The sequence below is a fragment of the Capricornis sumatraensis genome, chromosome 2 (assembly GCF_032405125.1).
Source record: "Capricornis sumatraensis isolate serow.1 chromosome 2, serow.2, whole genome shotgun sequence".
In the NCBI taxonomy this organism is placed as follows: domain Eukaryota; kingdom Metazoa; phylum Chordata; class Mammalia; order Artiodactyla; family Bovidae; genus Capricornis; species Capricornis sumatraensis.
The window spans coordinates 94962392-95034480 of record NC_091070.1 but is presented as its reverse complement, the minus strand read 5'-3'; the positions used below and the strand labels follow the sequence as shown (position 1 = coordinate 95034480).

The 72089-nt window shown below is 43.3% G+C and overlaps 1 protein-coding gene and 1 non-coding gene across 2 annotated transcripts; one reads left to right on the top strand and one right to left on the bottom strand.

Annotated features, from left to right (window-relative positions):
* Positions 1–21983: 21983 nt before the first annotated feature.
* Positions 21984–22090, bottom strand: LOC138074634 (U6 spliceosomal RNA). The gene has a single exon (XR_011144466.1). It is a non-coding gene; the product is annotated as a U6 spliceosomal RNA (small nuclear RNA).
* A 14953-nt stretch (positions 22091–37043) lies between these two features.
* On the top strand, positions 37044–38384 carry DRD1 (dopamine receptor D1). The gene has a single exon (XM_068966076.1). The coding sequence runs from the start codon at positions 37044–37046 to the stop codon at positions 38382–38384; it is 1341 nt and encodes a 446-aa protein (XP_068822177.1).
* Positions 38385–72089: the final 33705 nt, after the last annotated feature.

The window sequence follows — 72089 nt, the reverse complement described above, 5'->3', positions numbered from 1 at the left end:
CCCCCTCTCCTCCCGCCGTCAATCTTTCCCAGCATCAGGGTCTTTTCCAATGAGTCAGTTCTTCGAATCAGGTGGCCAAAGTATTGGAGCTTCAGCTTCAGCATCAGTCCTTCCAATGAATATTCAAGACTAGCATCCTCTAGGATGGACTGGTTGGATCTCCTTGCAGTCCGAGGGACTCTCAAGAATCTCCTCCAACACCAAAAGCATCAATTCTTCGGCTCTCAGCTTTATACCGTTCTTTATGGTGCAACTCTCACATTCATCCGTGACTTCTGGAAAAAACATGGCTTTGACTATATGGACCTTTGTCGGTAAAATAATGTCTCTGCTTTTTAATATGCTGTCTAGGTTGGTCATAGCTTTTCTTCCAAGGAGCGAGCATCTTTTAATTTGAAGGCTGAAGTCACCATCTGCAGTGATTTTGGAGCCCAAGAAAATAAAGCCTGTCTCTGTTTCCATTATTTCCCCAGCTATTTGCCATGAAGTGATGGGACTGGATGCCACGATCTTAGTTTTTTGAGTTTTAAGCCGGTTTTTTCTCTCTCCTCTTTCACTTTTATCAAGAAGCTCTTTAGTTTTTCTTCACTTTCTGCCATAAGGGTGGTGTCATCTGCATATCTGAGGTTATTGATATTTCTCCTGACAATCTTGATTCCAGCTTGTGCTTCATCCTGTCCAGCATTTCTCATGATGTACTCTGTAACAGGTTGTTTTCTTCCTGTTTGTTCAGATTTTGGTCTGGAATGCCTTCCCCAGAGAGTCTTGATTCCTGGACAAACTGATACACATGCCTCAAAGTCCAGTTGAAAGATACCTCCTCCAGGAAGCTGTGCTTCAGTTTGCCAGGCACTTTTTTGTACTTCCATTGGGTGTATACTTTGGTATTAGTTTTGTTAGAGCACTTACTTCTTCACATTTCTCTGATTGTGGTCTGTCCCTTCTTCTTGTCTGTGAGCTCTGAAAGGCAGAGAAGGAGGTTCTCAGCAGTGCAATGACGTACCTAATGATACCTCACAGCTTCTGTGACTCCAGGTCTGCCTGATTCCAGGTTAAATGCTCTTAACACCACAAGACTTGGTGGAACGCGTGCTAATCAGCGTGTGCAAGGTTAATGGAGACCAGAAGCTGGAGCTCCAAGAGCCTGGGGGTCCTCATCTCGGTGAGAACAGCAGAGAGTGTGGAATTGGGCCAAGTGGTCTGGACAAAGCCACCAGAGAGGTTGCCATGGGAACCTGAGGGGCCACACCTTCTGATTTGTTTCAAAAGACATCAGAAATCCACAAAAGAGGCAGAATTTCTTAATTTTTGAATGTTAGTAAGTTATTGTTTTAAATACAAAGTCAGACAAGAAAGATCTGTGGGCTGGATTCAGGCCTTTTTACACTCGTTTGCTTCTTGCACATCCACCCACCTTTGTCATGCAAAATCTGCATCCTGGTCTTTCTCACTTTGGAAAGTTAAAAATAGGAGTGATAAGTAACCGCTTGTAGCCCAGACAGAGATTCTCCTGGAAACCAAGTCAAATGTCCGAGGTTTCTGAGGTCCCGTTTGTTTGTTAGTTTTCTCGCTGTGTTTGTTGATATCATCCGATGAAGCCCCATTGAGGGGACCTCGGCCACTGAGGTGTTAGACACGGTCCACCTGCCAGAAAGACACTCAGGGCCCACACAGGGCCAGGTGGCCTCAGCAGCAGACACGCAGCCCAGAGGAAGGACACACGTGTCAGGGAAGTGTTCCGGGTAGAAGCAACAGATTCAAGGAACAAGTAAGAGAAAGCGAGGTGAAGAGGCAGGCAGGAAAGGACATTCTTTGCAGGGGGAACATAGAGCCCCCACCAGGTGGTGTTGCAGTGAAAAGGGAAAAAAAGGGGAATGAGTTTTTTTTTTTTTTTTTTTTAATTTGTTGCAGTGCAAAGGTGAAAAAGAGAAATGAGTTTTTTTAATGGGGTCACAGAGTCAGACATGACTGAGTGCCTTTCGCTTTCTCAAGGACAAAGAAGATGAAGAGAACGGTGAGCAGGCCTGAGCATTCCTAGTGATTTTTTGTTTTTTACTTTAACTGCCTGTAGCTTTTAATGTCTGTAACTAAGTTTGCTTTTCTGCCCCCTAACTTCGCAGGAGCTATACTTCGTACCTATTTTCCTGACTCTTCACTAAATGGCTTCCGAGCTGGTGCTAGTGGAAATGCAGGAGACACAGAGATGCAGGTCTGAGCCTGGGTCAGGAGGATCCCTTGGAGGAGGGCATAGCAGTGCACTCCAGTGTTCTTGCCTGGATAAGACTCTCATGGACAGAGGGGCCTGGAAGGTTACGGTTCATAGCCATGCAAAGAGTCGGACGTGACTGAAGCAACTTAGCACGCACACTATGCTAACCAATCCTGTGTCTAGCTTTTACCCTTACAACACCTTCCCCTTGTAGTTACATATCAGAAAGGAGGGCGCAGTGCCACCGACCTGCCAAACTCAATTACTGGGTTACTGACGCCAGCCTATGACTGTCTTTGACAAGATCCTAACACCTTTGCTTCTCATCACCGACTCCTGACTGCGAGCCCTCACCTTGCGTAAGCCCCTAGACTCCTCATGGCGGGGCAGGTGGGCACAGTTCTTGAGATGTGAGCCTGCTGTGATTCCATCTCTGCCGGCTGAGAATTCAAGCCACCTGTGCCTTCCATACTCTGTCTCCACAATTTTTATTTGGCTTCAGTGGACAGAGAAAGCCAAGATGTTGGCCAGCAACAGTGGGTGTGGGTGGGGGAGCTGTGGTCCAGGTGGGTGACGATGGACATGGAGTGGTGGGCTTGGCCTGGAAGGTGTAGGGGTAGGTGGAGAAGAAGTACCCAGACAGGACGGGGTCCGTGGCTAGAGGGCATGTAGGAATACTTCTCAGGAGGGGTGAGGTCAAGGCTAGAAGCACTATCGCCATGGATTCATTCCTTGGAGAGGTTAGGGAGAGGGTGGGGCCAGAGTCAGGGCCAAGGAAGGGGAAACCACAGGGCCAGCAAAGCAGAATGGACAAATGGGCAGCCCGGGGGCGTCTCTGGAGGCAGAGTGCAGGCAGCAGTGGGGCTTCATGCTATCTGCCTCGGTGCCACCAAGGACCTTTGAAAATAGTGACTCGCCCTGGCTAGAGCTTGGAGTCGCCCAGGAAGCTGTAAAAACTTGCCAATTTTTATCCAGTTTTCTGGGCCACAATCCAGGCAAATTACATCAGGATCCTAAAAGGCAGTACCTGGAATCTGGATTTTTAATGCTTCAGTGTGCAGCCAGGGATGGAGGTCACGGCAGTCAAGGGGTGGTTCAAACACTGCAGAACCCACAGGATCCTCCTTCAGTTGATTCATAGGGGCCCCTCCTGTTCTTGAGGTGTGGGGGGTTGACTGCAGGGATCTTTGTGGGTTAATTGCAGAGCTGATCTGCCATTTGCCCGGAATGGGGGCTGGACTGTGGGCAGAGGGCAGACAGGCCTTCGGCTTTTGTTCCTCAACTATGCAGACAATAATCCTAAAAGCATTCTTGTTTGGGGAGGGGGGGAGGTATGAAAGCTCAGTGTGTCTCACACACAAAGCATCTGAAAAACACATCATGAATTGGCTCTCTGTTTAAAAATACAGCAATGCTGAATATCACTTGGAAGCCAATTATGTCTTAAATAAGTCCTGGAGGCTAAACACAATGTTGATTACTCCGGGAAAGCTGACTCACCCCATTTGGGTTTTAAGAAACTGGTTCATTAGTCAAATTAATCTTAACATTTAGGGCAGAAATAAGGAAGAAATAAAACTTCACATTTCTTTTTGCTCTGGGTAAGGATTCTCTTTGCCCTTTCTGTAACTCATCTGAGAAAACTATGATACCCTGTTTGCTGCTTTGTTCCAATCCATTCATCCATCCAACGTACATCAACTGAACATCTATTCCATGCCTACCCTACACAGGTACCAGTGAGTGAGACTCTCTCCTTTGTGGGAACTTACACTCCGATGGTGGGGAAGAGGGGACAAGAAATAACCCAATACATGCAGGACTTCAGGGAGTTAAAAGTGGAATGCAGAAAACTGGCTAAGAGGGTAGAGCAAGGTAAGGATGGGAAGGGGGCTGATCTTAGAGGAGATATTCAAAGAAGGCTTCTCTGCGGAGGTGACTTGGGAACAGAGACCCAAATCAAGGAGGGTAGGGCCAGGCCTGGAACAGGGAAGAGTGTTCCAGGCAGAAGGAAAGGTCAGTGAAATAGCCTCAAGCACTCTCCTAAAAGCAGAGGCTGAGAAAACACCTTTGAGTTCATATGTAAATTTCTGATAAGAATGATGATCAGACTGAGACTCAGGGCTCCAGCTGGCACATACGATGCCTTCGTAGAAGTCAGAAGATGAGTCTGACTGGCAGACAAATTATCAAAGGCACTTCTACCTGTGATTAAAGTAGCTCCAGGTTGGCCCAGTTGTAAGCAGAACCCCTGATGGATTCTAGCTCCCCTTCACTCACTCACTTGGCCAGGGGCATCTTTGTGCAGTGCACAAATTGTACAGCTGTACGTAGCAGACCTCACTGAAGTTCAGTTAAAACAGACTCACTCAGGTCACAGGAAATTGATGAGATGGATTAGACTTTACTTTTCTGGGTTTAAAAAAAAATTATTTTATTCAAGTACAGTTGATTTACAGTGTTGTGTTGATTTCAGCCATACAGCAAAGTGATTCAGTTATACATATATATACACTCTTTTTCATATTTTTCCACCGTGGTTTATCACAGGATATTAAATACAGTTCTCTGTGCTGCACAGCAGGATCTTATTGTTGTTTATCCATGCTATATATAGTAGTTTTTACGTGATAGTTTTTATGGGTTTGAAAATGCTCTCCAAGAAGCCTGAAACGGTTGCCATGGGATAATATTTTGATAGATTAGCTGGTTAGCTGATTAACTTGATCACCTCCCCCAATTCCCTTTGGCCTCCTCCCTCCCCTTCAAATGACCAAGCTGTTCTGGGCCAAATTCCTCAGCCAAGGGTAGCTACAGGGCAGACAGAATGTTCCTAGGCTCCGGCCTTCAACATCTGAGTTTTTAGCGGGATGGAGAGCAGTTGAGTGGAGACGACATGCTGGAAAGAAATAGTCCCCTTTTATTTAATCATGGAATCCCCATTCTCCATGTCTGTTTTCCTCCCCTCCACAGGTGACAGCTCTAAGACACTACTCCGTGTCCTTGTAGAACACGTAACAGTGTTGTGGGTGTGTGGGTTTTAAATTACAGTAATGCTATTCTGCTGTAGATCTTATTTGGTCTCTTTTCCCCTTCCCACTAAATTTTCTGAATCTGTTCACAAGGTTCTGTGCATATCCTTTTTAAAAAAATTATTTTATTGAAGTATAATTGATTTACAGGGTGGTGTTAATTTCTGCTGCATAGCAAAGTGATTCAGTTATACATGCTGTTGTTGCTCAGTTGCTAAGCCATGCACGACTCTTTGCAACCCCACGGCTGTAGCACGCCAGCCTTCCCTGTCCTTCACTATCTCCTGAAGTTCGCTCAAATTCACGTCCATTGAGTCGGTGATGCCATCCAACCATCTCATCCTCTGTCGTCTCCTTCCCCTCTTGCCCTCAATCTTTCCCAGCATCAGGGTCTTTTCCTGAATGAGAAATGAATGACTCAGTTCTTCACATCAAGTGGCCAAACTTGCATATACATATTTACACACACACACACCTTCTTACATATATATGCATTCTTTATATATGTTAGATATATATGTATAAATACACATTCATATTTTTTCCATTATGGTTTCTCACAGGATATTGAATATAGCTCACTGTGCTTACAGCAGGACCTTGACATTTATCCATTCTGCATATAATAGGTTGCATCTGCTAACCCCAAACTCCCAATCCAACCCTCCCCACCCTCTTGGCAATCACAAATCTGTTCTTTATGCCTTTACATCAGGGAGCTTATTTCTGTTTCATGGGTAATTCGCGTCATGTTGCAGAATCCATGCATAAACGATATTATGCGGCATTCGTCTTCTCTTTCGGATTTACTTCGCTTAGCCTGATCATTTCCAGGTCTCGCCACGTGCGCCTATCTCTTTGTTCCTTCTAACTGCGGACACAGTTCCATGGAGCAGAGCCACCGTATTTCACCATACACTCTCCGTGATGGCCACCAGGGTGCCTTCTGCTTCTCAATGCCATCAAGAGTTCCGTGATAAATGCCTTCTCATATGTCCAGTTACGGTCCTGTTTAATAAAGACTCTGGGCCTGTACAGAGGGAGGAGATTTCTGCACATTCAAGCACACTTAATTTAGATATGTACTGCCAGAAAACCCTCCAGAAGGGCAGCACTATCTAAACACTCACCAGCAGTGTACAAAAAAGGCTCCTGTTCCTCACATCTCACAAAAAAATTAGCATCATTCTTCTCTCTGATCTTTGCCAGTCTGATGGGAATAAAGCTCTATATGACTGTTGCGCTTTGTAGCTCTTTGATTATCAGTGACTTTGAGGAGCTTCTCATTTGCTTGGCACTTGCTCGATCATATTCATTGCCTGTTTTTTGTTTGTTTTTTTAAAGTCAGGTTTCCTGTCTTTGTCTCTTTGCAGTATTCCGTGTCTGTTGTAAACACTGTGGATATCTTCTCCCAACCTTCCCTCTTCTGTTAACTTGGTCTACGGTGTGTTTTGTTGAACAGAAATCTTTAAATCTGAAGTAATTAAAGCCGTTTGCTTTTTACCCTATATTTTGAGCTCTTGAGTTCGGGTTTTAGCAGCTCTCCCCAGATGCTAGGTTGTAAAGTTGCATTCCACTGTTTAATCCATTCGTTATGTCGTTTCAGGTTTCACATTTAAGTCTTTAGTCACTCTAGAATCGCCTTCTGTATACAGTGTGAGGTAGGGGTTCAACTTCATTTTTCACTAAAGAATGAGCCAGATTTCACTACACTGTCTACTAAACTGTGAATAAGGGGATTTAAGGAGTGTAAAGTTCACTCCTTTTCCAGGCTGGGAATCACTCCATCAGATCAAAGGAAGGGAAGAGAAGAAGGAAAATGTTGAAAGTCCAGATATTAATGTGTTCCAAGGAGAGGGAGCCAGGCTTTCGCTTCTCTGGCAGACTTTAATCAGTCTAGGAAGAGGGAATCTTAGCTTCATAGATATTCTTATGCTCTCACATATGGAAACAGAGTTATGGAAACAGAACTGATAGATCAAAAGATTCCTGGCAGATAGAAATGAGGGGTATGTGTATCTATCTATCTATATATATATATATATATATATATATATAAAGATTGACATGTATATAAAGGTATGTGTATATGAAAATAGCAATCTCTTTAAACTAACAAAAGGTGATGGGCCCTTCTAATATGCTTTGGAACTTAAACTAAACCCCAAGAAACTGGGAAGGTAGGTGAACTTTCAATCAACTAAGATAAACTTTCAACCACCTCTGTGGAATGGGAGCTTGAGATAGAGATATAGTGGCTGAGTGAAGCTCAAATATACGTCTTCGTTATTTCACTTTTTTTCTGCCATATCAATCAATATTTTATCAGAACTAAATTTGTTGATCAGTTGCAATTATAGTTTGACTAAGAATATAGGCGTATTAGTAAAAATCAATGAATTACCTTGTATCAGTTGTCTAAGTGAAACTTATAAAAGAATACTGTATACTTTATTATCATTTGTAAATTTTGTTCTACACATCCTTTGCCTCAGTGTATTTCTAATAAAATTATCATGTGTATATATATTTCTCAGAGTACTGGTTGTTAAATATTTAACCTACACTTCTGGCTCAAGCCTCAATTTTATTTAACTAAATACTCTCCCCACGTTACCCAGGAATAAATTTTAATTACTCTAAGCTGTACTTGTTATTTCAGTTTCTTTCCTTGTTAAGGGTTGATTTCATATAGCCATGTAACCCTGTCCTGGCCTATGAAATATGAGAAGAAATATGCTGGGAGGCATATTTCATATGCCTTCATTTCCATAGTTCAAGGAAAAGTTTCCTTGAACTAAAGTTTCCTTGAAGTAAAAAGAGATTTTCTTTCACAAAGTACTTTTTTTCTATGTCTGAATCTGTAATGACTATGTGATGTCTGGAATTATGGCAGCTATATTGTTGCCATGAGGAAAACTAGCTGAAGATAAAGCCACATTCTAAAGATGTCAGAGTGGAAAAACAGAAAGAACCTTTATCCTTGGTGCAATATTGAATAGCTGAATTATACAATCCTGGAACCATTCTTCTAGGGAACTTATACTTTGTTATCAGTTCAGTCACTCAGTCGTGTCCGACTCTTTGCGACCCCACGAACCACAGTACGCCAGGCCTCCCTGTCCATCACCAACTCCCAGAATCTACCCAAACCCATGTCCATTGTGTCAGTGATGCCATCCAACCATCTCATCCTCTGTCGTCCTCTTCTCCTATTGCCCTCAATCTTTCCCAGCATCAGGGTCTTTTCAAATGAGTCAGCTCTCCACATCAGGTGGCCCAAGTATTGGAGTTTCAGCTTCAACATCAGTCCCTCCAATGAACACCCAGGACTGATCTCCTTTAGGATGGACTGGTTGGATCTCCTTGCAGTCCAAGGGACTCTCAAGAGTCTTCTCCAACCCCACAGTTCAAAAGCATCAAGTCTTCAGAACTCAGCTTTCTTCACAGTCCAACTCTCACGTCCATACATGACCACTGGAAAAACCATAGCCTTGACTAGAAGGACCTTTGTTGGCAATGTCTCTGCTTTTTAATATGCTGCCTAGATTGGTCATAACTTTCCTTCCAAGGAGCAAGTGTCTTTTAATTTCATGGCTGCAATCACCATCTGCTGTGATTTTGGAGCCCCCAAAAATAAAGTCAGCCACTGTTTCCACTGTTTCCCCACCTATTTGCCAAGAAGTGATGGGACTGGATGGTATGATCTTAGTTTTCTGAATGTTGAGCTTTAAGCCAACTTTTTCACTCTCCTCTTTCACTTTTATCAAGAGGCTCTTTAGTTCTTCTTCACTTTCTAACATAAGGACGGTGTCATCTGCATATCTGAGGTTACTGATATTTCTCCTGGCAAACTTGATTTCAGCTTGTACTTCCTCCAGCCCAGCATTTCTCTTGATGTACTCTGCATAGAAGTTAAATAAGCAGGGTGACAATATACAGCCTTGACGTACTCCTTTTCCTATTTGGAGCCAGTCTGTTGTTCCATGTCCAGTTCTAACTGTTGCTTCCTGACCTGCATACAGATTTCTCAAGAGGCAGGTTAGGTGGTCTGGTATTCTCATCTCTTTCAGAATTTTCCACAGTTTATTGTGATCCACATAGTCAAAGGCTTTTTTATACTTTTTTTTTTATACTTTGTTAAGTATAAGCTAATTAAATTAGAGTTTATCCATTGCTTGCAACAAAATATTCTCACTGATACCCTGATCATGTAAATTGTTTGTGTGCTAGTTATTAAGTAATTATCTCTCTGTATCGCACCCAATTTTTCTATACCCTGCTTTGTTATTCTAGGACTCTGCGAACAGGTCCTTTTTTAAGGCCTGGGGAAAATGAGAGACTGAATGAGGAAAGAGGAACACATCCCTTCTTGCTTGCTTCCTATTGGTATCACCTCAGCCTGTTTCTTCATCTCAAAGGCCAAGCTTTTTCCACATGCCCAGACTCAGACTCATTGCACCTCCTCAGAGGTACTAGCATAGACAGATGGGGTGCCCTTCCTCAGAGTTCTGGATCCAAGACCCCTCTCCTTCAAGCTCTGAGACACCAGCACCGATCAGATCAACAGAAGAGACAGGCCTGCCTGACCTCTCCTCCAGACCCCTAAGATTCATTACACCCAGAGGCTGATTCCTACAGTGGGTACATTCTGAAGGCTTAGTGTTCCTTTCTGTCATTCCAGGGTTCTAAACCCATTCAAGCAACTCCTTAGATTAAATCCTCTCTGTTAAAATAGCTTGTGTAGTTTTTGTATTCCTGATGGAGCCCCGGGCTGATAGAATGCATTCAGTGGGCATTTGATGATTGCCTTTCAATATCTATTATCTTCTTTCTGCTGAGAGTACTCTGATTTGGAGCAGTTACCTCTACCCCATGGCGTAGCAGCCATTTGTTTCAGGTGGACTGAGCCAGGCTTCAGCTCCAGGGTGACTGGCTCATCAGCTATACCACACCCCCTTAGCTACAGCTCTTGGCTCAGGTGTAGGCAGGGGTCTCCATCTGAAACACAGCAGAGCGCATCGAGGATGTTGTGATGTGAGAATGAGGCATAAAGAAAGTGGCTGGGGCTGCTGGAGGGAGGGGAGTATGTGGAGACAGATGATGAGGCTGATGAGGCAGAACACGGAGCAGAGAGAGGAAGAGAAATCCGAGGTGTGGTATGACTGCCAGCCCTCTGGGATCCAGCCTTCCCCAAGGCCAGTGCAAGCTCTGCGCTGTTCAGCTGTTCATCTAATAAACCCTCCTTTGCTTAAATAAGCTGGGCCAGATAGTCCGTTACGTGCAATCAAAAGAGTCCTCATGGACGGAATGGAAAAAACAAACCGGCACATTGAGCACACACGCATTTGCCCTGAACTTGGTACCCTCATATAACCCGTGTTGGATAACTTTCCCTGTAATACTGTTTCTACATCACACATGTGGAAACTGTCTCCTAGAAGCTAAGGATCACACTTGATGTCACACAGAAAGTCATTGGCAGAGCCAACTTTTTTTTTTTTCCAGAAAAAGATTAACATAGCATTTTGTGCCAAGGATAACTATTAATCAGATTTATCTGGCAACAGAACCGTCTCCACCCTCGGAGAGGTGAAAGGTTGTATATTTGAAAGGAACAAGTGTTTATAGCAAAGGGATTTTTTATGTAGATTCACACAGATTCTACGTAGATGACAGTCATTGTGCTAGGAATTTTTGATGGACTTTATCGAGGTATAATTGACACAAAATAAAATGTACAGTTCACTGGAAATTGTATGGCTCATAGAGTTTCAATAAATGTATAAACAGTTGTGCAGTTACCACAGCAATCAAAATATAGCATATTTCCATTGTCCTAAAAAATTTCTTTTGTGCTCACTGGGACTCAGACCCTCACTTTGGCAACCACTCCTCTGCTTCCTGTAACTAGATATTAGTTCAACCTCTTCTAGGATGTCGCATAAACAGAATAATATACTTGTCGTCCTTCGCGTCTGGCTTCTTGGGCTCAGCATGACTGTGGATCCATCCACAGTGTTGCACGTATCTGTGCTTCACCCTCCCTCCTTTTATTTTTTTGCTGAGTAGTGTTTCTTTGTATAAATATACTGCCATTTTTAATCCAGGGAATAGGATTAAAATGCTGAGACCTGCTTCTTGGGGGGCAGGAAACACTATCTGCAGCTGTGCTGGAGTAGGGGCTTTTGCCCTTGGGAGCAGCACTGTTGTGTCCAGGGTGTCCCGAGGGTGGTGTGATCTTACTGGTATTGTGGGTGTGGTCCTGCTCAGATGGTTTCAGGGAGAGGTGGCCTTCTGAGCCTCCCTTTGACTCAATCCCATGGTCCTTCAGACCATCTCATCTTAGCTTCGTGCTTGTCCGTTTTTTGGTGCAGTCCTGACTTTGATACCATGAGATGGGAGATACCTGACCTTGATACCAAGAGTGCAGAGTCAGTTTCTTCCCCTCGGTGCATGCCTTGCCCTCTCGTCACTTTACCACTGTTCCAAGCAGCATCCGTTCCAGCAGGAAGAGGTCCTTACTGTGATGGGCTTGTAGGTCGGTTGTTGATGCTCTTGGCTGCTGCATAGTATGGAAAAATCATTTCAAGAAAATTGCCTAGGATTTGCTTGTATTGGACAGGTAGGGAGAGATGATCATACTTGTTCTCTGATTTAAATCAAATACTGAAAATGGGTGTCTTCAAAACGGCCTTGAATAAAAAAATCTTTGTGAGCAGGTTTTCTGTGCTGTAGCTAAGTCCCGCCTTGCAGCACTATTATCTTGCTTTTTTGAGAGACGCTGAAGTTAATTTGCTTCTAGCTGGAAAGAAATTCTGGCTCTCGCGAGGCAATTTCTAGCAGGTCTGAAAGTATCTAGATTCTCTTAACCAAAACACTGCCAGGTGTGTATTTGATTTTTAAAATATTGTTTACACACTGTGAAGGTCAAATGGTGGGTGGCTCAGTTGGGAGGAATGCCCCACTAAACTGTGCCAGAGCTTTGGGTCTAAGCTCCATTCCCCTGCTGAACGGTGCATATGCGCCCTTACAGTCTAATGTACTTAAACCAGTACCTAATGTACTGAAACCAGTACCGTCCCTCTCTGAAGATTCTCAGCTGCAGTTGCAGAGGCCCCTCCTCCTACTTTAAACAGAAGGGCATTTGTTAAGAGATATTAGACAGTTTGCAAACTTCCAGGGTGTTTGAAGAATCAGACTTGGGAATGCATGATCAGGAAAAAATCCCGTTGGGAGAAACAGTCAGATGAAGGCCCTGCTTCTCTTGCTCACAGCCACATCCGCGTCTAGGGATGCCTCCAGCAGGCTGAAGCGAGGTCACGTACTTGCGTGTAGCCAGCAAAGCATTCTGGGAAATGTGGTTTTTAGCTCTTCATCTGCTACGGCCCAGACAGGCAAGCTGGGAGGGACTTTGGCTGGGTGCTGGCCGTGCCTGCCGTAAGTATTAATAATCACCTGAACTTCACAGAGACCATGCCATTAGAGGATGTCAGCCAGAGTCTATGTCCCCTTACTCAAAATACATTGTCAAAGTATGATCTTTGAGCCTCCATTTCCTAATTTGTAAGATATGGCTAAAAATCCATCCTTAAAGGGCACGGTGCCCTGCTTGGGTCTCCGTTTAAGAAGAGTTTTGTTCCAGTGCAGGAGTGAGTACAATTAACAGCTTCTAGTTAGAGCCTTTAGATCTGACTTCACGTTCAAGCAGAGTCTATACTCTCCTCTAGATGACAAAGCCCTGTGCAAACACGAGGGCCTGTCTACTTCGGCCTGGGGCAGGACTCCCATGGTGAGAGGTCTTTGCTCTGAGGCTCCCCACCGGGTTGAGTTGGCTAAAACTTTGATAGATTTGCATCACAGTTCCTCCTCGATCCAATTCTGCTTTCTTCCCTTTTTATCTCCCACAGGCATTCCCTCTTTTGTATTCCTAATCTCTTCTCAGTGTCTGCTTCCCAGAGGACCCAATCGACACGCAGGAATCTTGTGAAGAGAGCAGTAATTCATGATAGCGTTGGATGGAGTCCCTGATACACAAATTCAAAACTGAAATAGCCTCTTACTTGGACTCCCTGATTCCTTTCCTGCTTAATAGAATGCAGGGGAATCTCTTAAACACTTGAATCTGATCACTTAGTGTCACTGCTTGGAAGCCTTCTGGGGGTTGCTATCACACATATAATGCAATCCAGCCTCCTCACTTGGCTCCCTTGTCCTTAACCTCAGCCCAGGCATCTCTCCAGCTTTCCCTTCCGTCACTTCTATCAGCTTCAGATGCGCAGACCATGCCACGCTCTTTCCCACTTTAGGGCATGTGCACTGGCTCTCCTTTTCTGCTCTTTACCTAACAGGAACCTGCATTTGGAGCTCAGCGCAAATGTTGCTTCCTCGAAGAGGTCTTCACTGACCACCCCTGGTAAGAGAGTCTGTAAGTCAGGATAAGGTGTCATGCTGCACTAACAGATGAGCCCCAGATCTCAGCAGCATCTAACAAAGGCATCCCTACAAAGGGAAGGCTGAAACTCTGATCCACCCCAGCTTCTCTCTGGGACAGACTCTTCCCAGTCTCTGCCTTGGACACTGCGGGACCCAGAGGAGAGAGAAGAGAGAACTGATTTTAAGGCTTCTGTTTGACAAAAGCACGCATGCCTTCCAGCCACATTCTATTGGCCAAAACAAGTCATGCAGGACACTTCTGAGTGCAACAGGGTGGGGACTCACAATGCTTCCTTAGGGAGGGCGCCATTAAGTCCCAGGGCAAGCCGAAAGTCAGTGAGCTGGGGAAGGGTAATGTTCTCCCCGGGAGCAAATATTTGGAACAACATATTCTACCAAAAAGTTTATCCCTAATTTGCATTCTTTCTTATTTCCTCTTTTTGCTTGCTTTCATAGAAATTACTGCAGCTGTAAAATGCAAATAAATCCTCATTTATCTAAAAACTGTGTGTGTGTCTAGGCAGATGTATCTGGGTATGTGTGTCTGTATGTGTGTATCATAGAGGCCTGGCCCACGATAGGTTTTTGATAAATCATTATTGAGTGACTGACCACATAAACGTGGGAAAATATAGAGCCCATGCTTTGCAATCACATACAATCAGGCATGTGTGCATCTCAGCCTGCCTTTTATTAATACATGATATTACTGCACTGCACTTTCTTCGTATTTAAAATAAGGCTGATGAAACTTTCACCAGATTTGGCCCATAGATGGCACTAAAAAACATGAGTTTCTTTCCCACTTTGTTACTTTACTGGCTCTCATTCTTGAAATGTGTTTGATTTTAGCACAAATGAGCATGAACATGACATTTATTATATTGCAACAGATTAAAAAAACATTTCTATACTGGTGTTGATTCAGAAGCCTCATTCATTTGGCATGGGCTGTGTATTGTGATAATTTAACCTAAGAGGACCTTAGTGATTTCTGTCTCTTCCACTGGGTCTCATATTCTTTAATTAACCTGCTAAATCTGGATTTAAAAAAATGACATCTGTTGATAGCTTGACTGTTTTGTTTCACTTGATGAGTACTTTACCCATTTTTTTAATGGTGATAATGAGTCCTACTCCCAAACTAACGAATGTGATTTTGGAGAATTAGCCCCAACTCTTGTTTTTGATGCAATAATTACTTCTGACATACAGACTCTCAGCCATCTTCCAGCCAACATTCAGAGATTATGATCTCTGGAGTGAAACAGGACTGGCAAGACTCTTGCGCTAACACCTTGTTCATTAGGTACCTTTGGACAACTCACTTCCCCTCTCTGAGCCCCTCACTTATCTTGAGCAAAAATAGAGATGGAGCTTCCCTGGTGGCTCAGTGGTAAAGAATCTGCCTGCTAATGAAGGAGATGCAGATTTAACCCCTGGGTCAGGAAGATCCCCTGGAGAAGGAAATGGCAACTCACTCCAGTATTCTTGTCTGGGAAATCCCATGTACAGAGGAGTCTGGCAGGCTACAGACCATGGGGTGTGAAAAGAGTTGGACACAATTGAGCTACTAAACAGCACCAAAGTAGAGATCATGCCTGAATAGTTTCCTCCTCCAGGCAGGGTAGGTGCTGACTATAATGTCATGTCAAGAATTAGGACCAGAGCAAGTTGGTAACTTTTTCCGGCCCATAGACTGTGATGCATATCCCCTGTTGGGGGTGAAGAGAAGGACGAAACCAGTACAAAACCAAGAATGCATTGTCAAAGAATTCCTCAGTTTGAAGACCCTGGACATGCAAGGTGTCAGACACAGGTGAAAACAGAGTGGATAAAGGATTCAGAGAATCAATTCCTAGGCAGGTTGATAAAAAGACCGAGGTCCCCAAGGAGGAGACTGCTGCTGCTAAGTCTCTTCAGTCGTGTCTGACTCTGCGACCCCAGAGACGGAAGCCCACCAGGCTCCCTCGTCCCTGGGATTCTCCAGGCAAGAACACTGGAGTGGGTTGCCATTTCCTTCTCCAAGGCATGAAAGTGAAAAGTGAAAGTGAAGTCGCTCAGTCATGTCCTACTCTTTGTAACCCCATGGACTGCAGCCTACGAGGTTCCTCCGTCCATGGGATTTTCCAGGCAAGAGTACTGGAGTGGGGTGCCATTGCCTTCTCCAGGGTCTGGAATTCTCAAGGAGGAGGAAAAGACAGACATCTTGCTTTTCTCTACATTCCTTAGTCTTGGTCACATAAAACTTTTTGTCTTTAAGTGGGAACTGATGATTACAATACAAACAACTCAGTTTAAACTCTGTACTAAGGATTATATGGCAACAATGTATCCTGCTTGAGGACAGTTTCTCCTTTCTGAAAAACTTATGACTAATCCTGATATCTTAGAATGTATATTATGGGAGTGGATCTGGTGAGTTCAGTTCAGTCACTGTCGTGTCCAATTCTTTGCGGCCCCACAGACTGCAGCATGCCAGGCCTTCCTGTCCATTACCAACTCCCAGAACTTACTCAAACTCATGTCCTTAGAGTTTGATGCCATCCAACCATATCATCCTCTGTCATCCCCTTCTCCTGCCTTCAATCTTTCCCAGCAACAGGGTCTTTTCCAATGAGTCAGTTCTTCACATCAGTTGGCCGAAAAGTATTGGAGTTTCAGCTTCAGCATCAGTCCTTCCAATGAATATTTAGGGCTGATTTCCTTTAGGATGGACTAGCTGGATCTCCCTGCAATCAAAGGGACTCTCAAGAGTCTTCTCCAACAACAGAGTTCAAAGGCATCAGTTCTTCGGCACTCAGCTTTCTTTATAGTCCAACTCTCACATCCATACATGACTATTGGAAAAACATTAGCTTTGACTAGATGGACATTCGTTAGCAAAGTAATGTCTGCTTTTTAATATGCTGTCTAGGTTGTTCATAGCTTTTCTTCCTAGGAGCAAGCATCTTTTAATTTCATGGCTGCAATCACCATCTGCTGTGATTTTGGAACACAAGAAAATAAAGTCTCTCACCATTTCCACTGTTTCCCCATCTATTTGCCATGAAGTGATGGGACCAGATGCCATGATCTTTGCTTTCTGAATTTGAGTTTTAAGCCAACTTTTTCACTCTCCTCTTTCACTTTCCTCAAGAAGTTCTTTAGTTTTTCTTTGCTTTCTGCCATAAGGTTGGTGTTGTCTGCATATTTAAGGTCACTGATATTTCTCCTGGCAATCTTGATTCCAGCTCGTGGTTCATCCAGCCTGGCATTTCTCATGATGTACTCTGTGTATAAGTTAAATAAGCAGGGTGACAGTATACAGCCTTGACGTACTCCTTTCCCAATTTGGAACCAGTCTGTTGTTTCACATCCAGTTCTAACTGTTACTTCTTGACCTGGATACAGATTTCTCAGGAGGCAGGTCAGGGGGTCTGGTATTCCCATATCTTTCAGAATTTTCCAATTTGTTGTTATCCACACAGTCAAAGGCTTTGGCATAGTCAATAATGAATGATGATGAAATTTGCTCAGTCGTGTCCAACTCTCTGTGACCCCATGGACTGTATAGTCTAGGGAATTCTCCAGGCCAGAATACTGGGGTGGGTAGCCTTTCCCTTCTCCAGGGGATCTTCCCAACCCAGGTCTCCTGCATTGCAGTCAGATTCTTTACCAGCTGAGCCACAAGGAAAGCACAAGAATGCAGGAATGGGTAGTCTATACCTTCTCCAGTGGATCTTCCCGGCCCAGGAACTGAACTGGGGTTTCTCTCCTGCATTGCAGGCAGATTCTTTACCAACTGAGCTTTGAGTGAAGCTGAATGAATGAAGGAGAAATATATGTTTTTCTGGAACTTTCTTGCTTTTTTGATGATCCAGCCAATGTTGGCAATTTGATCTCTGGTTCCTCTGCCTTTTCTAAATCCAGCTTGAATTTCTGGAAGTTCATGGTTCACATACTGTTGAAGCCTGACTTGGAGAATTTTGAGTATTGCTTTGCTGGCATGTGAGATGAGTGCAATTGTGCAGTAGTTTGAGCATTCTTTGGCATTGCCTTTCTTTGGGATTGGGATGAAAACAGTCCTTTTCCAATCCTGTGGCCACTGCTGAGTTTTCCAAATTTGCTGGCATGTTGAGTGCAGCACTTTCACAGCATCATTTTGAGGATTTGAAATGCTCATCTGGAATTCCATCACCTCCATTCGCTTTGTTTGTAGTGATGCTTCCTAAGGCCCACTTGACTTTGCATTCCAGGATGTCTGGCTCTAGGTGAGTGATCACACCACCATGGTTATCTGGGTCATGAAGACTTTTTTCCTACAGTTCTATGTATTTCTGCCACCTCTTCTTAATATCTTCTGCTTCTGTTAGGTCCATACCATTTCTGTCCTTTATTGTGCCCATCTTTGCATGAAATGTTCCCTTGGTATCTCTAATTTTCTTGAAGAGATCTCTAGTCTTTCCCATTTTATTGTTTTCCTCTATTTCTTTGCATTGATCACTGAGGAAGGCTTGTCTCTCCTTGCTGTTCTTTGGAACTCTGCATTCAAATGGGTGTATCTTTCTTTTTCTCCTTTGCCTTTTGCATCTTTTCTTTTCTCAGCTATTTGTAAGGCCTCCTCAGACAATCATTTTGCTTTTTTGCATTTCTTTTTCTTGGAGATGGTCTTGATCCCTGCCTCTTGTATCATGTCATGAACCTCTGTCCATAGTTCATCAGGCACTCTGTCTATCAGATCTAATCCCTTGAATCTATTTCTCACTTCCACTGTATAATCATAAGGGATTAGATTTACATCATACCTGAATGGTCTAATGGTTTTCCCTACTTTCTTCAATTTGAGTCTGAATCTGGTGATGAGGAGTTCATGATCTGAGCCACAGTCAGCTCCCGGTCTTATTTTTGCTGACTGTATAGAGCTTCTCCATCTTTGGCTGCAAAGAATATAATCAATCTGATTTCTGTGTTGACCATCTGGTGATGTCCATGTGCAGAGTCTTCTCTTGTGTTGTTGGAAGAGGGTGTTTGCTATGACCAGTGCGTTTTCTTGGCAAAATTCTATTAGCCTTTGCCCTGCTTCATTCTGTACTCCAAGGCCAAATTTGCCTGTTACTCCAGGTATCTCCTGATTTCCTACTTTTGCATTCCAGTCCCCTGTAATGAAAAAGACATCTTTTTTGGGTGTTAGTTCTAGAAGATCTTGAAGGTCTTCATAGAACCATTCAGCTTCTTCAGTGTTACTGGTTGGTGCATTACTTGGATAACTGTGATACTGAGTGGCTTGCCTTGGAAACAAACAAAGATCATTCTGTCATTTTTGAGAATGCATCCAAGTACTGCATTTCGGACTCTTGTTGACCATGATGGCTGCTCCATTTCTTCTAAGGGATTCCTGCCCACAGTAGTAGGTATAATGGTCATCTGAGTTAAATTCACCCATTCCAATCCATTTTAGTTCGCTGATTCCTAGAATGTCAGTGTTCACTCTTGTCATTTCCTGTTTGACCACTTCCAATTTCCAGGTTCATGTGCAGTATTGCTCTTTACAGCATCAGACTTTACTTCCATTATCAGTCACATCCACAGCTGGGTATTGTTTTTTTTTTTTTTAATGATTAAAAATTTATTGGTTCATCAAAAATAGGGTGTGCATTCTCAGACTTTAAAACTGTTACTGAGAAAAGGTCTCATTTTGGAAACAAATCTTTAACTTTTCAACTTTTCCTTTTCTTATCTGTGCCTACAATCAGCAATTAAAATGCATTTTTATCTCCTCATTACTTTTTTTCTTTCACAGTATAGACAAAATTAAACTTTTAATAAAATTTTAAATCTCTAATGATAATCCAAGATGAGTATTAATTAAAACATGTGGTAGAAAAATTCATATATTTATTAGCAAAGTAGAAAGCACTATTCATTACATTATATGGCCTTCTGTGTCCTAAGAAAATAAATGCCAAATGGTTCTGTAGCTTTAACTATTGGCTTTAATGGCTGCTCCTGTTAGAACATGGCAGCCTTTCCTGAATGCTTGTTTACCTGTATTTTTTTTTTAATTTTTATTTTTACTTTATTTTACTTTACAATACTGTATTGGTTTTGCCATACATTGACATGAACCCACCACGGGTGTACATGTGTTCCCAAACATGAACCCCCCTCCCACCTCCCTCCCCATAACATCCCTCTGGGTCATCCCCATGCACCAGCCCCAAGCATGCTGTATCCTGCGTCGGACATACACTGGCGATTCGATTCTTACATGATAGTACACGTTTCAATGCCATTCTCCCAAATCATCCCACCCTCTCCCTCTCCCTCTGAGTCCAAAAGTCTGCTATACACATCTGCCTTTTTTGCTGTCTTGCATACAGGGTCATCATTGCCATCTTTCTAAATTCCATATATATGTGTTAGTATACTGTATTGGTGTTTTTCTTTCTGGCTTACTTCACTCTGTATAATCGGCTCCAGTTTCATCCATCTCATCAGAACTGATTCAAATGTATTCTTTTTAACGGCTGAGTAATACTCCATTGTGTATATGTACCACTGCTTTCTTATCCATTCATCTGCTGATGGACATCTAGGTTGTTTCCATGTCTTGGCTATTATAAACAGTGCTGCGATGAACATTGGGGGTACATGTGTCTCTTTCAATTCTGGTTTCCTCGGTGTGTATGCCCAGCAGTGGGATTGCTGGGTCATAAGGCAGTTCTATTTGCAATTTTTAAAGGAATCTCCACACTGTTCTCCATAGTGGCTGTACTAGTTTGCATTCCCACCAACAGTGTAGGAGGGTTCCCTTTTCTCCACACCCTATCCAGCATTTATTGCTTGCAGATATTTGGATCACAGCCATTCTGACTGGTGTGAAGTGGTACCTCATTGTGGTTTTGATTTGCATTTCTCTGATAATGAGTGATGTTGAGCATCTTTTCATGTGTTTGTTAGCCATCCGTATGTCTTCTTTGGAGAAATGTCTATTTAGTTCTTTGGCCCATTTTTTGATTGGGTCACTTATTTTTCTGGAATTGAGCTGCATAAGTTGCTTGTATATTTTTGAGATTAGTTGTTTGTCAGTTGCTTCATTTGCTATTGTTTTCTCCCATTCAGAAGGCGGTCTTTTCACCTTGCTTATAGTTTCCTTTGTTGTGCAGAAGCTTTTAATTTTAATTAGATCCCATTTGTTTATTTTTGCTTTTATTTCCAGAATTCTGGGAGGTGGATCATAGAGGATCCTGCTGTGATTTATGTCGGAGAGTGTTTTGCCTATGTTCTCCTCTAGGAGTTGTATAGTTTCTGGTCTTACATTTAGATTTTTAATCCATTTTGAGTTTATTTTTGTGTGTGGTGTTAGAAAGTGATCTAGTTTCATTCTTTTACAAGTGGTTGACCAGTTTTCCCAGCACCACTTGTTAAAGAGATCGTCTTTAATCCATTGTATATTCTTGCCTCCTTTGTCAAAGATAAGATGTCCATATGTGTGTGGATTTATCTCTGGGCTTTCTATTTTGTTCCATTGATCTATATTTCTGTCTTTGTGCCAGTACCATACTGTCTTGATGACTGTGGCTTTGTAGTAGAGCCTGAAGTCAGGCAAGTTGATTCCTCCAGTTCCATTCTTCTTTCTCAAGATTGCTTTGGCTGTTTGAGGTTTTTTGTATTTCCATACAAATCTTGAAATTATTTGTTCTAGTTCTGTGAAAAATATGGCTGGTAGCTTGATAGGGATTGCACTGAATTTGTAAATTGCTTTGGGTAGTATACTCATTTTCACTATATTGATTCTTCCAATCCATGAACATGGTATATTTCTCCATCTATTAGTGTCCTCTTTGATTTCTTTCATCAGTGTTTTATAGTTTTCTATATATAGGTCTTTAGTTTCTTTAGGTAGATATATTCCTAAGTATTTTATTCTTTTCATTGCAATGGTGAATGGAATTGTTTCCTTAATTTCTTTTTCTACTTTCTCATTATTAGTGTATAGGAATGCAAGGGATTTCTGAGTGTTGATTTTATATCCTGCAACTTTACTATATTCATTGATTAGCTCTAGTAATTTTCTGGTGGAGTCTTTAGGGTTTTCTATGTAGAGGATCATGTCATCTGCAAACAGTGAGAGTTTTACTTCTTCTTTTCCAATTTGGATTCCTTTTATTTCTTTTTCTGCTCTGATTGCTGTGGCCAAAACTTCCAGAACTATGTTGAATAGTAGCGGTGAAAGTGGGCACCCTTGTCTTGTTCCTGACTTTAGCGGAAATGCTTTCAATTTTTCACCATTGAGGATAATGTTTGCTGTGGGTTTGTCATATAAAAATATGGAATGCTTCATGAATTTGCATGTCATCCTTGCGCAGGGGCCATGCTAATCTTCTCTGTATCATTCCAATTTTAGTATATGTGCTGCCGAAGCGAGCACTGGGTATTGTTTTTGCTTCGGCTCCATCCCTTCATTCTTTCTGGAGTTATTTCTCCACTGATCTCCAGTAGCATATTGGGCACCTACTGACCTGGGGAGTTCCTCTTTCAGTATCCTACCATTTTGCCTCTTCATACTGTTCATGGGGTGCTCAAGGCAAGAATACTGAAGTGGTTTGCCACTCCCTTCTCCAGTGGACCACGCTCTGTCAGACCTCTCCACCATGACCCTTGCGTCTTGGGTGGCCCTGTATGGCTTGGCTCATAGTTTCATTGAGCTTGGTAAGACTTTTCTGTTGTGAAGTTCTAATCCTGTTACCTTAAAATGTAAAGTATGGGAGTGGGTCTGGTAAAATTTGTATAACCTTGAGACATCCTTTTGATTTATCATAATAACTCTCTTGCTAACACTAGTCGGGGAGGGGGCACTCTCTGCCCCCTTCTGATGTCTATGTCAGAAGCTTTGTCTGTCCCTTTTCACTGTAATAAAACTTCTGCCACACAACAGCCCTGGGTGATCAAGGCTGATCCCTGGTCCCAAAGCTAAATCTTCATCTTCAGAGATCATGAATCCGACATCGTTCAGTGTAAGCTATCAGGATGTTCATAAAATGGCAGATATTCTTTGTCCCATAGAATAAATAGCAATGCTACCTCACAGCCAAATACCTGCGGCTGTCTTTTGTAGAATGTCAGCATTTCAGTCAACATCCATTGGCTGAAGGAAACCTATCCCCAATACCTTTGGCCAAAAGAGAACCTGATAGGATAAAGGGAGTTCACAGGCTGGAAAAGAGGGCTGATCCATCAGGAGGTCTAGGGAAGCACCGGGGGCTTCAACAGCAGGAGCACACAGAGCACCCTCTGGCGCTGACACCTGATGACTCAGTTCTGACCTTCTGTTCTCTTTATTGTGGTGAAATGTTCCCTGATGGCTCAGTGGTAAAGAATCTGTCTGCAGTGCAGGAGATGCAGGAGACTCGGGTTCGATCCCTGGGTCGGGAAGATCCTCTGGTGAAGGAAATGGCAACCCACTCCAGTATTCTTGCCTGAAAAATACCATGGACAGAGGAGTCTGGCATATACTCCATGGGGTTGCAAAGAGTCAGACATGGCTGAGTGAGAGTACATAATATAAAATATACCATTTCAAGGATCTTTAACTGTGCATTTCGGTGGCACTAAGCATATTCGCAGTGTTGAGCCATCATCACCACCATCCATCTCCAGAACTTCTGCCCCTTCCTCACCTAAAACTCTGTCCCCATGAAACAATGGCTTCCCAATCATATGGTAACTCTGTTGTTAACTTTTTGAGGAACTGCCATAACATTTTCCATGCTGGCTGCACCACTGTTTTTATTCCCATCAGCAATGCAGTGCACAAATGATTCCATTTCTCTATATCCTTGCTAACCGTGGATATTTTTGATAATAGTAGTATCTTATTATGATTTTGATTTGCATTTCCCTAAATATTAGTGACGAACATGTCTTCCTTTACTTATTGGCCATTTGGAACTCTTCTTCAGAGTAATGTCTAATTAAGTCTTTTTTCTATTTTAAAGTTTGAGTTGTAAGAGCTCCTTATGGATTCTGGATATTAATTCCTTATAAATATGGTTTGTGAATAGTTTCTTCTATGATGTGGGTTACCTTTATAATCTGTCAACAGTCCTTTGATGCACACAAGTGTTTACTTTTGATGTAGTCAAATGTATCTACTTTTTTTCTGTTGTCTGTGTCTTTGGCGTCTGTTGCCAATCCAGTGTCATGAAAGTCTCACTCTATATTTTGTTCTAAGAGTTTTATAGTTTCAGCTCTTCTTTTTAGTTTTTTTTTTGATTCAGGTGGAGTTAATTTTTCTATATGGTGCTAGGTGAGGGTCCAGCTTTATCCTTCTGCATGTAGGTATCCAGATAGCTGAACAAAATTCACTGAAAAGACAGCTCTGATCACTTTTTGTTCCTCTGTGTCTCTAATTCAAACTTCAGATGCCCGAGAAGAGTCTGAACATGGTAGTATATGTCGTATGTTGGTCCTGTGAGGTCAGGGGAGTTGAGCGCCATGATAGGCAGGGTAGGAAAGTGCTAAGTGAACAAAAAATAAAGATGTCACTATACCCAGAGACAGAGTCCTAATCATAAGCATTCATTGTTCGAAGGAAAGGAATCATTCAGATTTGTCCAATTATTTACCTTCGTAACAAAGAGACAGGGAGAAGAGATAGGTTTGAGTTGAGGCTTCTCTTTCTGCTAAAGAAAAATGGCAGTTTATGAACCTTCCAGGAATAACAGATACCACCTTGAATAAGGTGTCTGACGATAGCCAATCACTATGAAAATCCTTGACAGATTAAAAGAACATTTAACAGGAAAGGCTCTGAGTCCAGGTATCTTCAGAGAGATCTTTATGGACAGCTGAGGCCCCTTGCTGTTTTCTAAACAGAGAAATGAGCTTTATTCTTTTTAAATGTTTTCTGCCTTCAACCGTATCTAAAACTTCCACCCACCATCAAAAGACTGTACAGTTTAAGATTTAATCTCCCAGTGAAACCACACCAGCTTCTTTGTCTGTTGTTGCTGTTCCTTTGCTTGTAATTAGGAGGGTTTCCTTTGCAAAGCTGAAAATAACAGTGCTTTCACTAGAATCAAATTGAATGGGGTGATGCCTACAGAAATCTCAGAGCCAATATAATACAGAAGGAAGTATTACATTTTAAAGAAAGGGACAAGTAACAAATAATACTTGCTGCCATAGCCAGGAGTGTCAGGTGGGAACATGGGAGGAGCAATGAAAGGTTCTGCTCATCCCATTTCACAAGGTGTCTGTGAAGACTAGAGACACATAACCTATGACTTACAACTCAGGAAGGCATATGCTGGGACGATGATTGGGAAGCTGATTGCACTAACCAAATGAGAGATATTGAGACCTGGACTAGAATAGTAGTTTTGGAAAGGAAGACAAGGGAGTCTCCATGAATCTCGGGAGAATAAAAAGGAGGGTACGATTTTAAAGGTAGGAAGACGCGAGTAAAGACCTCAGGGAATGTGTCGAGTCCCATTGCTGCCCCCCGGGGGAGTCGAGATGTTTTTCACCAAGAGAAGAATCACAAGAGAGGCAGCCCAGAGGAAGATGGGGACACAGTTACGATGGCCTGGTGGAGATTCTGAGTAAGCAGTGGTGACGCGGTCGTTCCGGAGGAGTAGGGGCTAGAAACTGAAGCCACACAGCTCATGGGTGGTGCGGGGAGGAAGCCTTTCCACAAGGATCCCGGGATTCTGTCTGCAAGGGTGTTGGCCATGCTTCTGCATATTTCCCATCTCTTCCAAATTGGAGCCGCTGAGACATACGGGGGCTCCTGCCTCTAGTTTCTCTATTCCATGAACACAAGTCCTGCTAGTTATTCTTGAGATCCGCCCCCAAGCCTCTAAGTCAAAGCATATTGACCTTAAAATTGCCTGGGTTTCCAAAGCAGGGGTGGGCCCTCTTCTTTATATTTCTTCCACTCTTCCAACTTCCTCTTTCATCAACCCCCACCCCTTCTCCCATTGCCATCGCATCGCATATACTGTGTTCTCTTTCTCAAACATGCCTTTCCCTCGCTTCATCTGGATTATTTCCTTTCTTTCTTTTAAGAGCAGATCAAGTGTTGCCTCCTTTGGGGAGTCTCCCCTGGTCCCTCTGCGTACCTTCCTGAAGCTGGAAAAGTTGCTTCAACTCTTTGGTGTGTGTGTGCTTGCTCAGTTGTGTCCAGCTCTTTGCAGTTCCATGGACTGTAGCCCACCAGACTCTTTTGTCCACGGAATTTTCCAGACAAGAATACTGGAGTGGGTTGCCATTTCATACTCGTGAATTCTTTTGTGAATTGAGGGATGCTCTCTGGGGTCCTCCAATCATGCATTGTCTCATAGGCCCAAAAGACAAATTAGCATCTTTTGAGTCTTCACAGAGCATTGATTTACAAAAGCCTGCTTCAGCCTTTTCTCTGCAAAGCCTCTCTCTTGGGCTATGTATTTTCTGTAAATGGCCTAAAGAAGACTCTTTAAGGTGACTTAAATAGATTCTATATTTACATAGTATAAACAACTTTTCTGAATGAGCCCATCTTTTAGCTTAGCTTAGGTTATGATTTTGTCAGTAAGAGCATTCTTTCTTTCAACAAAGTAGAAACTCGGGACAATTTGTTATAAGATGCTATGCATGATTTAGCGCAGGAATGCAAATGCTCTGAGGACAGGGGTGTTTTCTTTGTATGGTGCTGTGGCCCCAGCATCTAGGAAAGCACCTGGCCGATAACAGGTACTCAACAAATATTTACAGAATGCATGATGGCATTTGTTGCCATTCCATTTCTGCTCAGAGAATTGACTCTGTCCACAACCCCAGGAGGCCAGATGGGACCAAACTGACTACCAGTGTCTCAAAACTGAGGGATTTAGTTGGAGGAAGAGGGAGAACGCTGGAGTCATAACATAGGTGGGCCAAGGTTAGAGCTGGAGCTTGTGGCAGCCCAGAGCCATGGGCCAGGAGCAGTTTGGAGGTGCAAAGAAAACCAGAAGAAAATCAGCATTGTACCAATCTTTGTTTCCAATCCCAATTTCCTTTGTTGGCTTAGATTCCTTTGCCTTTTTTAGACTTAAAATTTTAAAAGCTGAGATTTCTATTTCCAGACAGGAGTAATAGAGACTGGATAGATCCTCCTATCTGAAACAGCAATAAAATGGGCAGAATGTATGAAACAATGATTTTCAAGATATGGATGCCATACAACAAAGGATGGTGATCCTTCCGAGATGGGAACCAAATGAGGTGAGACTTACAGCTGTCCCAGCTTACTGACTCAAGAGAATTTCCAGGTCATGGTGAGGGGAAGGGTAGCCAGGTGGAGTCCGGTGGACTCCAAGAACTGAGGAGACACCACTGAGAGTCCAGGGACATCAAGGCAGCTGGAGGTCACAGAATAAAGTACTGCAAAGAGAGACCTGGAGAGACAGACAGACAGACAGACAGGGACCTCCAGAGGCCTTCGGCATCCCTTAGAGTATTCGCAGGAAACTCATCAGTACAGTAAGTCCCCTACATGTGAACCACCAAGTAGCAAACTTTCAAAAATGTGAATGTGTGTTCGCATGTCCAATCATGTAAGGCATGAATGAAATTGCAGCTTGCCCTCCATCTCCTATTGCTGACAATCCTTCAGTTTTTCTATCTCCCACCTCCCCTCCCTCCTCCAGTCAGTAATTCTTGCCTGTTCACTTGATGCCAGCCCTTGTATGCCAGCTGTTTTACCACATTGTTGTTGCTCAGTCATGTCTGACTCTTTGCAACCTCATGGACTACAGCACGCTGGGCCTCCCTGTCCCTCACCATCTCCCAAAGTTTGCCCAAGTTCATGTCTATTGAATCAGTGATGCCATCCAGCCATCTCATCCTCTGACACCCTTTTTCCCTTCTGCCCTCAATCTTTCCCAGCATCAGGGACTTTTCCAGTGAGCCCTCTGTACACATCAGATGACCAAAATACTGGAGCTTCAGCTTCAGCATCAGTCCTTCCAATGAGTATTCAGGGTTGATTTCCCTGAAGATTGACTGGTTTGATCTTGCTGTCCAAGGGACTCTCAGGAGTCTTTTCCAGCACTACAGTTCAAAAGCATCAATTCTTTGGTGCTCTGTTTTCTTTACAGTCCAGCTCTCACAACAGTACGTGATCACTGGGAAAACCATAGCCTTGACGATACAGACCTTTGTCAGCAGAGTAATGTCTCTGCTTTTGAACACACTTTCTAGGTTTGTCATTGCTTTCCTGCCAAGAAGCAACTGTCTTCTGATTTCATGTCTGCAGCCACCATCCACAGTGATTTTAGAGCTCAAGAAGAGGAAATCTGTCACTACTTCCACCCTTCCCCCTTCTATTTGCCATGAAGTAATGGGACCGAATGCCATGATCTTAGTTTTTTAAAAATATTTAGTTTTAAGCTGGCTCTTTCACGCTCCTCCTTCACCCTCATGAAGAGGCTGTTTCTGCCATCAGAGTGGTATCATCCGCATATCTAAGGTTGTTGATATTTCTCCTGCCTATCTTGATTTAAGCTTGTAACTCATCCAGCTCAGCATTTCTCATGATGTGCTCAGCCTATAGGCTAAACTAACAGGGCTGCAACAGACTGCTCAATTCTTTCTCAATTTTGAACAAATCAGCTGTTCCATAAGAGTTCTAATTGTTGCTTCTTGACCCTCATACAGGTTTCTCAGGAAATAGGTCAGATGGTCCGGTATTCCCATCTCTTTAAGAGCTTTCCATAGTTTTTTATGATCCACACAGTCAAAGGCTTTAGCACAGTCGATGAAAGAGAGGTAGATGTCTTTCTGGAATTCCCTTGCTTTCTTTATGATCCAGCGAATGTTGGCAACTTGATCTCTGGTTCCTCTTCTTTTCCTAAACCCAGCTTGGACATACTTTTCAAGGTTCTGTACCATAAGATTAAAAATGTTTTCTTGTGTATTATTTTTGTGTGAAGTATTACAAACCTTTTCCAGTATGGTACTGTACCTAGGCTAAATTTGTTGGACTTACGAGCAAATTGGACTTACCAGCAAGCTCTCAAAATGGAACTTGTTTGTATGTAGAGAATTTACTGTATACGATGTGAGGATATGGGAGTGTGGAGATTATATTGTAGGGAACTCACACAGGACCAGGAACAGGGCTTGTTGCCACCAGCCAACAAGCTGGTGAAAAACCTCATAATTCATACGGCACTGGAGAGAGCACACAGAGGAATCTTGCCCCAGTTAAGGAAACAATTACTCCCAGACTAAACACTGCTCTCGTTCAACCTAAACAGACCACCACAAAAGCAATACCTGAAAGGATCACACTGTTTTAAAGAAATTTAAATGTGTTCTAAAAACAAAGTTCAAGAATATTTGTAGGAATACAGAAAGATCCAGTACCCCAAAGATAAAATTCACAGTATATGGAATCCAGTCAAAAGTTGCTAGGCATGAAAAGAACTGGAAAAGTGAAACTCATAATAAGAAGTAAAAGCAATCAATTGAACTGATGCAGAGATTGGAATTAGTGAAGAGGAACGGTAAAACAGTTATTATAAATATATGTCACACATTCAGAATGTTAAGTAGAGACATAGGAGATGTAAAAAAGACACAAAAAGAACTTCTAGAGAAGAAAGCTACAAATGATGAGATGGAAAATTCATTGTATGGGATTAAGAACAGATTAGACAGTGAAAAAGAAATATATTAGTGAACTCAAGAACATAGCAACAGAAAATATTCAAAATGAAAATGCAGAGGACAGAGAGTAAATAAAATAGAATAAGCATCAGTGGGTCACAGGCCAATCCCAAGCAGTCTAACACACATGTAACTGAAGAACCTGAAAAAAAGAGGAGACAGATAAAAATTTTGAAAAATTAATGGCCAAAATTTTCCAAAGTTGACAAAAACTATAAACCCACACATCTTTAAATTGATCAAAATCAATAATAATGGAAAAAAAATGTTAAAAGTAGCCAGGGGAAGAAAGATGTGTTCCGTACGGAAGGACAAAGGTGAAGCTGACGTCAGATTTCTCACTGAAAACAATGCAAGTAAGCCAACAGTGGACCAACCTTTAAAGCACAAAAAGGGAAAACCTGTCAGCCCAGAATTCTCTCCCTAGCAAAACATCTTTCAGAAATGAAGGCAAAAGAAAGGCTTTTCAGGGATATAGAAGTTGAAAGCATCAGTCCCAGAAGATCTGTGTAGCAAGAAAAGTTAAAGTTCATCCTTCAGTCAGAAGGATGGCACCAGGTGAAGCTATGGCTCTAGTTTCAGAAGGATGAAGAGTATCGGAAGAGGCACACACGTTACTATACAGTAAAGATATAATCGTTCTTTCCTATTTAAATATCTTTATAAGAAGACCAACTATTTAAAATTTATTTTATTGGAGTATAGTTGATTTACAATGTCGTATTAATTTCCACTGTACAGCAAAGGGATTCAGTTATACGTGTGGATGTACATTCTTTTCCACTGTAGTTTATCACTGCTGCTGCTGCTAAGTCGCTTCAGTCGTGTCCGACTCTGTGCGACCCATAGGCAGCAGCCCACCAGGCTACCCCGTCCCTGGGATTCTCCAGGCAAGAACACTGGAGTGGGTTGCCATCTCCTTCTCCATTGCATGAAAGTGAAGAGTGAAAGTGAAGTTGCTCAATCATGTCCGACTCTTCGTGACGCCATGGACTGCAGCCCACCAGGGTCCTCCGTCCATGGGATTTCCCAGGCAAGAGTACTGGAGTGGTAGTTTATCACAGGATACTAATACAGTTCCCAGTGCTATACAGTGAAATGTCACTGTTTATCCATTCTCTATGTAACAGTTAGTTTTTGCTAACCCTGAACTCCAGTCCCCACCTCCTAACCCTCCTGGCAACAAGTCTCTTCTCTTGTCTGTGAGTCTGTTTCTGTTGCATAGATAAGGTCGTTTGTGTCATACTTTACATTCCACGTAAAATGATGTCATATGATGTTTGTCTTTCTCTGTCTGACTTACTTAAATTAGTGTGACAATCTCCAGGTCCACCCATGTTGCTGCAAACGGAATTATTTTATTCTTTTTCACGACTAAGTAGTGTCCTTTGGGTATTTATATATCACATCTTCTTTATCCATTCATCTGTCAGTGGACATTTAGGTTGGTTCCATGTCTTGGATATTGTAAACAGTGCTGCAGATAACTGACTATTTAAAGAAAAATTATAATGATGTATTATGGGATTTATATCATTATGGAAGTAAAATATATGTCAAAACAACATAAAGAACAAAAGGAAAGACATAGAAAAATACTATTGTAAATTTCTTAATTATACAAAAAATGGTACATTTCACTTGAAGACAGTCAATGAAAAAGATGTATAAGACATAACATGTCTTACATAGATCTATAAAATGTCATACATATATCTGATAGAAGATGTATATAGGCGTACTGCAGTGCTACTGTGGGTCTATTTCCAGACCACCACAATTAAGTGAATATCACAAATAAAATGTGTCACACAAATTTTTTGATTTCCCAGTACATACACAGTTACGTTTACACTATACTGTAGTCTAACAAGTGTGCAATAGCATTATATCTCAAGAAGCACTGTACATACCTTAAGAAAATGCTTGATTGCTAAAAAATGGTAAGCATCAGCTGAGCTTTCAGCAAGTTGTAGTAGTAACACCAAAGCTCACTGATCACCGTAACAATATAAATTAATGAAATCCTTTGAAATGTTACAAGAATTACCAAAATGTGACACAAACACCCAAAGGGATCAAGCACTGTTGGAAAAAGGGCCCTGGCAGACTGGCTCAGAGTTGCCACAGACCCTCAACTTGTTAAACACACAGTATCTGTGAAATGCAGTAAAACCGGATATGTCGGTATCTATATCTTATACACCATCTCATGTATATGATGTGAATCCTAAAGCATGAAAATAGCATGAAAATAGCAGAACAAAGGGTTATAGACAGTAAGGCAATGAAGGAGATAAAAAGAAATCATAAAAACTACTCAGGTAAACCTACAGAAGTCAGAAAACAAAGAGCAAAGGCAACCAAGCACAGACACAACAACACACACACACATTATGCACGATAGACTACCTCTCAACCTCTAGCCAAAGTAGTATTTGTGGATTTAAAATTTTTAATAGTGTTGATTTTTGAATCATATAATAAGCTATAGGAGAAGAAAATTCAACATGGGATAAGGAATTTTCAGAGAAGTTATATTTATGATCTAAAACAAGCATTTATCTCTTCTCACTAATATTATAAGCAATCACTTTGGGGTATTAAATTAGCTTTAATATCCTAAAGCCTCCCAAATATTTCCTTTGTTATACTTGACAGATCAGTTGTTTTATTTGGTCTTTTATGAGCTTAAGCTCCCCTGTGATAGCGTGCCTTCTGTATTCATTTACTTTTACAAATGCCAAATAAAAATTTATTGAAAAGCAACATTTTAACTTCCCCCTCCCTGCAGTGCATAAATCATGGTAGAGCTTAAAAGACATGCCAACTCGGGAAACAAAGGTGCTTTTGTGCTTGGGTTTACATTCCCAGCACGATCTAATGCTAATACCTGCTTGCATTTATATTCGGTTCCTGATGTTTGTGGGGGAGATTTTTATAGAACAAAACGGAAGGTTTTGTTTCACCTTGGCTTCCGGAGAGAAAACATGGGGAGAAAAACCCAAACCTGATCCCTGTGTTGGAAGATCCTCCCAAGAGAAGGGAACGGCTACCCACTCCAATATTCTTGCCTGGAGAATTCCATGGACAGAGGAGATGGGCGGGCTACAGTCCATGGGGTCACAAGAGCCAGACACGACTGAGCAACTAACACTTTCACTTGTTAGCCAAACTGTAAGTTCCCCTGAAATTCACACTCTCTGCAAAGGGGAAAAAACCCCTGAGATTTAAGTTACATTTTACTTTTTCCTGTTCCATTAGCAATGACGTTCAAAAATCAACAACTTAAGTTTGCCAGAAAGAGACCTCAGGAGTCTGTCTTGGAATCGTAAGAAATTGTCCAACTCTTTTGCTTTTCGGGTGACAGGAAACATAATTATCCTGTTAGGTATTCACAGAATCTTCCCTCCTCTAGCTGCATTCCTGAGCATTTTCGGTGTGTGTGGGGGGGTATGTTATGGGTAAGGAGAAAACTGGAGGTTCAGACAGTAAGAATTTACTCGTAGAAGAAATACTTCTCAAGTTGTACAATACGTTGATTTGATAACCTAGACATTTCAGGTGAATGAGTTGAGAGAAAAAGACACAGGTCCGTGTGGGATCGCTTGGAAAGAATTTAGAGAATTTTTCTAGGAAAGAAAAGAAAGCTTTTTGTGTGTGTGTGGTTGTTGTTGAGAAGCTGCTGAGCTTGAGAGAAAGAGGATATGAAGTGTGATGTGAAAGTCATTTCCCTCCAACGGAGGTTTTGGTTCATATTTAAATTTCAGTTCAAATACTTTTCAGCTGCTGAACTGTTGTTTCATTGGATGTGATGCCACTGGAGATCAGACTGGTTGCCACTGGGCTCGGATCTAAAGAGCAGTGGGAAGTGCCAGGGTTATTGACTCTGGGAGGACTTGGATGCTGGAGGTGTTTCTCAGGGGAATTACTGGAAATTTACACCTCACACTGGCCTTGTCCTGACCTCCAGGCCCTGTTACTATTATCCTGTAGTGTGTTCTCATGGAGTTTCTTCCCAGATGAAAAATCCCGGGTCAACTCCTTCCTCCAGTTCAATCCGGATCGTGCATGCTTAGTCACTACAATATGCCTTTTATTCTCCAGAAAAAGATTCCCTGCTTCCTGCCTTTAGGGTTATTGCTGAATTTTCCCTACCTGTGTGTTTCTGGGTAATTGCAGTGGAAACACTCCAGGGTGGGTGGGTAGAATGTGGGGAGTTAAATGTTCAGGGTGACATGGCTATCTTGAACCAGAACCTTTCACTTGTTAGGAAAAGGGAGAGAAAGATGCAATAAAGCCAGGAAGTTTGGGGAAAGACTACTTTAAGGAAAATGGTCTGGAAGTATTATGCTAAGCATGGCTTTAAGACTCTGCAAGCTTGTGGTTCTTTGGGCAGGTTTGTGGCAAAGCTTGTGTCTGTGACAGTGACTCATGCCCCATGGTGTCACTGTGTGGGACAGTAAGGGTGAGGTTGGGAGAACAGCTGGGCATGGGAGCGAAGGAGGGTCTGCTGTCTGTAACGCGGTTCTTTTGTTGAAAACCAAGGTGCAGCTTGTACTGGCTAATTGGATGGAATTATTATTTAGAGTCAGGGTTTTTAGCAAGAAAATTGTGGCTTTCAATGTGGTGCGAGGTTCTCAACGAAATAAGACTATAGGTTTTCTAATGAGCCCCCAGGGGTTCCTACAAGGAAAAGGGGACTGACTGGGTCCTAGGCTCCCTGCCAAGCCCTCAACAAATATCATCTCCTTGAATACTAAGAACAAACCTGTTATGCCGTCACTGTTTTATAGAGGAAGAAAGCAAGCTTGGAGAGGGGAGAGGGCACATGTGACCAGCGGTGGCAAGGTAGGGACTGGAAGCCAGGCAGTCTGACATGGAAACTACTCACTTATCTTCCCTACTCTTAGGAAGGCACAGCAAGGCACTGCGATGTCGCCATTTACATAAAGGTAATTTCTGCCTTTTAGTTGTGAAGTCTGTTTCCTGAGATTTTGCCCAGTTCAGCAGGGGAGGGGCTCAGAGGCAGTTATCTCCAGGCTCCCTTGCTTCCATCCTGCTGCTGCTGCTGCTGCTAAGTCGCCTCAGTCGTGTCCGACTCTGTGCGACCCCAGAGACGGCAGCCCACCAGGCTCCCCTGTCCCTGGGATTCTCCAGGCAAGAACACTGGAGTGGGTTGCCATTTCCTTCTCCAGTGCATGAAAGTGAAAAGTAAAAGTGAAGTTGCTCAGTCATGTCCGACTCTTAGCGACCCCATGGACTGCAGCCTACCAGGCTCCTCTGTCCATGGGATTTTCCAGGCAAGAGGACTGGAGTGGGGTGCCACTGCCTTCTCCGGCTTCATCCTGCCCTTTCCTTAAATAAGCTTTGTGGGTATTATGTAGTTCGTGGAATCCCAGACTAGACTCAGAGTTCCCAGAAGGCAGTGATGTGTAGGTGAAAATAACGCGCAGGTGGGAGTCAGGCAGCTGGCACACCCTCAGCAACCCTGTAACTTTGGGTACATTTTTGAACCTGATTTTCCACTTGGGAAGAATGGAGATGAGGAAGTTTATAAGGAGGGATTTTTCTAAGGGGTGGGCGACATATGGCGTGTGTCTGGGACCCAGAGTCTGTTCAGTAAATGCCAGATCTCTCTGGTTTACTCTTTGGGAGAAGAGCTTGCATCTTGCTTACCTTGTTGCTCTTGGTACATGCAGTGAGCGCTCTGGAAAATATTGTACGTTGGCTCAGGGAATGAAGTGCCAGCAAAAGAAAATTGTCACCCTTGTCAATTTTTAGGGATTTAAGCAGAGGACTCCACCCTCTTTCCCAGGTTCTGGCAGTCATGGTCGAGGGAGAGTGGGTCCAGGCGCGGTCCCACGCGGATGCTGGAGCCCACAGCGGCGAGGCTGGGGTCTGAGAGGGCGCAGTCGGGGCGCTGGAAGCCAACGCGGCCGGCAGAGGGCGCCCCGGGCCCGCTGAAAGCGTGGCGCTGGGCTTGCGGCGCTCGCCGGGCGCCGGGCACAGGCTGCAGTCCGGCGTTGACCACAGCCGTGGACGCGCGCGCTACCCAAGCTGGGCGCCAGGTGAGCGCCCTCGGGGCGCAGCGGAGCGCACCCGCCCAGGCGCGCTGCTGCGCGGAGCCCTCCCGGCGAGCGGTGAGTACAGGCGCTCGCGGGGCACGTTTCATCCCCGTTGAGGGGCCCTTGGAGGCAGCGCCTGTTGGGGCTGTTCTGGAGGTTGATGTGCGTGGAAGAGTGAGCCTGGTCTCAGCTTGCGTTTGGTCTTGAGAAGGGCGTGGGGTTGACCCCTCGCAGGCGCTGGATGGCGCGCGGAGCTTTGCTTCCTGGAGACTCGGGCTTGCTTGAGGTTTTCACCTTGGGGTCTTTTCTCGCGGGCCCCTGTCCGGGTGCCGTCCTGGGTTCCGGGGACCCGGGGTTTGGCGGGGTAACCCGGGACGGGCAAGCACTCAGCTGGGCTCCCCCCACCCCTTTCGCCCGCGGCACCAGCCGGGCGACCCACGTGCGGCTGTCGCCTGCAACTCTTGCCTGTCAAGCGAGGCCCGCCTCCGGGGCAGGGGAGGGGACGCGGGGGCGGGGTGGGCTGTGCCCCGAGGGAATCCGGCCGGCCCGGGCGCCCTCCGGTACAAGCTCGGCTCTCTCTGCCTCGTGTGCCCACCGGCTCCTGGGAGGAAGCGGGCAGTTCTGCGGGAAGGCGCAGGGCTCATCCCCGAGGGGCCAGAGGCCGCTGGAGGGATGCCCGCGCGCTCGGCTCCGGGAGGAAGGTAGCTGCCCAGGGGAGTAGTACTCGGGGTGGCCTCTCTCCGAGAGCCTGGAAGCCCTTTTCCGGGGTCTCGTCCGCTTTGAACCGCCTCCAGCCACTCGAGGCAGTGCAGGACAACGCCAGCTCTCTGTGGACCTGGCCCGGGATCCTTTGCCCAAACCTGCTCCTGCGATTTTTGCGCGTCGGTCGCGGAACCCAAGCTGCGCGCGCAGGGCAGGACTCAGACGCGCCTCCTGGGTGCCCTGACGCTGCGTCGCCTCCGAAGACTGCTCTCCGAGCTCAGGAGCTCCCGGGGGGCTTGGAGAGAGCCAACCCCAAGGCAAGGTAGGTGGCTCAGAGGGAGCTGGATTGGGCTTGACAGTGAAGATGTGATCTGCTCCTTTCGGCAAACGACCTTTGCTTTCTCTTTGCTTTCTAGGGCTTTAGGGGAGCTGCTGCGGAGCCCGGGGCTTGGAGGAGCGGGGCATGTATTTTAAGCTGCGCCTCAGAGGGGAGACTTTGCTGGCACCACCAGAGAGGGCACAGACCCGGAATGTGACGACAATTGACTAGCTCGGTAGAGGCCTGAGAGTCTCTGGCTTGACAGCTTAGAATATGCTAAAAAAACAGGGCTTTCCAGGAGGCATTGAAGGGTCAACTTGTCCCCGCGACAGTGACCTGGAGCAAGGAAGACAGAAGACAGTTGTAGAGAGCAAGAGAGACCTTCCAAGGGGCTGACTCGGACTGCCAAGGGCAGGCTCCTGCCGCTCGGTTGTTGCAGCCGTCTGGTGGAATGCTGGTGAGGTCCTCCACCCCGGAGAGCAAGTGGGGCTGGGCAAGGGACTGCGTGGCCCGTGAGGACTCCTGCAGGTCTGACCGATCCCCAATCGCTGCTTAGGAACTTGGGGGTGTCCGAGCCCCTCTCTGTGCTCGTCTTCAGGAAGATGAGGACTCTCAACACGTCTACCATGGAAGGCACCGGGCTGGTGGCGGAGAGAGACTTCTCCTTCCGCATTCTCACAGCCTGTTTCCTGTCGCTGCTCATCCTGTCCACCCTCCTGGGGAACACGCTGGTCTGTGCCGCCGTGATCAGGTTCCGCCACCTGCGATCCAAGGTGACTAACTTCTTCGTCATCTCCTTGGCTGTATCGGATCTCTTGGTGGCCGTCTTGGTCATGCCCTGGAAAGCGGTGGCCGAGATCGCTGGCTTCTGGCCCTTCGGGTCCTTCTGTAACATCTGGGTGGCCTTTGACATCATGTGCTCCACCGCATCCATCCTCAATCTCTGTGTGATCAGCGTGGACAGGTATTGGGCCATCTCTAGCCCCTTCCGGTATGAGAGGAAGATGACCCCCAAGGCAGCCTTCATTCTGATCAGTGTGGCATGGACTTTGTCCGTTCTTATCTCCTTCATCCCCGTGCAGCTCAGCTGGCACAAGGCAAAACCCACAGGTCCCTCCGAGGGGAATGCCACTTCCCTGGGCAAGACCATCAACAACTGTGACTCCAGCCTGAGCAGGACATATGCCATTTCATCCTCTCTAATAAGCTTTTACATCCCTGTGGCCATCATGATTGTCACCTACACCAGGATCTACAGGATCGCCCAGAAACAAATACGGCGCATCGCAGCCTTGGAGAGGGCAGCAGTCCACGCCAAGAGCTGCCAGACCGCTACGGGTAACGGAAACCCCATGGAGTGTTCTCAGCCAGAGAGCTCCTTTAAGATGTCCTTCAAAAGAGAGACTAAAGTTCTGAAGACTCTGTCGGTGATCATGGGGGTGTTTGTGTGCTGCTGGCTCCCTTTCTTCATCTTGAACTGCATGGTGCCCTTCTGTGGGTCTGGAGAGACGGAGCCTTTCTGCATCGATTCCATCACCTTTGACGTGTTTGTGTGGTTTGGGTGGGCTAATTCCTCCTTGAACCCCATCATTTATGCCTTTAATGCTGATTTTCGGAAGGCATTTTCCACCCTCTTAGGATGCTACAGGCTTTGCCCGACGACGAATAATGCCATAGAGACGGTTAGCATCAATAACAATGGAGCTGTGGTGTTTTCCAGCCATCACGAGCCTCGGGGTTCCATCTCCAAGGACTGCAATGTGGTGTACCTGATCCCACATGCTGTGGGCTCCTCTGAGGGCCTGAAGAAGGAAGAGGCAGGTGGAATAGCCAAGCCCTTGGAGAAGCTGTCCCCAGCCCTGTCTGTCATTTTGGACTATGACACTGATGTCTCTCTTGAGAAGATCCAGCCCATCACGCAGAATGGGCAGCACCCGACCTGAGCTCTGAGACGAATCCTAGCAGTCGTGCTCATCCCAAAAGCTACAGGAGTTTTCTCTGAGGCTCGCAGTGAGGAAACTAAGGTGTGCTGAGACTCTTGAGATGTCGGGCGAGCTCTCCTCTGCTGCTTCCCCTCAACACACAACTATCTACATTTTGATCTACGTTCCAGTGTGTTTTCTGTGTTGTTCATAGTGAATCAAGAGGGACACAGGTGAAGCGAATGTTCATAAGGGACCTGTCTTTGGCTCCAAAGTTATTTTTAGAAACTGATTCTTATCTTAGGACTTAAAAATAGGGCAAAGAATCAACAATGAACAGCTTCGCTTTAAAATTAAAGCTTTCCAGGAAGGAAATGAGAAGGGTTGAGTTTGCTGTGTACAAACAGGTGCTAACACTGGTCCAAGCAAAGTTTTCAGATTGTAAAGGTAGGTGCATGCCTTTATACATTATTCCTAAAAAAAAAAAAAAATTGAGCCTTACAGTAGGAATGGGATTTTTTTCCCCAGAATTGATGCTTAGTTGATATTGGTTTTATTTATTTATTGTATTATATGGATATTTTTAATTTATAATATTAAATCTATATTTATCATATTTAATAGAATGAGTTATCTGAGATCTTAAAATAGCATTTTTGTTCATTTGACTAGCACTTTATAAGCCAATGAAACAAACACACAGACTCTCTGAGAGCCTAAATGCTCATTTGTAACTTTCAGAAACACAGCAAAGACAAACAGAAAATGAAGCTGTGATTATTCCTTAAAAGTTATTGGCACAGCTAAATAGGAGATGAGAATTGACAAATGCTGTGATAGCTTTATTCTCCTAAAAGGATTTTGAAAGATTTAAAAAAGCATAGCCACTCTTGTGTTCAAAATTTTTTACGTGACAAAGACTTTCCCAGCAGAATGATTTGAGGTTCTGTAAATATCTGAAATAAAAGTCAGCTGAAGAAGAATCCGACTTGAAATTTATATTAGGTGGCAATAAAAAGTATATGCCACTTTGTATTTATGTAAAATAATTGGCCCTCTTTGTCTTTTCTCATTTCCTGTGTCAGATAGCTTTTCTGAACCAGATAAATGACTGTCCTGGTTAGAGATGTGCGGTGAAGACAGAGAGTTTCCTTAACTTGTGTGTCACAACAGTCTCGCCCAGGGGCAAAGCTCAAGTCCTTCATCTCCATCTTACCAGCCAAGCTGCTCAGTGGGGCTACTTTTGGTAACACTTTAATCTGAACTTGAGTTGATTTCTTTTAAAAAGTCTAAATGTTAATGGTGTAGAACTAGCAGATAGTGCCTCGTTAGCATCCTTGAGTAAGACACTTCTGTTGGCGGCAAAAACAGGAGACCCTTTCTCCTTTCGTGTTAAGCACCCTAAAGCCGTCAGCATCTCTTTTGACAAATGCTAGCCCTTTCTCTGCGCTTTGGCATCAAGTTCCTGTGTTATCACCTGGATTGTAAAAAGTATTCTGAGTCTCTGTTGCCAGATACTAATTCATGTGGGGCATTTCAAGAGAATTTTTGGAAATGTTTACAAAGTATTCTTGTGGATAAGTAATCTACTTAACATTCAGATGTAGTGGGTAACAAGAAAGATATCTACTGAAAACTATCTCCTGCATCAGGTCTGTGTTATTTATGCATTGTGAATGTTTTCTTAATTTTATTGCCTGTATGCTTTCTTACATATAATAAAATTATTTTGTGAACTCAAAACCACCCTGAATGTTGCATTTGTGCTACAGTAGTTAAATGAGTTTTAAAAACTAGAATATTTCAGATCTACACATAAGGAAACTTGGGCACTTTCAAGGATATGTTACTTTTCTTTTTCTTTTTAGTGGTAATCTCCTCTTACGTGTGGCATGTGTTGCCTTCGAATACTTAAACAGAAAGTTCATTTGGGCTGTAAACTTTTCCTTCTGTCTCAAAAACATTCTCCCTCCGCCCCCCACCAAAAAAAACAAACAAAACACAACAACTCCTTCTTTGCTCAAGGAATTACTCTCCTTTTCATTTCACAGATTTAAAAGACTTTTAAAATCTCTACTTTTACTTTCTAAGAGTCTAGAGATTTTAAATAACATAAAAATTACAGAAAAGACTGGCTTGTTCTGTGTGGTCATGGACCCTTGGCTTAATGGCAATCACTGTATGAATAGTGTTTGTTTTAAGAGTAAAATATAATAAGAGTTTCTTTCTGGAGGAAATATACAGACTGTGATACTGGAAGTCTTACACAGAACTTCCATTGATCCTGCTAAACCTGCTTAGATTATGTGCTAACCTGGCTTTTTTTTTTTTTTTCCCTCCCTCTTAATCCCAGAGGAAAATGATTGAACAGCAGGTGATGTAAAAATTAAGGGTTAAGTTTATAATTTGAACATCACACAACAGATGGTGTCTTTTTAAATTCCGTATTTGCCTTTCCTAGGCTTTGGCAGATAATGAACACATCTAGAATAAACTCGCTTAAAGCATGATGCCTTTTCATTCTGCTTCTTAACTTTCTGCACATCTTGATTCTTTGCAGTTTAATTTTGCTGTTTTGTAATTGGTAGTCCAGCAACATGAGCTGTGATGCCCAGGGTTGTTGTTGTCCAACCAATGAAACACAGCACAAAACCTTTCACTGTGTATTTCATTGGCAGAATGGAAAATAAAGACTATCAAATAATTATAAAATTTAGGACACTGTGGATGAGGCTGTACTTTGGGTTTCTGGCATGTGGGATGAATCGAGGGCATCTTATGAAATGTTCATTTGACTGACAAAATATTTCAGATAATTTAATTTACAACCATAAAAGCAAATTTAAAATAGGACATTTTATTTCATTTAACTATCCTAATGAGCCTTCATAATACTAGGTACATGTAACACACTTTAGCAAGACAGAGACAGTTTAAAGAGCTATTCTTTTTCCTTTCCATCTAAGAAGATGCCTTTCCTGTTCAGATAAATACAGAGCTTTTATTGGCGATAGAATAACAAGAAGTCTTAAGGAAGGGACACTGAGCCCTGGGCTCCAGTTGGTAGATTTGGAGTTTATGCAGGAAAGTTGTTGAGTTTCTTGGGATCTGAGCAAGTCATGGTCTCTGAGTCTCAGTTGTCCTGATCCATTAAATGGGAAGAACAAAACGTCTGCATTAACTTCTTCAGTGGAGGAGGTCATCCAAATAGCAGACCCGATACGCAGTCCAATCTCAAGGACTTCTTGAACTCTGCACTCTGTGGGGGGCTCCATCATGGCTTCCCCCAGGCCTGCACCAGCCGCATTTCAGCTTGATTCTTCTACTGGCCAGGAGCCAGTCCACATGTGGGGGCCTGGAACGCAAAAAGCCCAGGCTTTGGTTTGGATAGACGTGGATTCACAGTGCAGCTACCACTTTCAAGCTGTGAGAGTAAGCAAAGGACTGTGCCTCTCTGAGCGTACGTGAGCATTTGTGAAATGGAATTAAACACACAGATTCTCGTGAGGGTTGAAATGATGCTCATGTTTTATAAGGGTCCTGAGGTCTGAAATCTTAGGCCCACCGCATCTTTGTAGGATCTCTGCTTGGAAGGGGTTGATGACAGTATTTATTGCATTACTAATAAATGGAGCTGCTATGCATTTGAATTTTTGCGTGTTTGCTAAAGCAAATGGAATACCTTTCAGAGTGCATGTGGTTTGGGATTCTCCCAAACACCATTCTCTTTTGCTGTGGTTATCTGGTATTGCTGAAGCAAGTAGCTTTTTATATCAGCATGGTTAAGACAATTGCCTTAATTTTTTTCCATTAGATATCTACTAAATAAATCTGTCCCTGGTGTTTTAGTTTATGAAATCTACTTAACCCTGCACAGTTTGCTTCAAGAATGATGACTTAATGGCTGGCCAGCTCTGGGCTGTTAAAACTGAGATGTATCTGGTTACCGTGGTCATTTGAAGGAACTAACCCCGTGGATCGTAAGAGTGTAGCATTACGTAGATTAGATGCACCTCTGTGGATTTCTTTGAGATTTCATGGATATACACATGACATAATCAACCTGTCTATTGTTCTGGAGGATTGAGGGGATGGCAAGCATTACCGCACCGAGAAACCCTCTAAGACCTTGTTACCAGGCCAATCTAGCCATGTTGCCTTCTGTCATGCTAAGTAACCACCATGTGATGCACAGAATTTAAAAAAGCAGCATTTAGACTTGAGTCTGTTACATCATTCAAGATTTGGGAGTTGTAATTTAAATAGTATTAGAAGCTCAAAGAGTAATCTCTGGTTTAAAAGGGTTTAACTTTTTAATCACTAGGAGAAAATGGACAGAACCAGTTAAAATTTTTCTCATGCTCATAGAATATATATTCTACCAGCTCTCAAACCAGGTAAATGTTTTCAGTCATTGAAGAGGATCTTCCCTGAGCTATGTCCATAGAAATGAGGCCATCTAGCAGCTATGCCAGCAAAGTGGCAGGGGCTAGTGAGAGCTAGAAGGACTGAATCGTAGGGCAGAGTTTTTAATTTCGCTAAGTAATTTTTAAAAGATAAGTAGTTTGGATAAACTACCTTATAACCCTTGAAAGTAAGTTTTCTCATCTCTACAATATGTGGGTTGGTGATTTCTAAGATTTTTTTCTGGCTTGACGATATCAGATCTGTTACTGGTAAAATAGGAATATGATAGATTTTCCAAGTCTGTTCTCTTTGCTGCTAGAAAGCTAACAAAGTGATAATTCCAAAATGCCAATATTAGCTCATGCCCTTCTTAACAATCTTCAGTGACTCCCAGTTACTTTCAGGGAAAACAGACACACCCTGGTGGTCTCTGCCACTATCCCACGAGTACTATCTCTACAGACATTCAGAACTTCTTACAGCTTGTGGAGTGTACAAAGTCCTTTCTTGTCTTTACACTTTGCACACGGTACCCTCTGCCTGGAACACCCTTCCCTGTTTCCTTTCTTTGCCTGCTCCTACTTATCTTTTAAGATTCAATAGGGCATAATTCGGAGAAGGCAATGGCACCCCACTCCAGTACTCTTGCCTGGAAAGTCCCATGGTCGGAGGAGCCTGGTGGGCTGCAGTCCATGGGGTCGCACAGAGTCGGGCACGACTGAAGCGACTTAGCAGCAGCAGCAGGGCATAATGAAGGCTTCCTTGGTGGCCCAGTGGTAAAGAGTCTGCCTGCTAATGCAGGAGATGTGGGCTTTATTCTTGGGTTGAGAAGATCCCCTGGAGAAGGAAATGGCAACCCCACTCCAGTGTTCTTGCCTGGGAAATTCCATGGACAGAGGAGCCTGGTGGGCTACAGTCCATGGGGTTGCAAAGGAGACATGACTTAGCGACTAAACAACAGGACTTAATTGCAGAAGGCCTTCTTTCTTCCTTCGTCTATTCTCCCTTTTATTTCTGTTGAAGAGTTTACCATACTGTAATGAAATAATCTCCTTACTTCTCTCTTCCTCTAGGTTATGTGTCTCTTGAGAGCAAAACCCGCCTTATTTTGTTTCCCTTTCTCCATATATTCCTATGAAGAAGGAAATGGCAACCCACTCTAGTATTCTTGCCTGGAGTCCCATGGACAGAGAAGCCTGGTGGGCTATAGTTCATAGGGTCACAAAGAGTTGGACATGACTGAAGCGACTTAGCATGCATATATTCCTGCATCCAACACAGTGCTTGTCTTATAGGAATTGCTCGTTAACCTCTGTTGAATGAATGAAAGCATGAGCAAGTCAAAACAGGGGATGTTGGAACCGCAGTTTCAGTGACATTTATTTCTGCAGTGCTTGGTGTATGTGTGCAGGTCTGCAAGGCTCGCTCTAGCATGTTTGGGTAGAACCCCCATGAGATCTCAGAGGCCTACAGTTCCCTGAGGTCTGACTGGTTGTATAGAGGTCATTGCATACACTGTCCACTGTCCCTCCATTTCTTTCTTTTTTTTTTCTTTCTAATTTGGCTGTGATGGGTCTTAGTTGCAGCATAAGGGATCAAATTCCCTGACCAGGGATCGAACCTGGGCACCCTGCATTGGGAGCATGGAGTCTTAACCACTGGGCCACCAGGAAAGACCCCTCATTCTTATGTGTGCTAATGTATATAATCAGTGACGTTTACAATCAATAAAGTTTGTGAGCACTTTCTGTGATTCAAGCCATGTGTTTGCTGCTGCTACTGCTGCTAAGTCGCTTCAGTCCTGTCCGACTCTGTGCAACCTCATAGACAGCAGCCCACCAGGCTCCCCTGTCCCTGGGATTCTCCAGGCAAGAACACTGGAGTGGGTTGCCATGTCCTTTTCCAATGCATAAAAGTGAAAAGTGAAAGTGAAGTCGCTCATTCCTGTCCAACTCTTAGCCACCCCATAGACTGCAGCCTACTAGGCTCCTCCGTCCATGGGATTTTCCAGGCAAGAGTACTGGAGTGGGGTGCCATTGCCGTTTCTGGTGTTTGATGCTGGAAATAATCAGATAGCATCCCAGTGTTTGAGGAGCTTGAAGTAGAGATACGTATGTAAATAAACCATCACCAAAGAATGTTTAAAAAATAAGATATAAGAAGAAGGAAAATGATGATGCCAATAGCAGGCGATGCCAGGTGAATGCCAGTAGGACCATTCTACTGAGCCCCCCTGGCATCGTACCATGTACATCCTTTTATTATCTGATTCCACCTTCACACTTATCCTACAGATGAAAGTAATGAAGTTTCAGAAAGGACCTGTGCTGTGTCCTGGGTCATACAGCTAGTAAATGATGTGGCTAGTAAATGAGGTTTAAATCTAGAGCTGTCAGACTTTAAAGCTTATTCTTTTGATCAGGAACCCATTCTGTTTACCAGGAACCAGGCCTAACCAAACGAGTTACTTGTTAAGTGGGCTTCCACACCACCTCACATACTGGTGGATTAAAAAATACTTTTTATTATCATTCACATTTTCAATCATGTACAAAAAATAGAGAGGATTGTATATAAACGCCGAGTACCCATCTTCTTACCCAGATTAGAACATGAGCAAGACTAAGGTTGGTGGTCTGAAGCCCGTAGCAAGGGGACTCTGTCTTTAGATAAAGCACAAGGTTGAAGTCAAGAGGACCTTTCAGTTTTAACACCATCACCCTGTGATGTTCAAAGATAACAGAATGAGGAGGTGGCCTATGTAGTTTGGTTCAGCAAACATTCACCTATGCCTGGCTGGTCCTCAGCGCTGCTTTGGGAGGGAAGTGGTGGCAGAGGGATGAGACAACAGGGCGGGGTGGGAAAAATGCTCGGCGAGGGAGGCAGTGCTGCTGGGAGGGCATTGGGACGGGGCAGAGTGGGAAAGGACGTGGCATTGGAGTTGGGCTAGAGGGATGGACAGGGCTTGGGCAGCAACAGGCAGGGAGTGAGAACGGCTGAGGCTGGGACTCCAGTACCTGCAAAACGCAGGTCTGAGAAGTTAGCACTGTGTGGTCCTCTAGATACAGGACTTGGAGTAGAGATGAATTGAAACTCACTAGAAAATTTGATCCAAATGAGGTCCCTTAGGCTGTCAAAGTAATTGCTTTGGGACTCTCTCCATGTTCTAAGGGGACTTTCAGCACATCTGAGTGAGTAGCCAGATCGTCAGGTGAAAGTGGCTTGTCCCTCCCCACCTCATACCCTCCCTGCAGCCTTGCTCACTTCTTGTGTGTTAGTCATGCAGTTGTGTCCAACTTTGAGACCCCGTGGACTGTAGCTCACCCGGCTCCTCTGTGCATGGGATTCTCCAGGCAAGAGTACTGGAGTGGGTTGTCATTCCCTTCTCCAGGGGATCTTCCCCACCCAGGGATAGAACCCCGGTCTCCCACACTGCCAACAGATTCTTCACCGTCTGAGCCATCTGCTCTCAAATAGACTCTGCTGACACCGCTTTTCTCTCTTCCCACCTGGGAGTCCCTTCCTCCTGTCTTCATCTGTTTGAGCCTCATCTCGGGTGTCAGCCTTCTCGGAGCCTCTTTGTGGCCCTTCCTCCCCTAGGCTGGCAGCCCGCTGCAGGGCGTACCTCCTGTAGGTGCTGTCTGTGTCCCCTGTCTCTCAGGGGAGCTCCTGGAGGCACAGAATGGATCCTTTTCTACACTCTCTTTCCAGTGCCCAGCATAGCCTGGCACACAGATGTACCCAAGTGGATATATTTTTAAATGAATTGTTCAGTTCAGTTCAGTTGCTCAGTCGTGTACGACTCTTTGCGACCCCATGGACTGCAGCACTCCAGGCTTCCCTGTCTATCACCAGCTCCCGGAGCTTACTCAAACTCGTGTCCATTGAGTCGGTGATGCCATCCAACCATCTCACCCTCTGTCGTCCCCTTCTCCTCCCACCTTCAGTCTTTCCCAGCTTCAGAGTCTTTTCCAGTGAATCAGTTCTTCGCATCAGGTGGCCAAAGTATTGGAGTTTCAGCTTCAGCATCAGTCCTTCCAATGAATATTCAGGACTGATTTCCTTTAGGGTGGACTGGTTGGATCTCCTTGCTGTCCAAGGGTGAATTAATCATTTTATGAAAATGAATGGCTGCTTACACACATACCTTAATTTTCACCGTGGGGTTGACTCTGCTGAAGTTGCAAAGGCTGATCTCTGCTAAGTTCAGTTTCTCCAGTACTGATACAATCACAGGAAAGTAATTGGAAGGGGATTTAAATGGCAAACTAGGGCTGTCTCTCCTATCGCTGGTGAGTGATCAACCCTTTCACACGGGAGAGAGAGGAAATGTCAACCAAATGTCACCAGTCCATTCTGAGATTATCTAGCCGCATGCATGCTGTTTTGAGGCCGAGTTTTTAGGTCAGATGCATTTAGCATTATAAACATGTTGACTGTAATTAAGATAATGTCCAACCCCATTTGTAAGATGCTGGTTTAACACACTCTGCTGTTGGCTGCTAAACTGGGGGGAAGGAGGGCTCTCTATTCTAATTCTGCCCAAAGAGCTGCTGGTTTTTCCTTGTTTGATGGTGGGGTTGCCATAAAACAGCATGTTCCTGACTGTTTTAAGGGAGGATTAAAGGCGGTCCGCTCTGAGAGGGAATTCAGGGCAAGAAGGCAACAGTCTGTTTAAATAGCCTTGTCGTAATACTTCAAGGCAAAAATAAATTGTCATGCCATTTTTAGACAGCATCCACGGCACCTGTATTGAAATTATTTGCTTCTCATGGGATCATGCAACTTAGAATGTCATGCTTGGATGTGGCAAGGTCAAAGAATAGCCACAGAACCTCTAGGTTAGGGAAGGGAAATAGCCACTCTCCTTCCCTGCCCACAGGCATGTAACTGACATGACATTGAAGGGAAATTTGATAGTAACAGCCAGCTTTAAATGGTACATACAGTTTGACCCAGCAATTCCACTTCTAGGAATCTGGCTTAGTACATCCTCACCTCTGTCTTCAGAGATGCCTGTGTAAAGGCTGCAGGCTTGCTTTAAAAGCCAGCTAAGTGAAACAAGTAACTCAAGTGTAGGAGGTCCATGGGAGGTGGTAGTGAAAAACAAAGGTGGAACCATGTGCATTATTATGAAAAGATATTCATGAAGTGAAAAGGCAAGTTAAAAAAATAATATGGACCATATGATCCCTTTTGTTTAAAACAGTTTAAGGAGTATATATTTACATTAAAAAAAAAAAGATGTAGAAAAATGCCTACCTACCTGGAAACAGCAGTGTCTCTGGGGAGAGCAAGGGGGAGGAGGCTTTCACTCTTTCCTTTTTTATGTTTCATGGTTTTTACAAGAAGCTTGTGCTTATGTATATATCACATACATAAGTAAAATATTTTTCAAAAAAGCATGTTGAACCAGGGGTGGGGAAAGTAGAATTTTAGCTGCAGCCACTGGGCCTGTCCTTGGAAGAAGGAGCTGTCACTGACTACTGTGCTCACGTTCCACTGATGGTCAGTCGAAGCCTGGTCTGGCTGAGGCCGGCAGGTCAGTGGGTCTGCCTTCCACAGAGCCCCTCTCCTTCCCTCAGGGCAGGCCCTTCCTCCACCCTATAGGGGTTTTAGTTTCCCACAACAAGGGTCCTTCCAGAGTCCATGCTTGAAATACTTTTGTTGACCAAAAGCATGCCATTTAGAGAATCATAGCCTGTGTGGCCTTTTGATGTCTCAAGCACTTTCTGTGTTCAGCTTTTGAGAAGTGATGAAAAGTACTCATGGTAGGGTCCTTGGGGACCTCAGGGTTGGGGGGGTCACTGGTGAGTGCCCCTCTGAAGCCCTCTTTTCAAGAAACAACTCCGTCTCGGGGATCTGGACTATTTTAAGATCTTTACGAACCCTACATACTCTTACTTGCTACCAGGGGAACTCTTTCAGATATGTATGTCCCAATGCACATCATATCAAACATATTAGAATGCTCTCACATCCTTCTTAAATATAATTTTATTGCTATAAAAATAGATTTTTAAAAGCCTTGAGATTGCCTGTAGTTTCAATTTTGCAGTTATTTGGTCATAATTTGGAACTCATGCACTATCCCCCTCTGGCCTCAAACATTTTGGGGTGTTTTTGAAAAGCTCAGAGCCCTAGGGACTTCTACTCTGTCCACTCTGAACAAGCTGCAATCAGAATTTTCAAGTTTTGAGAGCAGAAATGCTACGTCTATTCGGCACAACAAGAGAGGAGGCCGCTGCCGTTTGCTCTGTTGAAATCTCTCTTGTTCTCTAGCTGGGTGGTTACTGCTTAAATGTTTAAGGGCCTCTGCTACGACAGTGATACCAAGCACTTTGGATTATTTCGAAACTGAAAAACACCCTAGCATTTATTCTTAGGTTTAGCCTTTTGGGAAGTTTTCAAATTCTATTTTTTCTCATCATTGACATAGATATTAAATGTTTTAGTGATATCTTTATGTTAAATGCTCCCACAGGCTCATTTTAGATGTTCCCAGAGAATAGATCTGAAGGTTTCAGGTGGTAAATGCACAGTGTGAGGATAAAAGCATTGAGAGCTGGACTGAAGGAAAAGACAGGCTTTCATATTTGATCTTTCCTTCTAAAAGGAAGAAGAAATTTGAGTGAAAAGGCTCGGATCCTACAACGTGTAGGAAATTAGAACACAGAGTCGAGGCAGAAGGGATGCTGACGCCCTATACTGGTCAGGGAGAGTGGCTGAAGTTCCCATGAATATTGAGGTTGTTAAATTAGGACATTAAGTTAATTCGGACACGACTTGTATAGGAAAGGGTCTTTGGGGATCTGATCAAGGATCAGTTTGTGTGAGCGGGTGATTGCTCTGGGAGGGATGAAAGTCATATGACATGACTTCCACTCAGCTTCCCTCTGGCTTCACAGTAAAGAGTAATGAGGAGAAGGTAGTTAGCATTATTTCTCTGGGTTTTCACCTTGACAGTTATTAAACTACAGATGTGTATTTGACAGGGATTCCACATTCAATAGAGGAGAGAGGGGTGAAGGAGGGAGGGGAGATGGAGGAGGAGGGGAGAGCTGGAAGTTTATCCAGAAATAAAGTGTTGGTATCTCACTGTTTTAAAACAAAAGTTTTACTTTAGAAGAGTTTTAGATGTATAGAGAAATTATAAAGATGGAACAGAGTTCTTATATCCCTGCACCCAGTTCCCTCTACCTATTACATTGATATGGTCACAATGAACTATGGTTGCTGCTGCTAAGTCGCTTCAGTCGTGTCTGACTCTGTGTGACCCCATAGACAGCCCACCAGGCTCCCCCATCCCTGGGATTCTCTAGGCAAGAACACTGGAGTGGGTTGCCATTTCCTTCTCCAATGCATGAAAGTGAAAAGTGAAAGTGAAGTCGCTCAGTCCTGTCCGACTCTTAGCGACCCCATGGACTGCAGCCCACAGGCTCCTCCATCCATGGGATTTTCCAGGCAAGAGTACTGGAGTGGGGTGCCATTGCCTTCTCCAAATGAACTGTGGTTAATGAATGCATACTGGTGTATTCTTACTTACTAGGAAAGTGATGAAAAACCTAGACAGTGCACTGAAAGCAGAGACATTACTCTGCCGACAAAGGTCTGTATTATCAAGGTTGTGGTCTTCCCAGTGGCCACATATAGTTGTGAGAGCTGGACTGTAAAGAAGGCAGAACACAAAAGAATTGATGCATTTGAACTGTGGTGTTGGAGAAGACTCTTGAGAGTCCCTTGGACTGCAAGGAGATCCAACCTGTCCATCCTAAAGGAGATCAGTCCTGGGTGTTCATTGGAAGGACTGATGCTGAAGCTGAAACTCCAATACTTTGGCCACCTCATGTGAAGAGTTGACTCATTGGAAAAGACCCTGATGCTGGGAGGGATTGGGGGCAGGAGGAGAAGGGGACGACAGAGGATGAGATGGCTGGGTGGCGTCACCGACTGATGGACGTGAGTTTGAGTGAACTCCAGGAGTTGGTGATGCACAGGGAGGCCTGGGGTGTTGCAATTCATGGGGTCGCAAAGAGTCGGACATAACTGAGCGACTGAAGTGAACTGAACTATGGGACTTTGGGTGGAAGACTGCAGAGGGAAAGTGCCATTTTTTTCACAACATATCAAGGGCATATACCACCAACGTGACTTTACCACGCTGAACACCTGGCTGAAGCAGGGTGTTGGTGCTTTCTACTTCCAAGTTCACCTTTCCCCTCTCTTACTCTGCACTCTGTGAGGAATGTCATCATGTGCCAACTGCACCCGAGGAGGGGAGACATCTACATTGATTGTAATTCTTCTGTATGGGAAACATGTCCATTCCCCCATGCTTGTTTGTTCATTTGTTTGTTGATCTCAGTATGGCTCAGTTCAGTTCAGTTCAGTCGCTCAGTCCTGTCCAACTCTTTGCAACCCCATGGACTGCAGCACACCGGCCTCCCTGTCCATCACCAACTCCTGGAGCTTGCTCAGACTCATGCCCATCCAACCATCTCATCTTCTATCATCCCCTTCTCCTCCTGCCTTCAATCTTTCCCAGCATCAGGGTCTTTACTAATGAGTCAGTTCTTCCATTCAGGTGGCCAAAGTACTGGAGCTTCAACTTCAGCATCAGTCCTTCCAATGAGCATTCAGGATTGATTTCCTTTAGGATAGACTGGTTGGCTCTCCTTGCAGTCCAAGGGACTCTCAAGAGTCTTCTTCAACACTACAGTTCAAAAGCATCAGTTCTTCAGTGCTCAGCTTTCTTTATGGTCTAACTCTCACATCCATACATGACTACTGGAAAAACCATAGCTTTGACTAAGACCTTTGTTGGCAGAGTAGTGTCTCTGCTTTTTAACATGCTGTCTAGGTTTGTCAGAGCTTTTCTTCCAAGGAGCAAGTGTCTTTTAATTTCATGACTGCATTCACCATCTGCAGTGATTTTGGAGCCCAAGAAAATAAAATCTGTCACTGTTTCCATTGTTATCCCATCTATTTGCCATGAAATGTTGGGAATGGATGTCATGATCTTAGTTTTTTGAATGTTGAGTTTTAAACCAGCTTTTTCGCTCTCCTCTTTCACTTTTATCAAGAGGCTCTTTAGTTCATCTTCACTTTCTGCCGTAAGGCTGGTGTCATCTGCATATCTGAGGTTATTGATATTTCTCCCAGCAATCTTGATTCCAGCTTGCGCTTCTTCCAGCCCAGCATTTCTCATGATGTACTCTGCATATAAATTAAATAAGCAGGGTGACATTATACAGCCTTGACGTACTCCTTTCCCAACTTGGAACCAATCTGTTGTTTTAACTGTTGCTTCCTGACCTACATACAGATTTCTCAGGAGGCAGGTAAGGTGTCTGGCAAATATGATGTTAGCTGGAGGATTTTTGAAAATATTCATTATCAAGTGGAGAAAGTTCATCTCTATTCCTAGTTTGTTAAGAGTGTTGTTTTTTTTTTCCTTTCTTTTTAAAAAAAATTTAATTCATTTTAATTGGAGCATAATTACTTTACAATACTGTGATGGTTTTTGCTATACATCAACATGGATTGACCACAGGTATGCATGTGTCCCCCCTCATCCTGAACCTTCCTTCCACCTCCCTCCCCACCCCATCCCTCTGGGTTGTCCCAGAGCACTGACTTTGGGTGCCCTGCTTCATGCATCAAACTTGCACTGGTCATCTATTTTACATAGGGTAATATATGTTTCAATGCTGTTCCCTCAAAGCATGCCCCCCTTGCCTTCTTCCGCTGAGTCCAAAAGTCTGTTCTACATCTGTGTCTCCTCTGCTGCCCTGCCTGTAGGACTGTCAGCACCGTCTTTCTAAATTCCATATATATGTGCATTAATATGCAGTATTTTATATATATGTATACACACAATATAAAAGTCATTCACTTTCAAGCTTTAAAGCCATGAATGGCATCTAGATTTTATTAAATGTTTTTTTTTTTACTGTGTTAACTGATGTGATTTTTCTTCTTTAGCCTGTTAATGTAGGAGATTACACTGATTTTTTAATATTGAACCAGGGTTTCCCTGGTGGCTCAGACAGTAAAGAATCCACCTGCAATGCAGGAGACATGGGTTTGATCCCTGAGTTGGGAAGATCCCCTAGAAGAAGGCATGGCATCCCACTCTAGTATTTTTGCCTGGAGAATCCCTGTGGGCAGAGGAGCCTGGCAGGCTACAGTCCATGGGGGTCACAAAGAGTCAGACACGACTGAGTGACTAAGCACGTACATCCTGGAATAAATCCCACGTGGCCAGAGTGTATAATTATTTTTGTGTAAAGTATTGGATTTGATTTGCTGATACTTGTTGAGTATTTTCATTCTTATGCTCATGAGAGATGTTGGTCTCAAGTTTTCTTTTACTTGTTGTTGTTCAGTCACTCAGTTGTGTCTGAATCTTTGCAACATCATGGACTGCTGTACACTAGGCTTCCTGTCCTTCACCATCTCCTGAAGCTTGTTCAAACTCATGTCCATTGAGTCAGTGATGCCATCCAACCATCTTGTCCTCTGTCGACCCCTTCTCCTCCTGCCTTCAATCTTTCCCAGCATCAGGGTCTTTTCCAGTGAGTCATCTCTTCGCATCAGGTGGCCAAAGTATTGCAGCTTCATCTCCAGCATCAGTCTTTCCAATGAATATTCAGGGTTGATTTCCTTTAGGATTGACTGGTTTATTCCAAGGGACTCTCAAGAGTCTTCTCCAACACCATAGTTTAAAAGCATCAGTTCTTTGGCACTAAGCCTTCTTTTGGTCCAACTCTCAGACCTATATGTGACTACTGGAAAAACCATAGCTTTGACTAGATGGACTTTTGTTGGCATAATAATGTCTCTGCTTTTTTATATGCTGTCTAAGTTTGTGATAGCTTTTCTTCCAAGGAGCAAGTGCCTTTTAATTTCATGGCTGAAGTCACCATCTGCAGTGAAAAGGCCTCTCATATATTTTGATGATTGTATTTTCATTTTCATTTAGCTCAAAATATTTTTAACTGTGCCTTTCGTCTTTGACCATTGCGTTATTTAGAAATGTGCCATTTAAATACAAATATTCGGAAGTTCTCTTTCTGTGATTGATTTCTAGTTTAATTCCATTGTGGTCTGAGAACATGTTTTGTATGTTTCTATGCTTTAACATTTAAAAAAGTTGTGTGCTGTGGCTCAGAATGTAGCTTATATTGGTGAATGTTCCATGTGAGCTTGCAAATGTGAATCCTGCTCTTGTCTGATGGAGTAATCTGTACACTCTATACAGAAAAACTGGCTCAGTGGCAAAGACCAGAACCAAGTGCGTCTGCTTAGATGCAGTAAGTTCATGTTCTCTTGCCCCTTGGAGATTCCTCTTAGGTTATTTGCAAATGTCTCAATAAGCTTATGAGTTAAGGTATCAGAGATGAGCAAACTGAAGCTTACAAGCGTAAAATCACTTGGCTCTTTCTGCTCTTAAACCTTATGTCTCAGTCTGACAGCAACATTACTGCTCTTTCTACCAAATATCAAGGCACTAAGTTGCTCTGGTTCTAGGATGATTGATTAATTAGTGTTTTATGGAGGAGGAGCTAGACCTTGTTTTCAATCTAGCTGAAGTAATCAGTGTAGGAGGTAGCAAGACTTAGGTGAAAAGAAAAGTCATCTTTAACATGAACAAAAGAAATGTAGGAGGAACTAGGCAAGAATGGATTAGTAATAGGGTATGGGCCAAAGAATGTGACATTTGAAGTCAAGGGCAATTAGAAGATAAGTTTTAGTTTCAAAGAAAATTAAGTAGTTTGAGGAAGGGGGCAGAGAGCTCAGGTTGATTGGTGCTTCTCAGTTAGGCACTTCTGCGTCCATGTCCTCACTGAATACACAGAACAAGTCTATGAAATGTCTCCACAGCTGGTAGAATCCCCTCCTCCCTGACCTGCCCTGGCCCACTGCATAATAATGCTTCCTAGGAAAGAAGAGAAGGAGCCCAGAAAATAAGGTGGTGGAAATTTGGAAAGGAATATAGGGTGATGACTGGGTATCCCAGATGGAGGGGGACGTTCTGACTGCCAATCACTTGGGGGCAGGAAGTGGGTGGGTCCTGGAACTGGGGGCAGGAGGGGCTTCCTCTCAACTAGGCAGGAGTGTGTGTGGAGGCCAGGCCAGGGTTCTGGTGGTAGGAACCAGAATCCTAACCCTGAGCCCAACCTTTGGCCTTGTTGAGGTACCATTGAGGTCTCTGCTCTGACCCACCTATCTCTTTGTATAAACCTTCCAAGGATTTAGGGGAGGACTAGTTCTAGGCAGAGCTGAATTCTTCCTAACAGAGACTCCCTGGATCGTGGCTAATTCAAAGAAGTATGCACATGCGTGATGTGTATTGAGAGAAAGGAGTTGTCAAGGAGCTTCACTCTGGAAGGCAGAGGTTTGATGCAGCAACCATAGCTGAGTGAAATGCTTGTGATCGGGCTTTTTTTTTTTAATCCCCCAAAGCCCCTTGACCTCCTTATTCAACCTCTGGAAAAACAGTACAGTACCAGCAGCGGGGATGCGCTTCCCAGGTAGAGATGGCTTTGATGTTATGAACCCTCAGAGATACATTAGTGGGGCCCCATCAGTCACAAGAGCTAGAGAGCCCAAGTCACCTTGGTCAGCTGTTGAGCCAAACAGGGATATTTGTCTTCTGACCTTTTGATGCTGTTTAAACAGACCTGCCTCCTGAGATTGAATCCACACCGTGCAGGTACAAGGATCACCCTGGGAGAGAAGAAAGACATTCTCTGATAGGTAGAAAAGTAGGTTAGGGTTGTTTCACTTGAATATTAAGAAAAATATATATCTCAAGCTAGAGAGGTTGGACGTATCAGCTATACAAATAACTAGTCAATTTGCTTTGTGTGTGGATCACAAGATATCTCATTGAGGGGTTGGGGTAAGCATAGAGGGTAAATAGAAAATGTATTTTGGATACCAAAGATGAAAAATGGGTATTTGTGTTAAGATCTGTCAGAGAACCCTTTTATGTCCCTCTGGCACCTGGTACTGCATTCAGTCTGCGATTTAATGTGGTACTATTCTGAAGGTTTTGGCAGCTTCACCAGGAAGAGGCAAAGAGAATGATCTCTGTAAATATTTGCCAATGGGTGAGTGAATGGGTGAATAAACGGCTATAGGGGTGGGTGGGTGGAAATGTGGGTAAGTGGATAGATGGGTGGGGGGGTGAGTGAACAGGGAACGAGTGAGTGGCTAGAATGACGGATGGAGCAGCGTCACTGGAATTTCTGAGACTCAGTGTCAGTCGCGTGATGGATCATGACTGGGCTATCGTGTGTCTGGTTGTCAGCAGGTTGTCGATACTGTCCTATGTTAATGGGCATGTCTGAGCTTCTAATGTGGGGCATTAATGTGGGGCGTTGTTCAACCACACTGTGAGTCTTGAAGACAACTGTGGGCGCAGAGCCCGCCAGCCGGAAGTGAATGTGGCCGGGCTATATCCGCCTTTTCCTGCACATTCCCAGCCACTCTGAGTTGTCGCTTCGTCATCTTCCAGAAGACGGTGAGAGCTTCAATCTCACAGGATGGGTGTGAGGATTCAACAAGACCGTACTAATATTCCTGGGTGATTGATGCTTATAAAAAGACCTCTTACTGCGTGCCAGGAACTGTTTTTAGTCCTCAGCATATACCAACTCACAGCAATCCAATGAGGTAGGGACTATTACAGCTCTCACGTTAAAGAGGAGAGACTGAGGCAGAGAGGCTGAGAGATTTGAACAAGGCCTTCAGCTAATAAGGCAGATCTGGACTTCAAATCCGGACAGGCTGGTTTTAGGGCACGTGCGTTAGCCCTTTGCTCTGCATCCTTCTGAACGCATAGCGTGCTGAGCAGAGCCCTTGGGTGGTGGGTCCGTAAAGGGGTAATTCCTTCCCTCTTGGTTCACTAGTTGCTCTGAGATGGTGATGGTGGCCTGTTCCCTGTGGCCAGAGCTGACAGCTAGGAAGACAGCTAGTGAGCTCGGTCTTGGCCGGGCATGCAAAGCCTCTTTTGTTTTTATGCTTTTAGCCTGATTCTTAAAATGTGAAAGACATAGATGTCAGGATCCTTAAGAATAAAATCAATATTCCTTACCTCAGTCCAGGCCTTGTTAAGGAAAAGAAACACTTCTCTTTTCAAATGCATTTGAAGACAGTTTTGTGAACTGCTTTGCAATTTTGGTGCTCAGGCACTTTAGAACACAGTAATAAGAAAATTGCTCTTTTAAAAGCATGCCTCGGGCAATGTTCACCGTTATGATTATTATGACTATTGTTATTTTCTGTGTGTGTATGGGAGAGACACACAGGGTGGCGATCAACTTTAGATTCTTTTCCACTATAATTTAAGCTGATATGTTATCATGAGAAGATCCGTGTAACCTACACACAGTCTCCCTGGTGGCTCAGTTGGTAGGAGGCTGCCTGCAATGCAGAAGACCTGGGTTCGATCCCTGGGTTGGGAAGATCCCCAGGAGAAGCGAATGGCAACCCACTCCAGTATTCTTGCCTGGAGAATCCCATGGACAGAGAAGCCTGGCAGGCTACAGTCCATGGGGTCACAAGAGTTGGACACGACTGAGAGGCTAAACCACATGAGAAGATTGCTCAGTCAGTGAGAATCAGAAAATAGGAAATGTATGTTAACATATGCAGTGTGTTTCGTTAGGACTATTGTCTTGGGAGGCTGGGTGCAAATCTTACTTCCACTCCTTGTCGTGTGACCCTGGGTTAGTCACTGTTCCTCTACAAGCCTCAGCCAAAAATTGAAATGGTTTTGTGGAGAGTTGCTGTGATGATCGAGTAAGAGAATGTTAGGAATTATGTTCCTGTAAATCTGAAAGACGAGATAAATGTAAGGGAGAACACTCATTTGTGGAAGGCATGGTGTCCAGAAAGCAAGCAGAGCTGGTGTAAGTCTCTTCTCATACGCTTTGTTACTAATCCTTGGTTATCTCATCTTTAAAAGTGGGGTAGTAATACTCACATAACAGGATTTTCTTTTTAGAATTCAATAAGATTAATGTACATAAAATGTTTGGCATAGTATCTGGTACACGGTAACCGCTCAACAGTGTTAGCAATTATAATTGATCATGACCCATGGCTTCAGAAGTGATGCCACAAAGGATAGCACATGAAAAAGGAAGAAATGATTCAAACCAGTGATTGCTCAATTGAGTGTTCTTTATATCTCCTGTATGTGTGTGTTTACATTTGTTTGTGTACTTTAGCATGTTTAACGATGCATTTCCATGGTAAGAATGGGATGAATCGCAGAATTAATTTAGTCTTTGAAAGCAGCATACATATTTCGCCCTTCTGGAGGCCGTGCCCTGGTCTCAGCTCACTCTGGCCAGATTCTCTGCTGTCCAATTACTCTAAGTGCCTGCTGGGTAGCTCAGCATGTCTCCTAGAGCGAGGCAGTCCCTCTCGGTCAGAGGAACATGACTCCCGTGTGATCGGGAACTTTCCTGACTTGGATGTGCTGCCAACACCTACAGTTTTCATGGGCTGTACATCCCGTGCAGAATGCGGGGCTCACAGGGGGATCTAGGAGGAGCGCCTTACCCTCCTCTTGCTAGTCCTCAAGGGGCAGTCCCGTGACTGCTCCTCCGGCTCTCTCCAGGAGGCCTGCACACCTTCCTCCTAGCCTGCTTAACTCCAGTCTCGTTGGGGTTTGTCATCTTCCCATCGCTGTCCCATCCACGGTTTGCACACCCCTAGCTGATCACATTGTTTCCCTGATGAAAACCTTTTACTAGCAGAGTGGAGACTAGGCTGCTTTGCACAATGGACAGACTTTTCCTGAGCTGGCCTTGACTTGACTCTTTAGCTCCTGCTTCTGCCTGCCCCGCTGTGCACACATTTATTTATATAGCCTACCAGACCATGTGCAACTCATGAGCGAAAACTGTCTCATCCTCTGTACCTCTTGTAACTGGCATATAGATGGTGCCCAATAAATTTTTTTTTCTTTTAACAGACAGTTTAAATGTTTAAAAATTTGACTCTGGATCAGGGAGCTCTGCCTTTGACTCTTGGACTCTCCATTTTATTGATCTGAAATGCACGTCAAGTAGATAAGGTGGCTAAGTCTTAGTTTCACCCTCTGTATGGTAGAGACAGTGGTGCTTACCAATAGGGTTATTTTGAGGATGGCAAAAGGCCTGGTGTGCAGTAAGAACTTACAAGATGATAGCTTTTATTATTATTAAATCTTTGTTGAACACAACCATAGCATGGTTTATGGAAAAGAAGACTCATGAAAGGGACACTAATAGTCTTTTGATTCTAGAAACCAGCAGGGACACATGACAGAAGACGGTTTCATCTGAGAGTTTATGCTGACGATGGTGATGGCAATTGTTGGGGACCTTTGACATCTGAGAGTGTGGTAGGGGGTTTTCAGTTGCAAGGAACTGAAAACCTAACCCAAGTGGGCTTAGCTAGTATTTTTTCTTTTTAAATTAACTTTTTAAAGTTAAATTGTAGTTACTTTGCAATGTGTTGTAACTTTCTACTGTACAGCAAAATGCATCCTCCCTTTTGGACTTCTTCCCATCAGGTTCCCACCATGCATTAAGTCAGGTTTCCTGTGCTACACAGTAGGTTCTCACTAGTCATTTTACCCAGAGTATCAATATGTATAGGTGTCAATCCCAATCCCCCAATTCTACCCCCCTGCCAGTGTTCATAGCAGCACTGTTTACACCAGCCAGGACATAGAAGTAACCTAAATGTCTGATAACTTTTTAAAAACGTTAATTGCTTATATTACTAGAAAGCAACAAGGTGGGGTGAGCTTCAGTGTTGATTTGATTGAACTGCTCAATGATGTATCAAAGATCCAGGGTCTGTTTATCTATGTCATACCAGCCGTATCCTAAGGCCATCTTCTTTGTTGGTATATCTTGTTTGTCAAAACCCTCTGGGACATGATGACAATATTCAGGGAGAGAAACAGGGTTGCTTCTAGAAACTCTCTTACATGGCGGAAACCTTGCTTTCCTGAAATGATTACACTCTTCTTGGCCCTGAATGAACCGCATATCCGTCAGTGAACCACTGGATGGTGTTCAGGCAGTGAGGCTGTGCTGACTGCTTCGCCTTGAGTCACCTGCTCCATCCTCAGAACCCAGGCACATGCTTTGTAGTGATGGGGTAAGGAAATCTGAGTATTGAAAAAGGGGACAGAGTGCTAGGAAAGAAACTGTTTTCTGAGCTTCTGAAAGAATCAGCAGCTCTCATGGCAGATATACCAGTTTCAGAGAATGGGAGGCATATCTCCATATTTTTATTGCCTCATCTCAGCACCTAAGAGGTGTTTTCAAAAGTGCTTTTCTATATCCTTCTTTTGACAACCACTAACAATACAGCCCCCCTCCCTGCAAAATACATGAAAGACATTTCCCATTTTTTGTTGTGTCTACTATTTGCACTACTGTCTTTTAATTTTGAGTCTTGGTTCTGTTATGATGTTTATTATCCAAATAACTCTCTGAGGTGTTACTAGGTTGTCTCTATAAATAAGAAAACAAACTGAGCTCAGGGAGGTTGATGTAAGTTTTTCAAATTCACAAACAAAATTAACAGCAGAGCCAGGATTTGATCCAGATCTGTCTGGTTGCAAAGTTCATGTTCTTTCCAAGATTCCATGCTACCTTTTTATTCTAGAAACAAGGCAGAGACTTCCATTTGAAAATAAATTTGCCAACTTGATATTCTTTGCATCTCCTCCTGGGCACCATCCAAAGTGATAAGGAGGATAGAAAACAAAATCCCAACTCTTTTTTCAGTGAAAATAGGAGACAGACTGAAAAATATTATGTAGGAGCTGTCAAGAGCACACAGTAGTTGTGAGAGAGGAAGTCACCAAAAGCAGAGACTAGAACTCAGTAAAGTATTTGACCCCCCCCCCCCAAAAAAAAGACAAAAACAAAACTTGATTCTGGGAGAACTATTCTAGAGGAGAAAAATCTCTATCCTTTGATTGAAAATGAGGATAAGGATGAGGACATAGGATAACCCGAGAGGCAGATATCCCCAAACTTGGTTAGATTTAGAGAAATGAGGGGGCTGAAAGCATCAGTCACTTTCAGAAAGGTCAAACCATTCTTAAAGACAAAATTTGAAAGAGTATAGGGCTAATAAATACTACAAAAATATAAGAAAGGACATAGAAAATAGAAATGAGGGGAGTAAACAAAGTGAAATGTAAATTTAAAAATTAGCTAGAGAGAACTTGTTCAGTTGCTAATTTGTGTCTGACTCTCTGTGACCCCATGGACTGCAGTACATCAGGCTTCCCTGTCCTTCGCTATTCCCTGGAGTTTGCTCAAACTCATGTTCATTGAGTCGGATGGTGATGCCATCCAACCACCTCATCCTCTGTTGCCTCCTTCTCCTCCTGCCCTCAGTCTTTCCCAGCATCAGGGTCTCTTTCAGTGAGTTGGCTCTTCATGCCAAGTGACCAAAGTACTGGAGCTTCAGCATTAGTCCTTCCAATGAATATTCAGCACTGGTTTCCTTTAGGATTGACTGGTTTGGTCTCCTTGCATTCCAAGGGACTCTCAAGAATCTTCTCCAGCACCACAGTTCAAAAGAATCGATTCTTTAGTGCTCAACCTTCTTTTTGGTCCAACTCTTACATCTGTACACGACTCCTGGAAAAACCATAGCTTTGACTAGACGGACCTTTGTTGGCAAATTGATGCCTCTACTTTTTAATATGCTGTCTAGGATTGTCATCACTTTTCTTCTGAGGAGCAAGCATCTTTTCCTAGAGGACACTAAGACTCCTGCCAATGCAGGAGACATGAGTTTGATCCCTGGTCCAGGAAGATCCCACATACTTTGGAGCAACTAAGACCATGTGCCACAACTATTGAGCTTATTCTCAACTATTGAGCCTGGGAACTGCAACTATTGACCCATGAACTGCAGCTACCACAACCTGTACTCTGGAACCTGCGCTCCACAACAAAAGAGGCCACCACAAGGAGAAACCCGCGCACTGCCGTGAAGACCCAGCACAGCCATAAATTAATTAATTAATTAATTAAAGTCAAAAAGAGTACAAATATGAAAAAGGATATTAATGAAAACTTGATGATAGGGAGCTAATAGATAAATAAAAAATTAATGGCTAAGAGTATCACGTACAATTAAAAGTTTAAAGGGAGTCACTAGAATAAAGTACAGACCCTTCTAAATATCAAAAGAACTAAATGAAACAAAGAAAACTGGTCACAAAGCACAGGAAGCACAATAATACAGTAGAACTTGTACCAGAGTATTAGTCATATGGTCAGATGTAAAAGGGCTAAACTCACTGTGGTAGGAAGAACACTGCGCCTCCTCCAGGCCCCCAGAGATGTTTGCATCTTAGTCCCTGGAACCTGTGATCAAGTTATATTACATGGCAAGGGTTGTGGACGGAATTAAGGCTGCCAATCGGTTAACTTTAAGATTATTTTAATTAATCTGAATTGTCTGGGTGTGCCTGATACAGTCACAGGTGTTTTTTAAAGAGGGAGCGGGAAACTTGACTATAATGAGAAGTGGTGGAATTTGAAGAGGACTCAGTCTACCAGTTTGGTTTAGAGTATGGGGAAGGAGCCATAAACCAACGGGTGTGCATTAGTTTCTCATTGCCACTGTAACAAATTATCACAAATTTGGCAGCCCCAAACAACACAAATTTATTGTCTTATAATTCTCGAGATCAGAAGTCGAAAATGGGTCCCACTGGACTAAAAGCAAGGTGCTGACCTGGCTGCATTTCTCCGGGGAGTTCCAGGAGAGAATTCTTTCCTTGCTTCCTCCAGGTTCCAGAGGTGGCCTGCACTCCTGGTCTCAAAGAGTCGGACAAGACTGAGCGACTAAGCAAGCAAGCAAGGGGAAGGGCTGATGAGAGGAACTGGAAGACAGAGATCAATACGCATACACTACGGATACTGTGTACAAAATAGGTAACTAATGGAACATACTGACTAGCACAGGGAACCCTCCTTAATGCGCTGTGCTGGCCTGAATGGAAAAGACGTCCCAAGGGGAGAGGAGATGTATACGTATATATGCACGGCCATTCATTCTGTTGTGCAGTAGAAACTAACAACATTGTAGGGCCACTCCTCTCCAGTAAAAATTAATTAAAAAAACAAATAAAACCAAAAGCAAATTCTTGGAAATACATACATATATATATACATATACATACATACACACATATGTAAATATATATTTATTTATAATATATAATATATTTATATGTATATATTATATTATATTATTATATACATAGTTATATTATAACTATAATTATAAATATATTATATATAACATATATATTATATATAATAAATTATATATATATATAATGAAGGAATGCAGCCCACCTCTGGAATGAAAGAATTCTCTCCTGGAACTCCCAGAAGAAATGCAGCCAGGTCAGCACTTTGCTTTTAGTCCAGTGGGACCCATTTTAGACTTCTGATCTTGAGAATTATAAGATAACAAATTTGTGTATGTATGTATGTATATTATTTATATATGTGTGTGTATATATTATATTATATATTAGATAATGTTATATGTAACTATATATTAATATAATATATAAAATTATATATAAATTACATAATAAATTATAATAATACAGTATATTCAGTTCAGTTCAATCACTCAGTCATGTCCAACTCTTTGCAACCCCATGAATCGCAGCACACCAGGCCTCCCTGTTCATCACCATCTCCCGGAGTTCACTCAGACTCACGCCCATCGAGTCAGTGATGCCATCCAGCCATCTCATCCTCTGTCGTCCCCTTCTCCTCCTGCCCTCAATCCCTCCCAGCATCAGAGTCTTTTCCAATGAGTCAACTCTTCGCATGAGGTGGCCAAAGTACTGGAGTTTCACCTTTAGCATCATTCCTTCCAAAGAAATCCCAGGGCTGATCTCCTTCAGAATGGACTGGTTGGATCTCCTTGCAGTCCAAGGGACTCTCAAGAGTCTTCTCCAACACTACAGTTCAAACGCATCAATTCTTCGGCACTCAGCCTTCTTCACAGTCCAACTCTCACATCCATACATGACCACAGGAAAAACCATAGCCTTGACTAGAGGGACCTTAGTCAGCAAAGTAATGTCTCTGCTTTTGAATATACTATCTAGGTTGGTCATAACTTTCCTTCCAAGGAGTAAGCATCTTTTAATTTCATGGCTGCAGTCACCATCTGCAGTGATTTTGGAGCCCCCAAAATAAAGTCTGACACTGTTTCCACTGTTTCCCCATCTGTTTCCCATGGAGTGAGGGGATCGGATGCCATGATCTTCGTTTTCTGAATGTTGAGCTTTAAGCCAACTTTTTCACTCTTCTCTTTCACTTTCATCAAGAGGCTTTTTAGCTCCTCTTCACTTTCTGCCATAAGGGTGGTGTCATCTGCATATCTGAGGTTATTGATATTTCTCCCGGCAATCTTGATTCCAGCTTGTGTTTCTTCCAGTCCAGCGCTTCTCATGATGTACTCTGCATATAAGTTAAATAAGCAGAGTGACAATATACAGCCTTGACGCACTCCTTTTCCTATTTGGAACCAGTCTGTTGTTCCATGTCCAGTTCTAACTGTTGCTTCCTGACCTGCATACAGATTTCTCAAGAGGCAAGTCAGGTGGTCTGGTATTCCCATCTCTTTCAGCATTTTCCACAGTTTATTGTGATCCACACAGTCAAAGGCTTTGGCATAGTCAATAAAGCAGAATAATATATAATAAATAATAAAATATATTATATGATATTATATAACATATTATATAATTATATAATATAATTTATAGGATATAATATAGTATATATAAACTATATATTATTATATATAGTTATAATTATAACTAATTATAAATATATATAATATGTAATCTTATAATATAATTATATTATATTATATAAAATATTATATATTATAATATATAATATACAGTATGTTATAATATTATACAGTACAATATTATGCTATATAACATTATATATAATAATAATGTTATATATTAAATTATTATATGTATAAATATATATATATAAACACTAGCCATTTAACCAAGCAAAATAAAAAGAAACTTCAAATATGCAAAGTTAGAAATGGCAAGGGGGAAACACTGTCAAATGGAAATCTAAAAAATGAGATAACTTTCTACAACTCCCTGAAAATAAACTTTAAAATCTAAATGAAATAAGTAAGACAATTTTCTAGGAAAATGTAATTTATCAAGCGTGATCTTAGAGGAGATTAAAGTTTAAACATATCAATTATAAAGCAAGTCTTGAAAGAGCTATCATCTCCTCCATGAAGAAAAACCGCTATATAGTTTCTAGGGGAATTTTAACCAAACTATTAAAACACAGCTATTCCTCACAGCAGAGAGTCTGGCAGCTACACACTAAGCAAATGGTCACAGTGAACATCATTTGTAACAGGACAAACATATGTGTGTCTCCTGATAGAATGCACTAAGAAGGATATGACCTCATTTTTTGTGGTATTTCTGACAAAAGAATCATAACTTGAATGTAGTCATGAGGAGTACCAGAAAGCTCAAGTTGAGGGATATGACACCAAATAAATAACCCATACTCTTTGAAAATATGAAGATTTTTTAAAGACAGAGACTAAAGATTAAAAGAGGCTGGAGAGACGTGAGAAATTCCATGTGATGCCAGACTAGGCCACTAGAGAAACAAAAATATGAGAAACGTTTTTGGGAAAACTGATAAAGTTTAATAAAGGCCTATAGATTAGATGACGATGGTATTATATCAATGTTAATTTACTGATTTTGACAGTTATCTTGTGGTTATATAAGAATACGTCCTTGTGTTCAGAAAATACACAACAAGTTTTTAGGGTTAAAGGGATATAACTTACTCTTAACTGGCTCAGAAAAAATTACATATAAATTTAGGGACCCTGAGGTTTGGTAAATTTGCCCATTTTAAAAAATAACTTTTCTATAAATGTGTAATTCTTTAAAACAAAATGTTAAATAACTGATAATTCCATGATATTTAAACTAACCTAGAGCAAAGGAAAAGAAACATGATTTTCTTCTTTTTTAAAAATAGTGACATTAATACTGTTAAAGCCTGATAAAGATTGAGGTGAAAAGAAAACTGAAAGACCAAAGTTATTTGTGAATATCAGGACAAAATTCTGAATAACGCATGAGAGACTAGTGCAGTATGAAAAGCCAAACACTCGGACTCTCACACATTAGAGGGCCAAGTATTATTTCAGGAAATTAATGGTGACTTCACATTGGGAAACTGGTTAACAATGTAAAGAGAAGAATCACCAGATTACCTCTATGATTGTTGAAAAGGCATTTATACAACTCAGTGCTTATTAATAAAATAGAAACCAATTGATTCTTCATTAACATGACAAAGTATATTTCTCTCCGCTCCAGAGCCAGTGTTATGCCCAGCGGGGAAACACTCCTAGCATTCCAACTAAAGTGAAAGACAGTTACTCATTCCTTGTAGGTTGTATGGCTTCCATGTAAGGCTTCATTTAAGTCTCCATCTTGTTCAACTTCTCTGTAATTTCCTTTATTCTACTTCATTTGAGCTTAATTTTATCCTCTTTTTCCAACTTCTGTGATGAATTCTTAGATTATTCATTTTCAAAGTTTCTTATCTCTAAATGTATGCAGTTAAAGTGTATATATATATATTTCCTTCTAGGCACAGTTTTAGTTGTGGCCCACAACCATGTAATATTTTCCTTAATGTTTAGCTCAAGATGTTTTATTATTTCTGTGTTTTATTTCTTTATTGATCAATGGGTTGTTAAGAAACATGTTGCTTAAACTCCAAATATTTTATGGTTAAAAATATTTTGGTTATTGGTAACCAAATCAATCCCTTCACAGTCAGAGAACATATCAGTATAATTTCAGTCCTTTGGAATTTGTGGACATTTGCTTCATGACCCAGCAACACGGCTAGTTTTTGTAAATCCATATGCACTTAAAATGTATTTTTCGATGGGTGGATGCAGTGTTCTATGTATGCAACTGGATCAGCTTTGTTAATCTTTTTGGGTTGTTGCTTGTTCTATTAGTTACTGAGAGAGAGGTGTTTGGTAATTTAAACAGGTAATCAGGCATTTAAAACAAGATTATACAAACATATCTTAAGCATTTTATTTTTCTTTATAGAATGCCAGTCTACATGTAGGTGTTAATCTTTATAGATGTGGGGCAAAGGTCTTTCCTTCAAAGTTTTGTGCCATCTTGTCTTTGGCAAAATGCTTAAGCCCAGGCACTTTCACAGGTCCACTTGTTCCACGAGGAACTCACTCATCTCAGCCCTGCAAAGTGGCAAGATTACAGGCTCTCCACCCAACTGACTCTCTCCAGTTCGACTCTCTCGTGCTCAGGTGGCCACCTGCAGAACAGGCAGATCCACAGGGGTGTGTGTCTATTAGTTTAAAGCAGGTGGTTAGTTCCTAAACTGCAGGGTGCATCTGGATCGGCTGGAGGGCTCCATAAACCACAGACTGCTGGCTCCCACCCCCAGAGTTTCTGGTTCAGTTGGCCTGGGCTGGGGCTGGTCACTTGCGTTTCTAACCAGCTCCCAGTTAATGCTGATGTTGCCGATCTAGGGGCTGCACTCTGAGAATCACTGGTTTGGCCGATCATGTTAACTCCATTCTTCTTGTCTGGGCTGCTGTGGACAAGGATCTATGATAAATCCATTCTGAGAAGTGTGTTCAGGACTGGAGGTTCAGGTCTGGGGAAGTCTTCTTCACTCTTAAAAACTTTTGCACAACAGCCACTCACAACTCATAGTTTGCCGGGGTCCAGCCCCGGTGGATCCAGGGAATTCGAAGGGTGGACGGCGTTGGCGTAAGAAAAACTTACTTATTGATTGATATAAGATTAGATTAGGAAGAAATAGTGTAATAGGAGAATTAAGTAGAGGAAGAGGGCTGAATAGCTTGGATTACACAGAAGACCAATGAAATTCCAGACAAGGAATTTGCACCATCTACGTTGGGCCACCAGCGCTCGCTTGAATATCTAAGGGTGCCTCGCCTTAGGCTCCCTTTCGCGCGGGTCTTAACAACCAGGGCAAGTAAGTAGACTTGGCGAGCCTCCACGCCCCAGATGGAAATTCAGCCTGAAATTAAAGTAAAGAGCAGAGAGAGAAAAAGGGAGAAAAGAAGAGAGAGAGAGACACGGGGGAAACCAGTCCAGCGACTGGCTCCAGCCTCTATTGTTCAGAAGGCCTTTTATACCTTTTTGTTTGTACATAGAGATCAATGGGTAATACAAAATTATGCAGCGTTAGCAGCCCAGACTCTTATCAAAACCAGGCTTTTCTCTCTGCATACCTAGCGGTATACACAAGTCTTAGGTAATTTACATCTTCTTCCAGCCAAAAGGGCCAATTAGCATTTTACAGCCTTTTTGTGATAAGGGTTTGTCAACCAGAAGGCTTATTTGTGTTGATCTTCCCAAGGTCTGGTGCCGCTCTCAGAAAGCACTAAATAAAGTTACATTCTTACACAGCAAGGATACAGCAACTTATAACAAGTAGAGGGAGTACAGTGATTTACAGCAAAAGAGAAGCAATTAACTCAAAAGTCTAGTGTTGCTAACATCAAAACTACTATGTATCTTTTTCTACATCCTGCTCACATTGAGTAACATCCTTCCAGGTGCCTAAAAGATAAAGAATATGGAGGTCTGGCAGCAGTCATTGAGTCAACAGTGAAAACCCTCTACCAATATAATTTTTAACTCTTTAGAAAAGGCTCTGTATCTTTAAGATGCTTTTAAGCTTTGTGCCTCTTGCGGTTGGGGGGCTGTAAGCAATTCACAAGCTGTAAGAGGTCTGGGGAACCTGTTAGGCAAGCTAGAGAGCTATCAGAGGGGTTTTAACTGAAACATCCCTTTCAAATGCAGAAGACTAAAGCCCTGAGTTGACTTTTTCCAGAGAATATTAGAAAAGTGGAAAAGCAGAGCACAAAAGCCGGCAAACATCAAAGAATTCAACAAGTATATCCAAGCTATCCCACATGAGGACATTTCTTGTGGGAAGAATTGAAGAGGCTGAGCTTTGCACCAGAGAGGGGGTGGATGCTCAGGAAATTCCAGGGGGAAAACCTGAGGTCTGATCAGCCTTGCCATCAGAGCTCTTGCCGCATGACCTTGTCACGGGTGGAATTCCTCACACTGGCTCCCGGCAATAGTTCTTCTGCCCCTAGACTGTGGCTGTAACTGTGGTACCTGGGAACCCTGGAAGGGAGACATGGCCCACATGACAAGGACAGCCGAGGAATAATGGAAGATGCCTTGGTGACGATGTTAGGATTGAATGAACCAATGCTAAGATGTCTTCCCTTTGAACCTTTTATTCCTGAGATAATACTTCCTGATTGCTTAGCTTTTTGCTGTCTTATGTGGCTTGCCTGCTTATGGGAGCTGATACAGAAAGCAATACTTGGCCATCTTCCTGGGCTTGGAAATTTGAGTGGGATCATTTCATGCTCCCAGATATGTTGCCTTGGAAACGAGCCACCTCCAGAGCTTTTCTGTTCCTGGTCTCACCTGCTTGGGGTCTGCCTGCCCCTCCCTCATGCACTCACCTTCCTTTGCCTTCCTCTCTGGTGCAAAGCTCAGCCTCTTCAATTCTTCCCACAAGAAGTGTCCTCATGTGGGATAGCTTGGCTATACTTGTTGAATGCTTTGATGTTTGCAGGTTGAGGGGAAGGGTCAATGTGTTCGCCTTGCCAATGTGTTCGCTTGGCCATCCCATCCCGATGGGTTCTCCCTAGCTTCTCTCTCCACCCCATTCTTTTATCCAGAAAGTAAATACTGTCTCCATCCCTCTCCAGTAATACCAACACCAAGGGTCTCATTCTATCCAAAGCACTTTGTTAGGTCTTTTGGTGGTAGTGGTTCCAAGTGACTTTAGTCACTAAGTCAGGTCTGACGCTTTGCAACCCCATGAACTGTAGCCTGCCAGGCTCCTCTGTCCATGGGAATTCCCCAGGCAAGAATACTGGAGTGGGTAGCCATTCCCTTCTCTAGGGGATCTTCCTGACCCAGGGACTGACTCTGCATCTCCTGCATTGCAGGCAGATTTACTGCTGGCTGGGCCACTAGGGAAGCCCTCAGGTGTTTTTCCCACACCCAATTCAAATCCCTTTCCTAAGTAGAGTTCTGGTACCCACTGTGAATATCCTTTTTTTTTTTTTTTTTTAAATCACTTTGTGACTTGCAGGTCGAAAGAAAGAAAGAAAGTGTAGTCACTCAGGTGTGTCCAACTCTTTGTGACCCCATGGACTGTAGCCTACCAGGCTCCTCCGTCCATGAGATTTTCCAGGCAAGAGTACTGGAGTGGGTTGCCATTTCCTTCTCCAGAAGTCTCTCCAGAAGATGAAGAAGTCCTTCTCCCGGGTCTCCCACATTGTAGGCAGATGCTTTACCATCTGAGCCACCAGGGAAGTGGTCGAAAGCTGTGTGAAAATCTGGGGCAAAGTAATCCCAGAAGGTTCAGAAGGTATAGAAGGCGGGAATGGGGCACTGCCCTGCTGTGTTCCACCATGGCTTCCTCTGGACGTTCTGGCCATCCCAGGAGGCCTTCTGTTCTATCCTAGGAGGCCTTGGCTAGATAGGAGATGGAGTCACCCCTCTTCGATCCATGGATTCTCACCAGGGACAAACTAGCTCCCAAGGAAACGAAAATTGGTTCTTGAGGGGCAAGGGAAAGCCTCTTGCTCTTTTTATGTATTAAGCAAGATATATAGCAGTGCACAAATATATATAGTACTCTGGTGGTATTAGAATTTATGGGGTGGGGTGGTTAAGAAAATAATGTCTAAAGTCTCCAGTTGAGGAGTGATAATTGTTTTAAAAAAAATTGCAAGACCCTGATTGGATGACTCTCCACTTGGGGCAGCCTCAGTAAGTGGCAGCACCCAGACATCCAGGCCAGAAATCTAGGCATCATCCTTGATGACTTTTCTCCCATAAGTCTTAAAGTTTCTCAAATGTTTAATCATCTCTCCTAGTTCCATACCCAAACTCCAGTCCAAGTCACTCTCTGCTCTTGCCTTGGGATGGTTAAAGGACTTGTATTTATTTGCCTGTTGCTTGCCCTGCCTCTAGAGCGGAGGTGGGCAAACCCGGGCTGCTTGTCAAGGGTTATTGGCACATAGTCCCACTCGTTAATTTCCTTCGTGTCTCTAGGTACTTTCGTGCTACAGTGAATGGCATGAGTAGTTGCAACTGAAACCATGGGACCTGCAAAGTCTAAACAGTTTGCTCTCTGGCCTCTTATGTCTGTTTTGGATGGTGAGCTACTTAGGGTAAAGTTGGGTCTCATTTAACACTGTTCCTGGTGTCCAGCTGCAAGCCTGGTGAAGGGTAGTCAGTGAGTGTTGGGAGATGAATAAGTGGATGGGTGACTAAAGGGAAGCAGTACGGCTCATTTGGTTAAGGGTGGGCGCACCCCTACCCCCAGCCCCACCCAGTGTGAAAACCAGCAGGTTACTCTTTTCTCCCTGAGTGCAGGCCATGGCTCAAGTTCAAACCCAGCAAAACTCCCTTCCCCTCCTGTTCCTGCCCTCATTTCTGCTATTCCATCTTTTGATAAGAAGGAAGCTTTTCTTGTGCAGTGCAGATGATTAAAGATGAATTATCTAAGGACCGCTCCCCTCTGGGAGTGCTGAGCAGAGTCTAACGGTGGTGTGCAGAAAAAAAAAAAAAAAAAAGAAATCCCTGGGTTAATATTGATCTTCAGAAAGTGAAAACGTTTGCTCCATAATGAAAAATTCCACAGGTGTTCGGCACATCTGGGGCCTGATCCACCAGCTTCAGTTATGAGCTCATTATGAGGAACTCATGGCTGGGCTCTTTCAGTTGTGTCCGACTCTTTGCAGCCCCATGGACTGTAGCCTACCAGACTTTTCCATCTATGGGATTTTCCAGGCAAGAATACTGGAGTGGGTCACCACTTCGTTCTCCAGGGGATCTTCCTGACCCAGGGATCGAACCCGGGTCTCCCGCATTGGAGGCAGATGCTTTAACCTCTGAGCCACCAGGGAAGCCCCCAAACCTCACAGCACCATGAGTCACAGAGATACCAGCTCACCGGAGTTGAGCACTTGCTGTACTTTGGAACTTGATGAGTGAGTTATTTCTAGTTGTGAGATAGTTTTGATTGGCCCCACTTTACAGCCTGAAAACTGAGACTTTGAGAGGGAAGTGACTTGTTCAAGTTCATACAGTTGCCAAGTGGCAAA

Bases quoted from the DNA above. Each gene is read 5' to 3' on its own strand.
- DRD1 (XM_068966076.1), top strand. From the start codon at position 37,044: ATGAGGACTCTCAACACGTCTACCATGGAAGGCACCGGGCTGGTGGCG.